The following is a 72,089-nucleotide window of genomic DNA, read 5'->3' on the forward strand; positions in this document are numbered from 1 at the left end:
CTGTCACTTCCATCTAAATAGCTAAAAGTTTTTTTCATGTGAAGTATGGAAGATTGAAACTCCCTAAATTAAAACAAATCAAATTAAGATATGAAGTTAAATGGATATATATATATATATATATATATATATATATATATATATATATATATATTTGTATGCAATATCTCTTATAATTAAATGGAAAATATTTGGTAAATAACAATTATTCAGCCTTTCTTTAAAGACTAAATTAATTATATTTCAAAGTGAAAATGTGCATTGAAGTGTTGTCCACTCAAGTGTCTTTAGTTACTCTACAGATTAAGATTGTACAACATATGAAAAGCTAATAAAACAATGCATTGCTAAAGATTAAACCACCGGGTCTGAACCTTTCTGGCTTGTCACCCCCCACCAAAAGCAATCACTTTTCAGATGTTTAGCCATTCTACCGTTTGAGCCCTAAAGAGGTCAAACCATCCATGCTACTCAGCAGCTATGATGTAGCTACAGAGTAGCTGCAGCTTAGCTAGAGGTTTCTGACCAGTAGCTGGAGCAGCCTGTCTGCATTTAGTTTAATGTGTTTATGCTGTGTTGTTTAGCAGTCCGACTGCCCTCCACACTGCTGGCCCCGCCCTCTAGTTTACATACAGCTTGAAAATGGAAAATGTCAAATGGCTCTATACAAATTTTATTCCATTCCAGGATTTAAAATTTCACTTTTCATTCTCAAATTGCAATTTCACATTATCAATTTCTTTTTTCAGTTTTCTTTTTTTGTTTTTAACATTTAAACATTTCTTGATCAAATTGGAAATGCATACATCAATGTGTATTTGTTGTGCTTTATTTCTTTGTTTGATTTGTTTTAATTTAGACATTTAAAGTCTTCCATAATTTACACAACACATTCATAGGAATGTGTTGTGTAAATTACAAGAAAGTCGCATGCTCATAGGAGTCAAATCTTAGTGCCCGTTATTTGCTTTGTTATGGACTGTTGCCAGCAGAGAAATTATGTTTATATGTGTCATAAACCACTTCTATGCCAGGTGTAGCCAGGCATAGCCAGGGACTTGTCAACAGAAGAGTCAACAATGTGGTGATGGCATCAATCTTTTCCCCTATTGTGACTGAAAAGAAACAAGCTATTTACATAATTCTAGACAACACCAACATGTCCAACAAGCGGTGCCTCCTCCAATGTTTTTGTTGTTGTCATGACTTAAGTTAAAATCATGTATATATATATATTTAAAAATAATAATTTATTTTTGTAAGCACCTTTTGTTTTTTGGTCTCTTGTTGTACATTTTATACAAACATACAACTTTGTTACAATAAGGAGAGGAAATGTGATTGGTTATGTGAAACTTATCTGTCTCTTTGGTCCTCCAGCGAATTTATAGCGACATAGCGTTTTTATTAAATTGGTTTCGCAGTTACAATCCTTTTGGGGCTCATAGAGACTCAGTGGTACTTAATAGAGACCTTATTTTATAACTTCTTTGTCTTGGTACCACTTATTTTCCCACGGGAACTTGACATCGCGACCCCATCAACCACGTGAATCAGCCACGCCTGCCGTCGTGCGTAAAGAGGTAAAGACTGCACCATCAAGCGCGACACGAGCCGAGGGAGGCTGACATCGTGGAGCAGAGCGTGAGCTGGTGCGGGCAGCAGCCTTGGAATAAACAGAGCTTGGGTTCGAGTGCAGTGGGTGGAGTTTAAGGATGCTTTAGGTGGGTGCGTGAGAAGTTGTTGCCTTCACACGCCGAAGCCATGCGTAATATTAAGTGTGAACGCCGCCGGTGAGGAGGATGCTGGAGCACGAGGCAGGAGCGGACATGCGACTGGTCCGTCAGATCAGCGCGGGTATGAAGATCCAGGCCACGGGAGAGCACGTGGGCTGCAGCAAGGTCGGGGAAAATCAGGAGAACCAGGTCATATGTGTGCAATGTCAAGAGGAGGTGGTGCGGGTCTGTCCAGGAAGCCCGCACAGTCCTCACCGCGCCATCGCGACGCGCCTCTCCTCCGGATCCGCAGGTAAAGGCATCCTATGCAGCGTATGGGACCAGACAAAACTGCAACATTGCTCTTCATGTCATTACTTGTGTGGTTGACATTGCAGCCCCTATTTGTTTATAATTTCACTGTTGAGCGTGGGCGGACATGAGCGTGGGGTACTCCAATATGATAAAAAATGACTATGGATGACTATATTCTCATATGAAGAATAAGTCGAGCACCTCCCTGAATGAGTTTTGAATTAAACCAGATAGATGAACATGTCTGTGATTTTTATGGCAGATGCTCTGAAATTGGTTTATGCACAATCAGGGTCCAAAGCAAAATTGATTATTTCAGTAATATTTTAATTTTAATTTTCCAGAAGTTAGAGCCCATTGTGCTGAGTCATGTTAGTTTTCATGAGGGAATTTGAATTGCCCAACATTTTCCATGACAACCTCTAACTTGAAAATGTTTCAGTCTGTGTTTGGGGAACACACTCATAAGTGCTCTTTATTATCTCCGCCAGGAGATAATGAGATCCTAACGAGATCGGCTGTGCATGGGTGAGCGTGCGTGGGTGTGTGTGCATCTCTGTCCACAGCTTATTTCGCATGCTGCTGCACCAAACTGCATAATATTTTGGGTGCTCATTTATGGCTGCATGCTCATGGACCCTTCATGGTTGCACTGACACACACTTTCTCAGAACACCTTTTATACTGCCAGTGATTGACTGCTGACTCATCACTCACTACTCTTGAACAGCAGTAAGGTTCTGCAAGTGAGATACAGTGGGGAAAAACTCTTTGCTCATTTTTGTTGTTTTGGACTGTGTGCATTAGCTAACAGCTAACGGAACTACCGGTACACATACAGCTCACGTGTACGCGCATATTTTTCGTAACAATTTGAATTGAAGCTTCAATATATGCTTCAAGCCACGTTTTTTCTGTGAGACGGAGTTGTGACAAGCACCTTCACAGAGCTGGTTTAGATATCTGCAGATTAAAAATGAGAGCGGATCTGTTTTGTGTGACATGCGGGTACACTTGCGGTCTAGACGGGGGGTTATTCATTTGTGGGTTGTATTCATTCAATGAGAAACAACAGCAGTGGTTGTTGTAGGCAGACCTGGTAGAGATCTGCACTCTACTGAGCGCACCTTTGTAGTTTTAAAATTTCAACTGCCTTGGTGAAAAGATCACGGAGAAGCACCTCTGCTGCATCAGAGTATATGGTTTCTTATTCAATTCAATTCAATTTATTTTGTACAGCCCAAAATCACAAATTTGCCTCAGAAGGTTTTACAATCTGTACACATACGACATCCTCTGTCCCAGGACCCTCACATTGGAACAAGAAAAACTCCCCCAAAGAACCCTTTAACAGGGAGAAAGTAAAGGAAGAAACCTTAGAGAGAGCAACAGAGGAGGGATCCCTCTATCGGGATGGACAGAAGTGTGATAGATGTCATGTGTACAGAATGAACAACATAACAGAGTTACAACACATTGAATGCGTATGACAGAAATTATTCATATAATGAGAGTATTAGGCATAATAATGATGGAACAAATGATGACTACTAATAATAACAGCAGTAGTGGATATAGTAGATTAATAATGATAATAAAAGCAGGAAGGGTATCGGTAATAGTAATAGTATGATAATGTAACTGGAAGCTGGTTCCACAGAAGAGGAGCTTGATAACTGAAGGCTCTGGCTCCCATCCGTCTTTTTGAGACTCTAGGAAGCACAAGCAACCCTGCATTCAATCAAACAGCAATCTATCTATCAACCTGTGAAGTTGCGAGAGTCATTGAAGATTGTGAATGAAATTACTTTGTACACAAATCTTGAATGATGATAAAGAAAAATGATTAAATGCCATTGATTCTAAATGATGGATACCACTGGAAGCTGCTCAGAGGCTGATATGGTTTGTCCAATTCCATGCCACGACTTCCCATCACTTTGGTAATAAATGATACCTGCAGATTTATCTCATAACATGGAAGCAAATGTGTGAAAAGACTTCCTGTCAGTGATGAATGTTTACACTGTGCTGCAGTTGCTCTTGTTTGACGCGGCTGTAGGTGTCAGATTACAGAATAGGGAAATGAAAAACTTCATTAAATTGCAAAATGGGCCTTTTTTATTCAATGCAAAAATGTTGGGCTGCACCTTGAAGCAGTGACTGCAGTGCCACAGAAAGTCGTTTCCTCTGCTGAGACAGATTAATCATTTAACCTCTAGCTCCCTTGATTGCTTGGAGTTCCAAATTAGCCCTTTAGTTTCCTGCTCCTATGGAACCTCTTTGAGAGCAACTGTCTAACGAACCAACCAATCAAATAATGGAATACTGTGTGTGTGTACTGTACATTTGAGTTATTGATGGCAATGAAAATGTCACACAAGTCTGTTTAAATGTAGCTCGTTGACTGAAGCTGCAGTTCATCACAGAAGCATCTTGAGCTCTACTCCCGCAAATGAACTGAAAAAGTTGGGAATTGCAATGGCTAGATTATTTTTTTTTGCTTGTGAAATGAGTCATCGAATCGGTTAATAATTTAAGCCATCTTTTTAGCAAAACTGCCGAAATTCTTGGGTTGCAGCTTCTCCAATGGTTTTCTCTGTTTTTTATGTCGTTGTAACCTAATCTCTTTAGATTTTGGACTGTTGCTCGGACAAAACAACACATTGCATGAGATCAACAAGGAGATGTGATGGGCATTTTCACTACTTTGTGGCATTACATAGTCCAAACAATGAATTCATTAATCCAGAAAACAACTCTTGTAGGGATTGAGGCATCATTCCCTCAAATGAAGGGGTCCTGTAAGCCTTCCAGGGTTATGGGCTCGTGTGACTCGATGTGGAAGCGGGGCACTAACATTGCAGGATTGGGGATTTCATTCTTGTTACGCTGCTGCAGGGTCATGGCTTTCCTCAAGCCTCCAGGAACAGCACTAGGCTTGGTGGACACATTTGGAATTGTAGGATACCCAGAAATGCTATACACATTCATTACAAAAGCAATGGCTGCAAGAGTAATTAACACTATGGTCACCTGTGCTAAAAAAAAACATTTGTTGCAGTATAATATGCTTAGGATAGACGAGTCTACATGATGTCACACTGTACATAATGTGTGATCTCTCCCCCTGTCGTAGACCGTGAGCCCAGCAGTAGCAGCTACAATGCCTCTTCTGGAACCTTCTACAGCTGTGTCAGTCAGATCACCATTGGTAAGTGCATTATTTACAAATATAAAAAAGACAAAAAAATTCTATACTGTATATATATATATATATATATATATATATATATATAAAGTGTGTTTACAATGATCACTGCTGCTAGAATTTCAACAGGAAAATCTTGTATTCTGACGATGTGGGGTTAGAAAAAAGTGAGCTCCTCATCTCTGCTACAAGCTCCGGACAGTTGGTGGCCCAGGTGCATTGTGGTTAATGGGAGGCGCCCGGTATTGACAGAAAAGAAGATTGTGTGAAGTAATAAACACCATACCTCTGGTTATGCTGCATGAGTCTTTATTCAGTTTTAGAACTCTTCCATCGTGAGTCCGGCAATGTGGAAGAAAAGAGTGTAATGCTAAATCGTTGGAGCGTTCTTTTAACTTTAGATGTCGTCCCCTTAGAGAAATATTTAGTAAGAGTCTGCAGTCGTGCTAAAGGTTTATGAGGCTGTACTCATGCTGCCTTCCTAAAGATTCGGAACTCGGAAATGTACGACCTGCTATTAGAAAATGTAAAATGTAACCCCGCTTAAAGTCGGACTTGTTGTGTGGAAAGATATCTGACAATGAATTATACGTGGACAAGTTGACAAAGCACACAAAAGCTGATCTTTCATTTAGTCATACATTTGAATATTTCCATAATGTATGCAGTTCATATAAATGATGAGGTCATTTTGAATGTGTATACGATATATAATTAGAGGTGCCTTTCCCGGTACAGCAATGTACAGTGGAACTACTTTAGATTTCATATGGTCATAGAAACATCAGAATCAGAATCAGCTGTGTTGGCCATGTACGCCTACGCATACAAGGAATTTGACTCCGGCTGTACATTGCTCTCCACGTACATACACAGCATTTACAAATGTGCCACAACAGGTTTGCCTCTTGCTTTACTATTGTCGTCTGGCTGCACCTGTAATGTCAATGAGTTCAATTTAGGATTTTCCGGTTGCACCTACAGCTTGTGCATGATTATCAAACTGCCACTTAACACTCTGTGTCCGCCTCAATGAAAGCTAATCCTAATGAGATTTCATACTGGATTCAGATTCTATAAATCGCTTACTAATTCTGAAATATTCAAAGTTTTTACTTGCCAAAGTGAAAAATACTTTTCCTCCCCTTATTTATTGTTATAAGATTAATAAGATTAAGGGATACATTCTTTCCGGTTGGCTGCCACAGATCCTCACAGTCATGAACCAAGCAGGGAAAGTCTAGATATGCAGTAAGAAAATGTAAAGATTTCCCCTGACATAACTTTGTCCGTATGTCACGGGCCGCTGACAGGAAATAGCGCGTTGTTGTCTGAAATAATTTTCCTGTCTGTCAAAAAAACTGCAACCCCTTGCTTTTTAGCAACATTCAGACCTGGCCGTTTGACATTTTCTCGTTGAGTATTACAGCCCGGTTGGTGGCAGAGGCATTTGCAATGCCCAAATGTGGCAAATTTCAAACGGGTACCGAGGAACTTCAGGTATCATATAAATTGGTATTAAAACTGAGTTTAAAATCCTGAACATGAATGTTTTGGTGTTTATAATTTTACTTGTTTTCCTTATTAAAGAGCATCTTTAACTAGGGCTTTAGCAAATGTCATTTTTTGACATTCAAACCCAGTGGCGGACTAAGGCTGTCTGAGGTGCAGGGAATAAAAAATATAAAGGGCCCCAACAGCTGCACGCGGTGGGGCACCAGCCCGAAGAAAGTACCCTGGAGGGCACTTCATCACGTTCTCTCCAATGGAAGGGCATCCTGGAGAGCATGTAATCATGTTGTATCTACCATAGGGGAAGAAGGCAGTCATTTCTAATAATAGTGTTCGAGCCCAAATACATTTTGTGTTCGTAGTATATTGACGAGGCAGACGCGGAGGTGGCGTTAGTTCACTTTATTCGGTCATGATACCTGCTGTCGTTACTGCGCATGCACACTACAACACTTAGAAAAAGGCCGTGTTCACTGAGGTCCAAAAAGCTTATTACAACCATATAAAATGATTATGGTCAATATACCACAGTGTTATTGTGGTTATACAAATGTAATTTATGGTGCTGCTGTTAGAAAAAAAAAAAGTTGATTTCGAATTTGAATGTCAACGTTTTGATGAAGCTTTGAACTCTTCGGTACAGGGTTAGAAGATGTTGCTGTGCCGTTTACATCAAGAGGACACGGAAAGATATTCCATTTATCCTCTGGCTGTTTCATGCAACTGCATCTTCTGCATCTTCTGACACATTCAAGTGTTACAAGCACACTCCGACATGATGGAAACATTAAACACTCCCCACCACACCAGCCCTGCAGCCACCTAAAGGACTTCCACAGCAAGTCTCTGTATGCTTGTTGTAGGCACTCAGCTGAAACTTGTTATTGCATAGTGCAGCGTGTGGCCCAGATACCTGCACCTGCATTTGTTGTCTTACCTCTGAGGGTGTCAGGAAGTGGAAGTGCTATACGTATCTGGGCCTCGCTCTCCTCAGAGAGCCACGCGGGCACTTTTTTTTCTGATGAGTGCGACATAGATATTGCTTAGAATACACTATGTCCGAAAAGGCTGCGCACACCGTGAGTTTTGGAGGTCGTTCGGATACATGCCAGGTGTAGATTACCATCTCCGCCCCTCCCGCCATTTCAGGTGACTTTCATGGGATGTTAAGGACTGTTGGCTCGATGGAGTTCTTAATGGCTTTTTTGAATTGTGTTACACCATACCTGGACCAGGTTTATCTACAACCCATTTCTGAAAGTCTAAAATCCACCGGCCTTGCTTAAGAAGCAATTTTCTATTATAATTGTATTACTTTATGTGTGAACTGTGAGATCATCATTTTTTCTGGCTTTCTTGAATTTAAAGACCCTGAAAACCTATTTTCTCAATCAGGTTTCCGACTGTGTGTCATATACTCACACAATAACACAATATTTTCAGTTTTTGTCTTCTCACTGGTTTGAAGTGGGCAAGGCTCATTTGTTGTTCGGGCAATACTTCTCCTTGTGGGCATTGCTTTCATACACAGATGTTGAGAGTGTGGAGTTGTCCCTGCATTGAGAATTTAAACATGTAAAATACTGCTTAATTTACTGTACTCCTTTTCTTGTTTGCAAACTTTCACACATGGAAGAATATCCTAAAAAATAATAATTTCCGAGCAGCAGTCAGATTTTCTTGCCAAAAGATGTTGTACGAGACAAATTGCCCTCAGGGACAATAAAGACCTTCTCTGTCACAGGTGCTGACTTGAGCAGAAACATTATTTTTTTCGGGGACGCCCAACCATATCGCGGTCCACACCGTAAAATAGCTGATATGAGATGTATGGCTAAGATTTACGTCAGAATCTATCCTCCGGCTGAATGTGCTGTGTGAGGAGCCAGCTGGGAGGCTAAGAGACTGCCAGGCCTTTCACAACTCTGCTATTGATCGGGCTGTGTTTGTTCATTGCTGATGTTCCTTTGAAATCTGCTGGGCTTTGTGTTTCACACAGGAAACCAGGAGGTGGGGGGACGATGGCGGGTGGGAGTGAGTTCCTTAGTCGTACCTGCTCCCGGAGTGTTACATAACGGTAGTGTGGTCTGTATGTCTTACAGTTTGACAGAGTAGCAGCTGGGGATAAGACTAAGAAGGGTCAATTCATGGGGGAAAAAACCTCACGTATCCTAATGATGTCTTGTCAAAAGTACATTTTTTGTGTTCCTAATGTCCAGCAACACAAGCAATCGGTGCAACTGTGCAAGCCCCTGCGGTGTTTAGGCAACAAAACTACTAAGTTAGGTTTTGGAAAAGATTGTGGTTGAGGTTCAAATTACTATGGAATTGGTGTTACCCCAGTAAAGAAGTTACGTGAATAACAAGTCAACACTACGTTGACTTCATGTTTCACACAGGACACAAACTGCAAACACCATCATGAGAAAGATCGTTTTTTGAACTTACAGTGCAACTTGACTCTGATGTGTTTGGAAGAAGAAAAACAGAACTTGCCGTCTTGATTGGCCCCGTCAACCTGCCAGAGACACGGAGCTCAGACCCTTGCCAACCCAGAGCTGAGCATAGCTGGGTCACCAGTCTCAGGGCGTCATGAAACCGACAGAGAAGCCTACTGAGGAATAAATCGAAGGCCGGAGGCGAGCCAGGCTGATTCAGCAGTCTGCGGAATAATCATTCGTTGGCCTTTAAGCCATTGCCAGGTGCTTTACCGATCTGTTTTTATTAAGTCTGAAACAAAAACATGGGAGCAAAAACATGATTTTAGTAAAGAACATGCTTTTCCTGTGTCAGTCATGCAAAATATGATTATTATTAGTTTGTAGGAGTTGTAACATTAGAGACGAGACAGTTGCTGAGCACCTCCTGCTATCTGTAAACACGGTTGCTTGCAGCTGCAACACTCAGTGAAATGCTGTGTAATGCCTGATGACAGTTGACGTTGGCCGTTTTAATGAAGGCGACAGCTTCCACCACTAGAGGGCAACATTGCTGAGGGGATTCCTGTGATACTTTGGACCGTTATTGATCTACCAGCATTACAAAGTGCCCGTCAAGAGGTCAGAGTCTCTCTAGTAGATTCAACAAAACAAAACTCCCCTATGATCATGTGTGAATGACAGAGAAGCACATTCAATGTCATCCCTCATTGTGACGCTTGTAAAATGCATGTTAGTTTTATAGTTGGAGGTTTGAGTAAGTGTATGTGGCGCATGATAAAGATTCAAGTAAGAGTTTAATATGTGTTTCGCCTAATCTCTCTTTCTTCTGATTGTTGTCCCTCGGCAGGGTTTGACCTCGGGGGTCAAGTGGCCATCGGCTTCTCCCACTGGAAGAGTCCCTTCCCGGCTAGCGGCCAGAATCTCCCCAGTCCGGACTGCGTTCACTCCGAGGTTTCCGCCGTGCCGCCCATCAGCGAGCACCTGGAGCCGGTGTCCTGCCCGGCGTCGCTGTCAATCACCCCGCTGCCCACCTGCAGCGCCAGTCAGGAGACTCTCTGCGACAGCAGCACGAGTACGTAGAGTGCGGTACAGTGCATGTTTCAAACTACCAGCCCTCAGTTTACCGGAGCAGCAGATAGGAGCGCCCTTCACAGAGACAATATACTTTACACATGGGTGTTTGAAGAGTCTGGGGGTTGAACTAAGCAATGGAAAGAAGATATGAGATATATATATATACATAGCATATTGCAGTGAACTGGCTCGCAGTTGATACAAAGGCAGGGAAAATACACAAAAAGATGAGGGTCCAAAATAAAAGAATTTATTACAAAATGTTATTTATAAAAAAAAAAGAATTAGAAGAACAATTAGTAACATCAGTGGTGTATAGGAGCGCCAGTGTGAGTGGAAAATAAAGATGCTGCATGCTAAAAGAAAAGACCAAACAAATCAACCAAACCAGGAGACCATGTGGCAGTTGAGGAAAGCAGCGAGGCAGACTGAACTTTGTAGGCTTGCCAGCTCATCAGCACCAGGTGAACCAGCACAGAACTAACGACCTGCACAGCCAGCCCACTGCCTGCTAGGGGAGGAGGAAACACAAGCAGGCCGGGCAGAGCAGAGACTTAGGAGGGGTCGTCACAATACGCACACAGAGTTATTGGTTGCCCTAGTAGCAGAGAGAGTGCTTCGGCAGAGGGTTTGTGTAGTTGAATATGTTTGTCCAGTCTGCTTGAGTAAGAATCTATGGCCCAGACCATGGCTGTGAATTATCAGTAGCGTCCTTCTACGAACACGATGAACGGATCGAACCAGGTCCGTCTCCCCTGTTGAAATGAACACAATCGCCTTCTGGCCGTGGTTGTTTCTCCTGTCCATAGAGTGCTGCAGTGATGATGTAAACCAACCCGGAAGTTTGTCGAAAAATGGGATTTTTCCATTGCATTTTGGATTATTGCAGAAAAAAAAACAGCAAACAAACTAATGCTGATATTACCTACATGTTCTGTTCAGCGAGATAACCTTGACAAAAGAACACTTTCATGATTATTTTAAGCATGAATGCAATCAGCAGAAATAAAAAGCTAATGTAAGGATATCAATGAACTACACCGCTGAGCCAAAGTCGGACTAGTGTTCGGTGAGGACGTTTTGTGGTCTCATTCAGCCACTTGTTAGCAACCGCCTTTTTAAAGACACGCAAAAGCTGCAAAATTCACTTAATACAGACCTGTGTGTGTGTGTGTGTGTGTGTGTGTGTGTGTGTGTGTGTGTGTGTGTGTGTGTGTGTGTGTGCCCGTGAGTTTTGGGCAACAGCAACACTGACACATACTCTTTTTTCCGATTGGCCGCTGACAGAGCAGCTTAACCTCTGATTGGCAGCCAGGAGAGAACGATGAACGGCACCTCCTATCTCTCTCTCTCTCGCTCTCTCTCTCTCTCTCTCTCACTGTAAACATCCTGCTCATGCTTGTGTTTTTCTCTCCAGAGAAGAGCTTTCGGTCGTAGCATCTGCACTGTGACAGATCCGTCTGTGTGGGGGTGCATGTGTGTATGTGTGTGTGTGTGTGTGTGTGTGTGTGTGTGCAGGGATGTCGGATCGACGGATGCGGCGATGAGGAGTGAGGAGTAAAAAAAGTGGGGATGCTGATTTCCCCCCCGCGGGACGTCGTGTTTGTTTGTTTTCCTCAGCGAGGTCATTCGCGCATCGGGGCTGGGGATGGGGAGGGAGGAGGGGTGACCGCCGTGTGTGTGTGTGCATGCGCGCCTGTGTGTGGATAAAATCCTCTGGCTGCTGCGGCTCTGGTGGGAAGCCACCCCCCCTCCCCCCTCCTCTCCCTCTCCTCTCCCTCTCCCTCTCTTCCCCTCGGAGGGATGAAGCTGCCTGTCTACCTCTCTGCACCTTCACATGGTGAGTGTCATCAAGTTGTCTTGAAGCCAAGGCAACTTGTTCACCAGAGTGGATGTTTTTGTTTTTTGTTTTTGCTGCAGTGCTCTCTTTCATGTGTTGCTGCTTCATCTCTTTTGCGCACTTTTCCCTGTGACCATGCAAGCATTTGACCTTCACACACACTCATTTTCTCTCCGAGCTGTCCCCCTTTCTCTTGATTGTGAATGTCAATTTTTTTTCATACAGAAATGGGTCATGGCTCAGTTAGGAGTGTGTGCGTGTGTGTGTGTGTGTGTGTGTGTGTGTGTGTCGCGACGCAAAATCTCCACTGCTTGCCGTGCAGGGAGATCATGCACACCCTCTTCCGTCCACCCCTGAGGCATGATGGGAGCATCCAGATGGAACGAACGGTTTCCTCCTCACAAGTGACTGACACTTGATCCCCTCTGCAACACATCGCACACCCCCACTACCTCTCATTCGCTCCTTTCCTCCAGCAATCTTTTATTCTCCTCTCAGTGTGAGCTGTCATCTCCAGGCTGAATGTGTATTGCGCAAGGAGTGTTTGTTTTTTGTCTCATAAACTAAAGGGGCAAACAATAACAATGAATGGGGCTTTTATTTATGATAAGCATAAATAATGATAATCAAGTAGTTGTTCATAAAACCCACTTTGATGTGGCAATGGTCCCTTGTCTACTATAGATTTTAGATATAATGTCTTGCAGCTTATATTGTGGTACTGCAGGCTAATTGTGTGAGTAATTAATAGCCAAACCAAATGTATGTTAAAGGTACACTCCACTGATTTAGTATCACACTTAAAGTGGGGTCCTTGTGAGAAGCAGATTTATTCATTTAGTTTTTTTAATAAAAAATGGTCAAAAGTATTGGTCAAGTTCTAAAAAACACTGGGTTCTACACTTCCCATAATCCAATTCTATGACGTCATCGAATGTACTTTTTTTGCAGGATTCTTCGAATGTCATGTTTTATTACGTTACCACCCTAAAAAGATGGAGAATATGGTTTGGTGTCATTGTGGTTATGTAAATGTGGTTTGTGGTGCTGTTAGACAGCCCCATTAGTACAGGTGCGTGCCTGGCTAGCAGTCTTTTCACTGCAGTGGAAATGTTATTTTTGAAAGGCTAAACGCTCAAAAGTATGGATTGAAGCAGAATATTTCGTTAGATAAAATCAAGTTAATTTTGGAGATGATTACATCTATTTTTTTCAATGCATTTTGACTTTTTGACTGAAGAATGTGACAATTACAGAGATGACAACTAAACCCTTAAATCAGAACGAGATTATATTTGTGATAAATGAAAGCAGCAATCTCAAAGATCTCAAAGACAATTTTTTTTAATTTCCTGTAATGATTAGTGGCTTATACATATATAAACACTAGCTACAGCCTGAAAGTGAAATGTGAGTGTATGAAATGCTGATTATGTATCTGGCACATTGAAATAACAGGCTACTGCTGCACACATTCATTTCCATGAACTACTTGCTCCAAATACTACTTGTATCCAAACTATTAGGTTGAGGAATTAAAATTGTTGATATACGATACATAAAAGTACATATTTAGAACTGGGAATATCAGAGTTACCCTAAATTTAACATTACTGTAGCTATTGTTAGCTTTTCGTTAGCTGCCTAGGACTGTTCATCCACAGCTTGTAAGTTGTGTATATTGCCTGGTTTTGTAGTCACTAGGCACTTTGTAGGCACTTCCTGTTACTGAGTTCTGAAGAGAACAGTTATGTGTGCTGCCAAAAGCCTCAGCACCATGTGACCTCAATCGTGGCTTGGGTTACAGAAGTACCATAGGGCTGTTAAAGTTTGATGGATACATTGTTTGACTGGCCAATGTCTCGGCACAGCAGCATGATGTAGGCTAATATTTGATGTGTCAGTCCTTTGAGGGCCAATATTTATAGTAAGCAAAGTCTCTAACGATTCCGGCGTTGGACCGCTGCGCAACTTTATCTCTTGATAAATTCTGCCCTGTCTGACCACTGCAGCTCCTGTTTAGATACCTAAACCCCAGCGCAGTCAATGGTTTACCACCACTGTGAGTAAAGGAGCAGGACGCTGAGCGCTGATATCTCCCCTGGTACGTGTTTCTATTCACCGCATCCATCGGCTCCAATGTTCCAAAGCATCAGCGGCTGATTAAAGAGCCGAGACGCTTCCCCAACCTCTATCTCTGTCCCCGGTTCTACGCGGCTCAGCAGAAAAATGTAGCTGAGTCACCATCGTGTCACAAATGAAAATCCAGCGCACGGACCTCCAAGACAGCCACCCACCTCTACTGAAGTCTTCCAACTCTCAAGAAGGACTGAGAGTAAGAGATACGGACATATTAAGATGGTTGATTTAATCCTGCTTTGCTAAACTTTGAATAATTCCCCCCAAAAGCACACGGTCAACTTGACAAATAGATCCAATTAGCTTGTGTGTTCCCGTGGAGTGTGTCTTTTGAAGGTGTTTTAAGGTTAATCCTTCTTATGGAGATGAAAGTTACCGAGCTGTCATTTTCTTTTCCTTTTTTTTGTGGGTCTTCCCGCTTTGACTTTCACACACCTTTTTCTCTCACAGTCTTACTCGCTCCTCCTGCTTCTTCTTTTTTCACTCCAAACTTTTCTAATTTTGCCTTTAGACTACAACCCAGGAAAAAGAGTTTGCGGTAGTGTGATTGGTTTTTGTAACCCGGTTTTCTGGACACATTTTGTCATTTACTGCTAATATGGACTTTGACCCTATAGCTAGCTTTATCAGTTATACTGACATTTGACCACGAACAATCAATAATGACTGAAGCAATAACTTTATTTTTGTTAAAGCTTGTCTTAGTAATATTTTTGGATGAGCTGTGGGTTAAATAACAGTGTGCAAAGTCGAAGGTGCCATAATGATGATGAATACTAATGTTGCTCTGTGTCTGCTTTGTTTAAAAAAAAAAGCAACTGTTTGCAAAATTTCTAAGATAAAAAAAATAGTCCATTCAACTGTCAAATTTTTAAAATGTTGCAAAGAAATAAAATACGAATCAAGTGCGTTCACATTGACTGGTTTTGATCAAATAAACTAGCTTGGTTTCATCAGAAGTTTGCAGTATAGGCTACGCTTTATGCATGGCTGTAACCTACCAGTAAACGGAGTAGAAGGTTACGAGCTGGAAACAAAACAAGTCGCCTTGGCCATCTAACCAATCCACGAGAGAAAAATGGAAAAGAGGTCTTCAGCAATTTGTTGCAATTGGCCACATTTGAATTGTTCTTACATGTCAGCTAGTATTTGCTATAGTATATGTTGCATGTTGTCCAGAGACAAATACAATATTAATATATATATATATATATATACTGTAATGTTTGCTACGTCAGAACTTACTCGGCAAAATAGTTTCCATAATCCATTTAACTCTGAAAAAAGAAGAAAAAAAACATGTAATGCGAGAAAAAAAACATTTTGCGCAATTGAGGAAGTTGACGTTTCCATACATCTTTTTTAATGCTATACTTCAAAATATGCACGCAATTATTGACAGAAACATGGCTAATGTTGTGTTTTCAGCCTTTCTGCTGCCCCCCCCCCCCCCCCCCCACAAGAATGGATTAATGCAGGTTTAAACTTCCTAACTGGCATTCGACTGGTCTTTGAGGAAAACCCCAAAACGTAGTACTATAGTTGTAAGCACAGGTCTTGCGTAAATGGAGACAACTCACCATGCGTAGATTAGCTGACAGCTAGTTTGTGCGTTAAAGGGGTTTGAAAGTACATGTTTACTGCTAGTCAGTACATTAGTTGCTTTCAGAACTCACTGTGAGCTCTTTGTATTCTATTGTTATGTGTCTTTACGAGAAATGGATCGCACAAGGGTCAAGTAGTACCAGAGAGTTTCCAGTTAGAAAGGACCCCAAAACATGACGATAGAAAGTCGAATGAAAAAAAGTTCTTTGTGTTCCTGTAGGTGTGAGTTTTTCTCTACATGGGTCTGAGCCCCATCGGAGGAGCCCCCACCGCCGCAGAGTCCCGCCGCAGCCCTCCGCCTCAGGCTACCAGGCAGCGGGCAGACCTCTTGCCTTCCCCTCTTGTGGGGAGGCAGACATCATGGAGGAGTCCTCGTCCAAAGCCGATGACTCCAGCACTCAGGACGATGTGCCTCCCCTCGGTGAGACCCAGCCTCACTAGGGCTCGAACTTTCTGTGCTCTTCTTGTACCTTGATTTGTTCAAATGTAACTATGGCGTGTAAGTGAGGGAAGTCGGGTCATGTCATGTCGTGGTACTGGGCAGCTTCCGGTGAAATGTGTTTGATGTGACTGCACATGTAAAGTGCCTTTGAGTACCTTTTAAAGCGCTACACCAATAAAATGTATTATTAAGCAGCCAAAAAAAATTTGCCGCTCAGAAGTCGGTTGAGACCAAAATAGAGGTAAAGGGAGGGTGAATATTTGACCGGTGGCCACAAACATGACTGCAAATAGTTTCTAATGTTGCTCCGTGTCTGTTGTTAGGTATCTAAATATTCACTCAGCAGTCGGGCAACCCTGCAGCATTATTACTTACACTCTGCTAATCGTCCCTCCAGTTGTGAAGGATGTCAACGTGCTGCTTGAGAGAGAAAGGTCAGAGGGCGTCAGCAGCCCATCCAGAGACGACGACTCCACCCTGTTCAACCAGGGAACCAACAGCAGCATCTTCGACGACAACACAAAGACGGACTCTGGCGTCCGGGAGGTCAGTGGTGAAACTAGATCTCTGGACTCCATGAGGTCATTGCTCCTTTCCATCCATGATAAACGATGAATGAGAAGTCGTTTAAAACAAAGTAGTATACTCATCCTCTCAATGGATACTAATCGCTCCTGATTCTTTCTCTGTTTTTCTGTCTGTTAGGGGAGGAGTAAGTCCAGCGGCCTTTGCTTCAGCGATGGAAAGAGTCGCATTGACTACATCCTGGTTTACAGGAAGACCAGCTCGCAGTCAGAGAAGAGGGAGATATTTGAGCGGAACATCCGTGCGGAGGGCCTACAGATGGAAAAGGAGGTAAAGGAAGAACATTTACACTATGTTGACATGGGTTAAGCTAAATCCTCATGTCTCACACACACACACACATGCTAAACAAACAAGGGATGTGGGGTATTGGAGGACCAATCTGCATTCCTGTCTACTTTTTTTCTTGTGAAGTGCCATTCAGCAGACACAGAGCAATACTGGCATTTATTTGAAATCGTGTTTCTCGTCCCCTGAAGAATGTAAGTACTATATCCACTCATCTTTTCAAACATTTTTAGTCCGCACCAACTCTGAGCTGAAAGACACTAAAATGCATTGCAAAGCTCCACAGAGTTGGTTGAAAATTCTCAGTGGGTTCATCACTACAAGCAACACCTTTCACACCACGCATAATCATTTGATCCTTTGTTCATATAAAAAATATTGATTGTAGCCACTTTAAAATTCATAATTTGAACTGGCACAAGCCTCAGGTACAGTGGCATGTACTGTATGAAAGCATATTTATATCGGACAAGCTTGAACCAATTGATGTGACATATTTACTTCATTAATAACTCAAATAAAAATGATTAATTTAACGTTTAATTAGCTGGTGGGGATTAAGTGTCTTGCTCAAGGGCTCATCAGCGGGGCGGAATATATAATGAGGGGGCTCCACCTGAAGAGTGACCTTTCTAATCACATCAGGCCTCCATCTCTGCGCTGACGAAAAATATTTTTTGCTCTCGCTGCCCAGTAAAGCTTTTATTTTTATTTTTTTCTCTTTCTGGCCAAATTGCCGAGCAAAAACAGCCACTTGTTCGGAAAAAAAACGGATGACCGCAAATAAAAACACAAAGCCTGGAAGGTTCACGTCGGACAGAGAATTGGCTTTGATGTGATTAACTCTGGCAAACCTGCGTCTGCATTCATAGAGGGCAACATGAGCAACATCAATACCAATTTGTGTGAAGGAGCGATTTAATGCTCAGTCCTATAAAGCATGTAATCTCAATGGTCAGACCGCTGAATTTTAAAACGCTCCCAGCATTTTGTGCCCGGTCGTACAAGGTCTGACAGCAGAGTGCTGCTGTGGCGCTCGTTGGCCAACCGCCACTCGCAAAGATACAAATGTGCTGATGGCAATTTTCTCCTTGAGAGACTTGAATTTGAACAAGTGGAACATGTGGCTGTTGTGATCTGTGTGTGTGTGTGTGTATCAACTTCTGGAGTACCTGCCGATGCAGTAGCATCAAGGTCATCATTATCTCGAACATGCAGGGGAAAACAACGGTCCTTGTCTCCCTCAACAGCCGGCTTGTGTCTTGCGTGTAATTGTTTTTGTCATATTTGAGATAAGATCCTGATTCATGTACCGAGATTCTATTTTGTGGTCCTCTCTGTTTCAGCTATTTTACCTTCTTGTGTTTGGTTTCTTCCCAGGCCTCTTTGACAAACAGTGACGTGATTTTTCTGAAGCTTCATGCACCATGGGACGTCCTCTGTCGCTACGCAGAGCTCATGAACATTCGCATGCCCTTCAGGTGAGACAACAACCACTCATAGAATTGTCTTATAATGGAAGAAGAAAAAAAACTTAAAGGTGCCCTGCGGAGTTTTTTTTGTAAACAAATAAAAGTTATGTTAACCCTCACAATGGCTCACCTAAGGTCTAAAATCATGTCAAATACATTTCCTTCCTCATAGGATATTCACAAAGCTGACTATTTTTGAATGTTTTGAAAAATGAAGTGTTTACATCCAAGTTTGCTAACTTGTTTGCCTCTTTTTCATTGCTTGTCTTGGTGCATTGCTGCGCTTCTTTGCGTGTTACCGCCACCAGCTGTCAATCAGCGGACTAGCATGAAACCAGCGGCAGACATGTGTATCTGTCACCTGTGTGCTTTTGCACAATACAAACAAAACAAGGGGCCCATTCATAGACATCATTGCTCCATGGCGCTACTAGTGGTCCAAGAACTCTACTGGCTACCTTTAATGTTTGATACTGTTAGTCATTTTTGTATATGTATTATTACCAGCAGTAGTAGTAGTGGTAAAAACATAGTACAATTTATACTTGAAGAATGGTTAGAAGCAGTAATAGTAACGGTAGTATTGGTAGTAGTAGTAGTGAAAGTACCATTTATTTGTAGTATTGTCCTCCTCATTACTGAACTGCATTATCTTCTAAGTTAATCATTCCCCACGTCCTGCATATTCCAGGAGGAAAATCCTTTTCATGCACCGACGGCAGAAGTTCATGAGCAGGTGAGTGTTCAGTCAAAGGAAGCAGCACGAGATCGGCTGACGATGGCAGAAAGCTTTAACGGACAACTTCGCTTGCAGGATGGAGAAGCGCATCAACAAGTTTCGCGGCTGGCTGCCCCGCAAGCCCATGAAGTTTGACAACGACGCTCTGCCCGACCTGGAGGAGAACGAGAGCTTTACTGCCCCCTTCAGTCGATCAAGGATACACCAGTGAGTTTTTTTTATGAAACAGCTCTTTAGAAACTCATCCCAGAGAAATGCTTGAACTTTATCCAACAGTGGTGCCTGCAACATTTTTCTTCTTCTTCCGCTTTTGTACTTTTTTGCCACTTGATATTTTCTCTGTTGCTGTTCGCATACAAATTGACACTCTACACACACACACACACACGTGAAGTATCATTCACAGCAGACAGATTTGTAATAACTGGTGTATTTCTCTGCAGTTTCATCATCCACAACAAAGACACTTTTTTCAGCAACGCTACCAGAAGTCGCATCGCTCACCACATCCTCCAGCGGGTCAAATATGAGGAGGGTAAAAATAAGATGGGTGAGTTTCCTGTTGGGCATTATGACAAATCCCAGAACTGTTTGAAATGTTAGGAAAATGGAAGTGATTTGAATCATTTCTATTTCCCCCTACATCTCAAGTTTTTGCTACTTTGGTTTCTGATGTTCCCTGAAAATGTATCTTTTTATCTTTTGGTTCAATAATAATTTTGTTAAAATTTATCCCAATGCAACCCATGTAGCCTAATCCTGAACCACTTTGTTGATCCAATGCCTCACTTTAGTGACAAGCCAACATTACAGAGAGGGAGTTACATTCTTCAAAGTTTACAAAGGAAACAGCGTATAGCCGTTTCATCCATGATTTTTACCTTTGTGTAGTGCTCAATTCAAAATGGTTCCTCACAATAATAATGATTGTTGATGAACGTTCAGATCAGACTTCTGCTTCTCTTCACGCTTCTCTGTTTTTGATTCCAGGGCTTAATCGTCTTTTGAGCAATAGTTCATATGAGGCAGCGTTCCCTCTTCACGAGGTAATTTGGCTGATCTCCATAAAATCATTCATTAATTACATTTTTGTCACTTTTTAAGTCATTACTTCACTCTGTGTCTTGTGTGCGGTCCTGGATCCCATGTACTGATATCACGGAATATACATACATGCACATAGATCACGTATCTGCGTGTCCGTGAACGTGTGTGTGTGTGTGTGTGTGTGTCTGGACTTTAACAGGGGAGCTACCACAGCAAAAACTCTATCAGAACGCACGGAGCAGAGAACCACCGGCACCTGCTGTACGAATGTTGGGCCTGGTGGGGGGTTTGGTACAAGTACCAACCGCTGGACCTCATCAGGTAACTTTAAAGGGGTTTAAAGGTCACATTCAACATTTAAAACATCATCACAGGTAGTAGTAGTAGTACATAATCTCCCATATATAGGTTGAATCTGCTTTTTTACCACAATCCGTATATTTTTATATGGATATTTGTTGTAAGTATTATGAAAGACACCCTGGAACTGGTTCCTCTTGTGCTCTGCTGTTGCAGGAGGTATTTTGGGGAGAAGATCGGTCTGTACTTCGCCTGGCTCGGCTGGTACACAGGGATGCTGTTTCCTGCAGCTCTGGTCGGCCTCTTGGTGTTCCTGTATGGCCTCTTCACTCTGGAGCACTGCCAGGTCAGGTAAACACACCTCCTCTCTTTTCTGATAAGATTAAGTGTCCCCAGAGTTGAATTGCATTTATAAAAATCTTTTTTTAAAGTTTCTACGGTAGAACTTGGTCTATGCTGCAGATCAGATAGACTATTTATTAAGTGGAGAAGTCAGGTAACTTTACTTCATGGAAAACTAATTTGGTATTACAGATAAGGCAACGGAGTGTGAAATTGTCCCTTGTTATCTATTGTATTGGACGCCTGTTAAATGAAATAAAGGAAATTAAACGTATTCAGGATTCTCCGGTTGAAGTAAATGCTTAAGATGTAAATGCAAATGTACTCAGTCATCTCTTTAAAAGAATGTGCAGTGCCGCAAAATAAAAGTGTGAACTAATTGTTTTTTTCTCAGACGAACAACATAACTTTTACAACTGAGATAAAAAACTTAAGAGAAATACGCACACACACACACGCACGCAGCGCTGTGCTTTGCCTGCATCTTTTCGAGAAAGCTCAACGTTGCATCAGTTTAGGGTTTCCACTGTGTTGCACTAATGTTGCTAGACATTGCGATACCAACTTAACCAGAGTTTGATAGGCTCCATGTTGTTCTCCAGTAAAGAAATCTGCCAGGCTACTGACATCATCATGTGCCCCATCTGTGACCAGTACTGCCCCTACCTGAGACTGTCAGACAGCTGCATCTACGCCAAGGTACTGTCACCACAGCAACGGGACGAAATACTCCCAACTGATGTTTGCACTTTGTAATTGTACTCGTGGAAGAGGTGTGATGAGCCAGCTAAGTTTATCAGTATGTAACTTTTAGCCGAAATGATTCAGCAAATGAAGCACTGTACTGGGCTACTGTACAAACATGGTGGTGCAACGTGGCGGACTCCGTCAAGAAGACCCGCTCATTCACATGAACAGAGGAGGAACTCTGGATCAATGCATTTTACAACTTTTATGACATAATCATTTAATTAACTCCAATTTTCAGCGTTTGTACGGGAAAGTTGATTTACCTAAAAAAAAGAAATGATACGCTGATTTACAGATGTCTCTTTCCCGATGTAAGTCTATGGGAAGAGAGTATTTTTGGGCCACATGGCGTTACGTGACGGACCCGAAAGTTTGGCAACTTTGTCAAATTCGCTTCGAAGCCCGGCGCTCTTCTCGGGGGCTTGATGTGTTGTAGTTATGAAGGGATTATCCTAAGCTAACCAAAACACAACAATACTTAGTTTCAGGTTATGCACTAAAAAACATTATTATGAATATCCATTCTGGCTAATAGATCACCCTAACTTTTACACACTGGACTTTGAACATCAGCAACATCCTCTTCCTATCTTCTTCTCAGGTCACCCATCTCTTTGACAATGGAGCAACTGTTTTCTTCGCTGTATTCATGGCTGTTTGGGGTAAGTCCAACAGTTCACATTTCTGTCCGAGCTTTTTTCCTCCCACAAAAACCCTAAAGATGTACTAATACCACATTTGTTGCCACTTTTGGGCAGTGCAATAAGCAGAAAACATTGACATTCTATAATCATTAGAAAGTTCACATGGCGTAACATGTTGCCTAGTTATGCACCCAGCAAACACATGCCAACCATATCATTCATTGAGAGTTGTATTTCTATCCACCTGGTGACTGTAAATCCAATATTCACTCTCCTTGTTGCTCAGTTTCAGTCTTCGCTGCTGAGGGAAATCTGGCTGTAACTATGTTCACCAGCTAGTCCTTCATTCTGTCTGCTGCTCGGTGCTGGGCAGGGAGCTTAATATAGTGGCTTTATCACTGAAAACAGTCATTTGACCCATTGTTCACATAAAAATATTGATTAGTGCAGCTTTAACTTTTTTATTATTGAAAAAAATATATCACAGGTCTCTAAAAAGTTGTATCACTACATTTTAAAAGTGACACACATTATTGCATTGCATGTAGATTGTACATTATTTTAAAAGGATGGATTCCCGGTATTCATTGTGAAGGCTTTTGGTAAACGCCAAGAGGATCAGGAAGCTGTCAGTGCTGAACAAGGTCCCAGGGTATGTGAGGTGCAAACAGAGAGTTTGTGATGGGCTCATATTCCTCAACCGCTGCAGACAGGGCAGGTGATGAAGCAGCATCACCACATGGCTGATAGCTGGGCTGTTTATAAATGTCGAGGTGGAAGCATGACGGGGCTGAGGGATAGAAAAGAAAGGAACAAAAAATCACTCCGCTGAAGAAAAAGATATTCAAAAGGAAATTCTTCGAAAATAGATTTCAACTATTGATATAGTTGAAGGCGTTTAGCCTTTCAAAAACAACATTTTCACTGTGGTCCAAAACGGTTTGCTCTCCAGCTTGTCGCACACAAAGGGAGGTACGCACCTGTATAGAAGGTCCAGTGTAGCAGGAATCTAACAGCACCATGAGTTTAATTTATATAACCACAATAACAGCACAAAAAATAGGGTGATTACATCATAAAAATACAACATTCAAAGCTTCATTCGAAAACGTCAAGAGACGCTTGAATGTTACAAGAAATGTCATTCCGTACGGCCCGAACGCCGTCTAAATATCATTTCATCTGAATGATATGGGTTCAAAATATGCTACAAAAGCAGACCCAGAAGCATGAAATAGTAGTTGCCGTTGCAATAAACTTTCGCAGAAGAATTTTAAGTATAAAAAAGGTTTCTATTAAATACTGGCAATGAGTTAAAACAACTCACAACACTTTCAAAGTTTGTTTTTAAATGATCAACATTAAAATATTGTTGATTTGTAAAATCCGAATACCCAGCCTAAAATACCCCTTGATTCCAAAACAAGAAGAAGAACAAGCAGCAAATGACAGTAAACGCTCACCAATGAGTTTGTTAACAGTCTCTGGGTGTTTGAGGGCCTCTTGTACTCTGTTGTCGAATCTCCAACATCTCAGCATGAAGAACAGAGCTAAACACAGCTGCAGGGCAAAGGTCAACACGCCCAGCACGATTATGATGTTGTTAACTGTTGAGGGTAAAGAGGAAGAAGGAGTAGAAGATTTAAAGTGTTTTTATAGCTCAATGCAGAGGCGTGCCAGGACATTTCCCTTTTAACTAAAGGTGTGTGCAGTCATTGTTCTATAAAAGTACTTTGTGCTTTTTAAACTTCACGAGCAATTGAATCCCAGTGCCGTCAGACGCCTTTTAACATGTACAGGAGTTTAAATGCACTGGAGCCAAAAGATTCAAATAAAAAGTGACCATAGACAGTAAGTGCTGTGGCTCTCCCATTACAGTATACTCATAAAAGCAGTGCGGGCCCTGTTGCATTAGTGCGTGTTAATAATTCAGACAATGTTCTCATCGCAGTGGAAACCCTATCGGCTTCACAAGTATAAATGTTTGATGGCGAATTGCAGATATAGCCGGACTAATGCTCAGTCTAAGCAAAGAGAAGAAAAAAACGTAAAGCAAAACATTATAAAAGTTTGTTTCTAAATGTGAAGGCATTACCAAAAATTTAAAAAAGCATTTCATTGACTTTCATTGGAGATGTTACAGTACCAGCTGGAGATAGGTGTGGTGTTGACTCCCAGTGGGTGACCTCTGGTTGAGTCAGGTTTTGGTTCTGGAGAAATGCCATCAGTCAGATCGTTCACTGCTCCAGCAGCGTCCCTGTGCAGCAGAGGCATTTGCTTGTATTTACTTTACAACCTGACAGTTAATGTCGCAGACTGTATAAGCAAAGGCCAACCTTTTCACTGTGATGAAATACAAAATTGCGAAGAGCAAAATCCCTTTACTTAAGATCTCTAGTCTTGACAGTCTGCTTCTCTGTGTGTAAAGAGACTTGATTAGGATATTGTGTGAATCTAAATGACAGGAATTATGTGTGAGGGGGGGGGAGAAAAATGATTCAGGGAATTAAAAGATTTTATTTTTTAAGTTAATCACGTCAGCATGATCTAAAATTAGTTTCATGGAGTTAAAAGGCCAAATGTTGACTTATCTGATTCTCCCTCTTATCTTGTCCACAGACTCACTCCTCTACTGTCACCTCTGAGCGCTGTGCAAACGTACAGATTAAAAGTCATGCAGCCTGTTGAAATGCAAGGTTGAAAGGATCTACACTTGAAATAGTGTTCAATAGCGTCATAATATGTTTAATTCATTGTAAAAGACTGTAGAAAAGAGCTGGAGGAACATTTTATTTAGGGTATAAAAAAAGAATACAGCACCATACAATGTAGAGTAAAATATATACAAGACATTACACACAGGTCACACAAACTAATAATCTAACTAAAAACATAGCTAAATGATATGAAACTTTTGTACAGGGAACTCTATGAAGAGGAATGTGGAAGAGAGCTGCACGGACACGCCAGAGCCCAGTCTGGAAACAATTGAAAGTATTTATTGTGCGCTAATGTACTGACCTTACAAAAACTGCCTCTTGGAAGCTGCTGCTGCTGCTGCTGCTGCTGCTGCTGCTGTCCAAGTGAATATCATTTTGGGGCTTGACTGCAGCAGAGAATCCGCTCAAATCCCTTCATTAAGGCTCCTCAGAAGTGGGCTCCCCTGCTGGCTCCACACGGGGGAAGCGGTGCCCTTCCTCAGACAGCTGCGCCCACCCGTTCAAAACACGCTGCTCTGCTTTTCAACAGGGTCGTGGACGCGATAGAGAGAAATAAACTACGAGCTTTGTTTTGCTTCAGTGTTCAGTGGAGAGGCATGGTGTGTTTGTCTGCAATAAGTAAGCTATGCAGAGGACTTTGTTCAGCCATATCTAGCCTCCATGCCAGAACCTTGTGACTCTGCCTAAAAGACACCACCAACTTCCGAAATAAAAAGATCTCCAGGAGACGAACTCAACACCTTCTATGGACATTGTGTTGTGGAAGATTTCTATGTTAATCGGGAGAAGAGAGTTTTTGTTCACAAATCAATAATAGAGTCTTAAGAAGATTCAAAGTTGTCTTTTTCTCTTGCAAGAGGGAAGAAAACACAACAGCTACGTATTCAGTAGACTGTGTGAATGCTTCAAAATATGTATCACGCGAGCCCCTTTATCTATACAGTAACAAGTCATTTCTCAAAAGTGCAGCACCCACGAGGGCTCGTCTGCTGCATCCAGCTGACTTTTCACAGCTTCGATACATTCAAGGTGACATGAGGTGTTTCAACCAGCAGTTCTGATTACTGCTTAGTCTGCACTTTCTTTACTCCATGTAAGGAACAAGTTGTTCTTGCCCCTACTTTTCCAGTAGCCATTTTCCTTAATATATGACGTACGTTTTCGTGTTCACATCAAGGACACAAAGTTCAAATGCATATTTTTACCATTACAACTGTAAGCCTCGACACAACTGTTCCTTACAAAGAATGTTTAGAAGCACTCACCCATTTATTTTTTGTTGATTTGAGAGTTGTTTTTTTTGGTGGAACTCACCCAGCTTCACAAAAATTACTTTGAATTTCCAGATTATTTTTACTTGCAGCATCAAGGCGTAGGTATGCAGAAATAATGCATAACAATGCGAAGGTAAATGGTGCTTTTGATATGTAGATGACATATTTTGCATATTTGATCAGTACTGTTGACACGAATGGTCACATGCACACACCTGACGCCTCTTCTGGATCGTGGTTATATCTGGACCCTGGTCTTGCCTCCTGCCGTGGTCCTGCCTGACACACACTGCTACTATCATTATTATTTGTAGTCGCATTGGTTGCTATTGCCGATACCATTACTGCTTTTGTTCTCATTCTTATTCTACTATATCCACTGCTGCTGTTATTAGTCGTCATTTTTTCCATCATTATTGTGCCTAATACTTTAATTATATGAATAATACATGTCATATGCATTGAATGTGTTGTAACTCTGTTATGTTGTTCATTCTGTACACATGACATCTGTTACACTTCTGAGGCAAATTTGTGATTTTGGGCTATACATTAAATTAAATTAAATTAAGTTAAATTTTCGTCATGTGTTTCAGCAACAGTCTTCCTGGAGTTTTGGAAGAGGCGCAGGGCTGTCCTCGCATACGACTGGGACCTCATCGACTGGGAGGAAGAGGAGGTGAAGCACTTCCTTGTATTTCTGCATCTGTGGTGAATCTGATTACAGATTAAGTGAGATGTGGTGAGAGGACATCTAATAAAAAGTGAAAAGCAAAGTTGCTGCCCTTATTTTTCATTCAGAGTTTTATCTTCGTAGTTTAATTTAGCTAACCCGTTTCTCTTTTGGCTTTTCCCAAAGAGGTTTCATACCACGGAGACAATATTTCTTACCCTGGAGAAATGCTTACCTGCTCATGCCTTTTTCCAGTATATGCTAGTTTAGGTGGGACTGAGAGCCAATGGAGTCTGTCTCAAATCAATCCATGACTCCCTGGAAATGTACCTCTACAAAGCCGTCATGCTGCAATTTGGGTTTTGTCAGAACTTTTAGTGGGTTTATAATGTGCCTGCCTGTCCTGTGGATCAACCTCCAACCCTCTTCTGTCAATCAAACTCAAACTGGTTAAACGCGTTCTTTGAAAGGCTGCTGTTCGTGGGCGTGAAAGTGACTCAGTCTGCTTTGTACAGAAAATAATAATGCTTAATTTTACTCACGCATGTCTTGGTCCTTTTGTCTTTCAGGATGAGCTACGCCCCCAGTTTGAGGCCAAATACTCCAAGAAGGAGAGGACGAACCCCATATCTGGAAAGGCTGAACCTCACCAGGCTTTCAGCGACAAATACAGTCGCCTCATCATCTCAGCGTCCGGGATCTTCTTCATGGTGAGTGTCTGGGGTAAACGCAGGTCAAGTAGCAGGCGTGCCGCTCTCATCCCTGTATGTATCCTGTCTTAGAGGACTATGTATGTCAATGGAAAGTCTTGTCCCCTGCATTTCACTGTGTGTCGCTATGATGTCGCAGATTCTGGTGGTGATTGCCGCCGTGTTTGGCATCGTCATATACCGCGTCATCACCGTCAGCACCTTCGCTGCCTTCGACTGGGCCCTCATCAGGAACAACTCTCAGGTGGCGACCACCGGAACGGCAGTGTGCATCAACTTCTGCATGATCATGCTCCTCAACGTGGTGAGTGTGAAGTGGTACATAATAAGAGCGGTGGTGATCATGACGTCATCACAACCCAGACACAAGAATAGTGTTTCTTTGTTGTTAAGTTTACGATCTATTTAACTCCCTCCCTCAGTAATGGGTGACACCATTGTGTTTTCTTCTAGCTCTATGAGAAGGTTGCTCTTCTCCTCACTAATTTAGGTAAGTTGTCTGCACCAGCAGATCGAATGTTCTTGAACCTGAAGGGGCGATGCAGACTTATTAATTACTACAGTACATTAGTGTTGGCTCCGTACTGAACATACAGTGTTTTTATCAGTTTATCAGTTTCTCTTCGTGCCACCACAGAACAGCCAAGGACAGAGTCAGAGTGGGAGAACAGCTTTACCCTCAAGATGTTCCTTTTTCAGTTCGTCAACCTCAACAGTTCAACTTTCTACATCGCCTTCTTCTTGGGAAGGTGAGAAAAGTCCTGCAGGACTCGAAAAACATACAGTTTAAACCAGTGCAAACGGTTGCGGTGTGTAATACTCGTGAGCGGGATTTCACTGCTCTGGAAAGTCATGTGCTTATGAAAACGTTTATTCCCTGACAAAACGTACATACTATGTCTTCGGATGAAACAGAAACGGAGACGTGTGTGTCATCTGAGTAACGAGACCCCCAAGTAAACCCCCACCAAGAGGTTTACGGCTTTGAGCATTATTCTAATAGACAATAAGAGCTGATCAGGGATATGTTTGGCCCAAAGTCTTTTCTACTGTTATATCTATTTTTGTGACGCTGTATCTCCATTTTTCAACAGGGCTTTTGGTTTTATCAGTATAACATGATTAAAACTGATAAAAGGTCAATATGTTTGATACCAAACACATCTCATTGGCCACTGCAAAGTTGCCTGATATTAACACTGCCACCTGACATAAGAAAGTTATTGTTTTGTTTTTTCCTGGGTTGACAGATTTACAGGCCGGCCCGGTGCTTATCTACGCCTCATCAATCGCTGGAAACTGGAAGAAGTGAGTAATTACCTTGCTTTCCCATACGGGAATAACAGCAAAGCTGTATGGATCTAAGTATTTCCAAAATGGACATCAAGCTATTATTGTATGCCCAACCACCGGGCGTTTAACCTCCCTCAGCAGTAAGCGTTGCTGCCAGCAGTACTTATGGGAACATGCAGGGAAATAACACTCACTGAGGCAGTCTTTGGGGACAAAAGGCCTGAGTTGGCGCTTTTATGTGCTGAGCTAATGTGTTCCCAGTAGGTCCCATGGCTGCTGAAATGGAAATGGACAAATTATCTTTATTGTGACATGTACAGTACAAGTGTCGGCCGTCTGTGGCTGCTTGCAGAGATTGGTGGCTTTTATGAACAATTGCAAAGCTGATAAATGTTGCAGGGGATAATCTTAAAGTTGTTCTCCAACAAAACATTTTGCTCATAAATGTATATGGGTGTCGCAGACCTGTGCTGTGTGATTTGCTTGCTTTTGTAATGTACCTCTGTGCTGTACAGCACGAGGCTTTTAAATAATGCTGGAAGGAAGAAATTACAACAACACATGAAGTAAAAACAACAGTTTTTGCAAGTATCCCTAATCAGGATTGTAAAACAACTCCATTTGAAACTGGACTACAAGATACACTTTGAAATCCATGGAATAAGGAAAGATGGTAACAATAACCAATATATTACCAGCACAATGAGTTTTGAACAAACTAATTCTAAGAAGGTTCTATGAGTATGTAGTTTACTCACACCAGAAAAAACAACATCATTACATTTACTTAAATAAGCCTACTAAATAATTAGATTTTTTAGTGTTTTGTTGATGGACACTATTCTCCCACAATGCAATGCACCAAAGGAAATGGAGAAGCTGCTAACAGCTGCAAAATGTTGAAACAAATACCGTGCGTGTCCCATACAATTCCATATGACATGTTAATTGTATACAGTTTGAACTCAAGACAAATCTTTACAGCAGGGGTATTCAATTCACATTATGAAAGAGGCAGAGTACCGCATTGTTACCATTATGGGTACCGGCAAGCATGGACACCTAGACAATCCTATCCGTCAAATGCTACACAGGGTAGGTCTTGCCAAGAAATGCAACGCTGACAGGACATCTCAAACTGCTAACAAGGTCAGCTGTGATTTGCTCTTCCATTTCCTCTGTGCAATGCACTGTGGGAGAATAAGGCGTAGCAACAGCACACTCAAAAGTATTTTTAGAACGCATACTCACTTTTTGAGTATACCTAATTTCGTCACTTTTCTAGTGTTGCATACTGCATGCAAATCTGAGTCAGAGTGAGCTGTGCTTACAAAACCTGACACAGGAATGACGAGTCTTTCTACAGCAATGCAGAGTGCCATTGTACGCTATTGCTACAGTTTGATTTGACCCTCTCTCTCTCTCTCTCTCTCTCTCTCTCCTTGTTGCTGTAGTGCCACCCCAGTGGCTGTCTCATTGACCTCTGTATGCAGATGGGGATCATCATGGTGCTAAAACAGACCTGGAACAATTTCATGGAGCTCGGCTACCCGTGAGTGTTTTTTCTCACCTTCAAATGTCAGACATACCAAAAACGTTTCTGACCAAACAACCAACAATGAACAATGAAATCAACAAGTTCAGTGTTAAAGTTACTGTGAGGAACTTTAACTGGTTATAAGAGACCTAGGCTGTATTGCTGGGCCCACTGGAGGGAAGGAAGACTTGGGGGAACCTAAAACCAGGTCTGGGTGGGGGAGTCTGTCAGACCCTGTTGCAGTAAAGTGAGAGGTTTTCTAAAAGGACTTTGGTGCTCGGAAACGCTACCGCTTTTGTCCACAGGGACCGCCAAAATCAACACAAGATTAAAGTTGTAGCTTTGTAGTAGCTTTAAGGTAAATATCCTCAGTCAGATGTTGTGCATGTTGACTATTTTCCTGACTGCAGAGTTATAGCAGATTAAATGAAATCTTGTCTCAGTTCTGAATCAATCATCTCTTGTTGTTTGTTCTGTTGTTGTTTGGCTAGGCTGATCCAGAACTGGTGGACACGGCGGAGGCTGCGGAGAGAGCACGGACAGAAAGCCAAGGCCAGCTTCCCCCAGTGGGAGAGGGATTACAACCTGCAGCCAATGAATGCCTATGGACTCTTTGATGAATACTTAGAAATGAGTATGTTGCACCCGAAGTGCCATGTGTACATTTTCTATTGAGGTTTAGCACAGATAGTAAAACCCTTAGCCATGTTAGCCCCACAACATTAGATATCAGGTATAAGGTTATCCTAATTGCACTCTACGGCTTAATCCTCTATAATACAATTTTTTTAAACAATAAAACCTTTTCATTTGGAGCTGTAGCTGCTGCAGTGCATGTTATGCAACTGTGACACTGCTATGCTATGGATTCAATTTGGGCTGGGAGCTTTACCACATGCTCGCATCTTTATTGTTGCTCTCCACTGTTGCAGTTGTGATATAAAACAACCAAAGCTGCACTAATCAACACTTTTACATTAACAAAAAAATGTGTAATAGGAAAGGGGTCGTTTGTAGTGATGAAACCTCCGAGAGTCATCACTCAACTGTGCAGTTTCCTTGAACATTTTAGCGCCTTTCAGCTTATTGTTTTGGTTTTTGTAGCTCACAAATTTATTTTGGTTCACTCTCACTGCTGAGTTACTTTTAGATGTAGCAGGCAGCTGTTTTCAGCAAAAGGGTCTCACAAACCCTCTTTACACCGCCGGTTCAAAACCAAACAACTGCTAGCAAACAAAGCTAGCAACTAGCTTGTTGGCTTAGTAGAGCTTTTAGCAGCCATCAGAGCCAGATATAGAGATTTCAGGTGTCTTAAAAAAGCCTGTTGCAAACAAATGGCTAAATGACAACAAAACGTCATCACGCCGAACACTAGTCTACACTGAACACTTAGTTTAGCGCTGGTGGCGTGAAGTCATGTGGTCTGGTGTAGTTTGTTTATCGCCTAATGTTAGCTTTTTACTTCATGACAATTGTATTTACCCTTCAAAAATCATAAAAGGGGTTTTCACTCAAGATTATCTTGAGGATCCAAAACTGGATGTATTTTAATACTTTGATTTCTGCAACAATCCAGAATCCAATGGAAAAAGCTGTTGTAGTTTTGTCGAGGTAACCAGCGTGATGCTAACTTCCAGGCTGGCCTACAAAAATATGTCATCCCTGCCTATTTCTCTCAGGAGTTGAATGAGAGAAAACGGCTATAATGAAAGTGAATATTGGATTTATTTTCATCAGGTAGCCAGACAGAATGTATCTTTCACATCTGCTGTACGTACGCAATTATTTGCTAACATGTTACCCATGATGAACCTCTGCAGGAACTATGGGACCTGAAGGCTTGTGGTTTTTGTGTTTGTTCCAGTTCTACAGTTTGGCTTCACCACCATCTTTGTAGCCGCTTTCCCTCTGGCCCCTCTCTTAGCGCTGCTGAACAACGTCATCGAGATTCGTTTAGACGCCTACAAGTTCGTCACACAGTGGCGGCGACCTCTGCCCTCACAAGCCAAAGACATAGGTGAATGTTGTATTCATTTTGTTAGGCACAAGAAATCTTTGAAGCTTTAAAGTTTTCCATTTTCAGTTTTTTGGATAATACAGTATATTGCATGTCTAACTGTATGCGTCTGTGGCAGGGATCTGGTACGGCATTCTGGAGGGCATCGGCATCTTGTCTGTCATCACCAACGCCTTTGTCATTGCTGTTACCTCAGACTTTATCCCTCGCCTTGTTTACGCCTACAAGTACGGACCTTGTGCTGGTCAGGGTCGAGCAGGGGAGGGGTGAGTGATGATATAACAGTTCATTTGTTTTAGTGTAGTTAAGGTCCCTGTTAGGGCCTTTGTTTCTTTTACTTTATTAACTTAGTGTAGCAGTGTTTTAGGGCTGTACCGAATAGTTTCGAAGCCTCATTTGTAATTCGTTGGGGGGGGGGGGGGTTCTGCACAGTTTGTTCCCGTTTTAGAAACTATAAGTGTCGGATAAAATGGTTGCTCATATGTTCCTCAGGTGTATGATCGGTTACGTCAACGCCAGTCTCTCAGTGTTTAGGGTGTCTGACTTTGAGACGAGATCAGAGCCTATGACTAATGGCTCCGAGCTGTTTGGAGAAGCTGTTAAGCATTGTAGGTAAGCCGTGTGTATGTGTTTGTGTGTGTGTGTCAGCTTTCAGTGCTCATCAAGCTTAAGATGTTACAAATATACTGTAAACTGTCATTTCAGTGCCTGTTACACTAAAAAAAGAAACTCGACGGAAGCGTATTCATTTTAACAGGATTTGGCAGCAAGCATTTGCGCAACGCCAGGAAAGTGTGTGTGGGTGTGTTCATCCATCACTTCATTAATGATATCTATTAACCAACACGCAGGCTCTTTTTGAGCTCTGCATAAAATATTAATCGCAAAATAAATAGTTCAAACAGGAGTTTAGATGTAACCCAGAAACCAGCTTCAGCAAGATTACACCAAGTCGCAAAGGGAAATTAAAGTCAAAGTTTTCCCATTACACAAAAGACAAACCTCATGCTGAAAACAGATGTTGTACACAAGTTATTGTGAAGCTTGATAGGACATTTATCTTTCCTTGTATGTGTACAGATGTTGCATCCTGAGCTGAACTTGTTTCTTCGGTTTTGTCGGATCAATGAATCACTGACACGAGTTATCATTAGCGCTACGCTGTGATGACCTTTGAACTCATCTGTTTGACCCACCAGGTATCGGGACTACAGGGAGCCTCCAGACACTGCTGAGCCCTACTCATACACTCTACAGTTCTGGCACGTCCTGGCAGCCCGGCTAGCATTCATCATCGTTTTTGAGGTAAGTGTTTTGAATCTGTGACATATGGCACCAGACAGCTGGCTGGAAATGGATTCTTTCATATCCGTTTCACCTATGTCTTTCTACTCACGAGTGCCCATATACATCTAGCTGTAATTTGCTCACAGCAAATGAAGAAGTCTTGTGGTTTTAAAGTGACTTTATTTTCTCTTTCTACATCTGACAGAAGTATTATATATATATACAGTGTTTTGAGGAATTACTGTCGTAAAAAAAATAACTTTCGGCTCAGAATATCAACTTTTAAAACCAGATTAACTCAAATTGTCTCTCTTAGAAAGTTGTTTCAAAAATGTCTACGATTTATCTTAGTCTTTAATTACCTGGACTGATTTCCTAAAGGAATATTAGAGTTACACCAGGCTTAAAGCTTAGTCTATGTGCTGACAGATTTAACTTTAAAGTCATGCTCCCTGACAGATTATTCAGATTAAATCAGTGAATAGCACTTGGCACCACTAGCAAGACCCATCCAAATTTCAAAATAAATCACTTTGATGAAATCCATTCCGCGAGACCAGGGAGTTTGGTCGTCTTATTTCACCATGTCGCTTTAAGGTTTTGGATATTTTGTTTGTGAACATTTATGCCTCCCGTGTTTTGTCTGTTTTCACTCCCGAACTGCTCCCAGCTTTTTTATCAGCAGCCTCAGTCCAGCGCCATGTGCACACACTGCCACTAACAAGCACTCACAGAGGTGCTTCTAATTAGTCTTGTTCAGTTTACGCTCCACAAAGTCACAAAGTAGTAAGATATGTTACAAAAAGCCACTTAAAAAAAACATTAAAACTGCACCAAATGACATTAGTATACAAACAATGTTTGAAATGACCATGTGTAAAGTGGGTTATTAAATTCCCTGTGTTGGTTTGTTCCCACCTTATCACTTTAGCATTTGGCTTGTTTTTTATTGTGGAGGTAAGGCGCTGGCATTTGTGATAACGTTCTCTGCTTTTGCAGCACATGGTCTTTGCCATCAAGACCCTGATCGCGTACCTGATCCCCGACCTCCCCAAGGACCTGCGGGACAGAATGCGCAGAGAGAAATACCTGATCCAGGAGATGATGTATGAGGCCGAGTTAGAGAGACTGCAGAGGGAGAAAAACGAGAAGAAGAAATACAGGGCCCATCACAAGGAATGGCCCTGAAATGCACCAAATGGTACGGCCGGAGAGCCAGAAACTGTTTGTACACGAGATAATTGAGCTCTGTCTACGACTGGTGTGGGGTTCACTTTGTGGCAGCGGGCCCTGAAGGCCATCGGGGTTTGGTTTAGCGTCAGCAGCTCTGCCCTGCTCACTATTGGATTTGGGGAAGCTGGATCCAGAAACCCCAGATAGTGTTATTTTAACATCAAAAGAAGTTTCTCTTGCAGCATTAAATTGTTTAAAATATAAAAAATGTAAGCTATGCAGCCAATATTTTAAGATTAAATTAAGGATTTTTTCATCATAAAACATATCAAAGCTACTGAATCCATGCTAGAAAAGTTAAAAGCAATTTAAGATACATTTTAAGAGGCCAAAATCAAGTTGGAACAAAGGGAAGGAAAGGAAGCGTGCTCAAAGGAAAATTCATGTATATTTTTGCCTTTCAGACCTAAGATGTGTAGAAATAGAAATCAAAACATTTGAAGTATAACGCTGTATGTTTCCCACTGTTAACAGGCCTTACCATATCGTCTCTCTGATTCCCAGGTTATCGGCTGGTGTTCGGTTTTTCCACTGCACAGTAGAGGAAGGAGAGGAGCGCTGGGTTTCCTGCATGATACTGGAGCCTCATATCTTCCTCCTGCCGTGTCAGACCAGCGCCCCCTAGCGGACAGTTGATGAACTGCCCCACCCAGTGACCACAGGGCCCATGTGTCCGCATTCAGTACGGACGTCCTCTCGAACAGTTTGGCAGTGGGTTTTGCTACCTTTTCTTTTTTTTTCTCCAGATTCTACCGCTTTGGACTCTCAACAGCGTATGTCTTCAGACCCTGAATGTAGATTTCAAGCAAGACTACACTTTTACAGATGTCTCGTTTTGGACGAGAGAAATGACTCTACTGGGCTTACTGAATGACCAACCCTGTTTACATGTCTCCTTCTTTGAGGGGTTCACGTATTGATTTATTGTAAATAAAGATATTTAAATGAATGTCAGGCCATCTGCTCCGCTTTAGTGTGATGCAATAAAAAAACTAGAGGATGCAATTTCTGAAGAAATGGCGGTGGGTTTGCTGGCAGCTGAAAATCCGACTGATGGACAGTTGAACTGCATTGCTTCGTGTAGCCTGTAGCCTGTAGCAGGTAGCTGAACTGCATCGCTTGATAAATAGCAGGCAGCTAAACTGCACTGCTGGCGTAACTTTGTATGAAGGAGCAGCTGAAAGCGAATGTTATAAAGTTATAAAATATAATGTGAGCAATGAAGTGTCTTTTTTTGGAATAAGTGTAAACCATCAGTTGAGGTCTAAACCCTATAAACACTAGCAGGAAAACGTGAACAACATTTTTATTTTTAAAAAGTTCTTTTAGCGCTCAGGAAGACCGTCGTAAGCTCATGTAACCCTTTTTAGGGCTTTTGTTTTGAAAATCTCTCAGCCTACATGAGGGTCCCCTTGTAAACTCCTGTTTCCATCTGAAGACTTTTATTTTGAAAGTCCTGCATATTCCAGAGCCTCCTGGAGAAACTTACCGGTTCTCACTAAACATAATATATTTAATTTATGTCCTTGTGACATGTGGTCACACCTCGTCTCACAACAGTTAAGAATCCACCAAGGAGCCTTTCACAGAGGTCAGAGGTCTAATTAGCAAATCTGGATCAGCTGTGAGTCCCCACCTGCAATTAAAGATTGCCATGGGGATGGCACCTGCCGAGTGACTCCTGGGTTCATCTCATGAGAGCCGCCTCTCAAACCCTGGCTTATTACTCACAGACTGATTAATTCATTAATTCTTATTTTTTAAATGTGTGTATCGTGAGAGAGCGGAAACCCTGCTGGACAAGTTTCAAAGTTAAAGCCAGTTTTAAAAAAGTTTCTGTTTTTTCTGTTTTGTTCTGTAAATTTCCAATCTCAGTTAATAACATTGAAGTCAACGGGGCAGTTGGGTTGCGCTCCTGTTACGTTGAGGCTCATAGCGCAAAACGTGCCTGTCTGTTTTAAAGACGTTGTTTGAAAGAGGACGAAGGAGAAATTGTTATTCCGATAATGTCCTCAAATGAGCTGAATATTTTTTAATAAAGTTGTGTTTAAGATTAAGAAGAATAAGGAATATGGAGAACATAGATTGGATTGCAGCTGTTGCCCAGCAATCTCACCAATAAAGACAAACTGAGAAAGAAGACTGCTCACTTCAGCATTCCCAACAATAAAATCTATAAAAACTGTCCACAGTTGGCTTAAATGGGAAATGCTTTCCATTTAGATTCATAACTGCAGTAATAAATAATATTTATTGTAAGGAAATTTGACTTGACTATGTGTTTCTTTCTATCAACCCTTTCAACCTCTCTACAGATATGTAGAGTGCCGCCCAACAAAGCCCAAATAAAGAAAAGAGGAAACATATAATTACATCCCGTGTTGACTTTACATTTCTAAAAGACAAAATAATACAATTTGGTTTTAATTATTGGTAAATAGTGTTACATTGGTACAGTTCTAAATAATTAATTCCAATTAATTGCAAGTGTATCATGGAGAGTCTTTAAGTGCACAGTCGATCAGTTGAACAGGAAAAAAATTAAAATGTACTAACAATAGATACATTGAAAACTGATGGACGTATAAATCACCAGCATGTGTCCAATAAAATCATTTGATGATTTTACAGTCAGCCATGTTACACAGAGTCAAAACAATGACATAACATCTATGCTGCTTTCTGTTTAGTACAAGAAAGCTGTTTGAGATGTTTTATTTTTCATAAACATATATATTTTGTTTAAATCATTTTTACTGTATTCATCCATAAAGAGATGAACAAGCAAAGACAAGGAGCAAAACAACAACAAAAAACACTAACTATTCCTCAAAAATGGGATGAGTGTGTTCTCTGCATCATGATAGTTTCAAAACAATGTTGTCATTTTTCACTCATACAGGGAAGATTTTTTTCCACAATATTTATCTTAATTGTGCATTTACATCTTACGTACATTTCATTTCCCAACAAAAAAAGGTCCTATATGCTCATATGAAGACAAAAATTCTGGGGGAAAAAAATCTTGATTTATTTTTATTTATTTTGTTAAAATCTCTCAAATTCACAAAATGAATACTTTAGGACCTCAGTGTCCCCAGTGGTAGCTATATGGCCTCCGGGTCAAAGGTTAACGGTCGTTGAGCTCAACCAAAAAGTCTCTTTCACACCACCAGAGGGAGTCAGAGCGCTTACTTACGCTTCAGCTGCGACACACTTTCACATCGATTTATTCTCATACTTCTCATTACAAAAAAAAGATAATAATTATAACAAATAGCATAACTACCAAGTTGTACATAGAGTAATACAACTGTAAGGCTTTTATAAATGTGTGTGGTGTTGAACATTCTTTAACCCGACCACTAAGATACTAAGACGTGTGCCCTGTGCAGGTGGCCTTCAAGGCTGACGGGCTTCAGTGCAGATAAGCAGTTTTTTCACAATCATCTTTATTGCTCCGTACTTTAGGAAGCACAGCACTGCCTGCATAATAATGTCATTCTATGGGCGTATCCACTGGAGCGCTGCAAGAATCAATGATGCTTTTAAATACCGGTCTGCACGAAGGAAGTTGCTTTTGATTCCGTCCGAAAACACAATGTCACCAGGATTTACATTGTGTTGGACATCCCTGCGTTTTAATACCTAAACATATCTGTTGACAACAAAGTTGATCGTTTTGAACATGCGAATAATCATTTGAGAACAGGGGCTTGTCCTCCGGCATGGATTACTGTGGTGCGGTGGCCTTCGTGCAAACTCCATTTTGATTATTAAAAGCAGGGGACAGGGGAGGCAAACTGTGTTTTGTTTCCTATCAAGGCAACTCCTCTCCTCTCTAAGAGGATTATCCCTGACACACGCTCGGGAGTTACGTAAGGCTGTCAGGCGATAACATCTGACATTTCCTAACATCCTAACATCGGCATAGCTGAGCTGAGGTGTGGTATAGAACGGTTAATTCTCAGTGTAAAAGAAAAGATGGGATGTGTGGACTCACTTTGCCGCCACTGGTCTTTTACAGTATATGTAGAACAGGACAGGCCTCACACCTTATTGCTGTAGATCTGATGTATGTATGTAATCATTCTAAAGCATGCCACAAGTTGCATGATATTAGTAAACTAAATTTCCACTGCTGCTTGGTTGATGTTGGTGTAGAGATGTTGAGGAGGATCAGTGATTGTTGGAGCTCCGCAATGCTTGTTCTTCACTTGTTACTCCCCTTTTCCTGGCAATGCATTTGGCAAACTGCACAGCGGAATAAGTGGGGCCATTGCAGTCATGTAGAGTAGTGAGACAGATATGTGTCCGATAACAAACTTTGACTTACGTGCATTATGTTCTATGTTAAATAACGCAACAATTTGCGGAGGGGACAAGAGAAGTGTGAAGCAACAAAAAGCTAGACATCTTCTGCTTCTCATTTCTATGACAATGAAACAATAATTAAACATTTTTTAAATTACTTTGTATAATAAAGGTGCTGCTTGTAGTGACGAACCCACAGCTCACTGTTATGGTTTAGGGCCCACAACGTCACTGTGCTAGTGAAGATAGCAGAGCCTTTAACAGGTAAAGAGCCAGGTGATTCCCTCAGGAGGTGGTGGAGACCAAAAATGGAAGAGTGAACGTCTGACTTACATCTGCCAGGGGGACAGAAACATAACTCCAAGTGAATGTTAATGATGCTCTGTGCCTGCAGGGTGTGTAGATATGCATCAATTTTAAAGATGTAAATGAGTCAAAGAGGTGTTCAAAGCTCGTTGTAATGCCTTCAAGTGGCAAAAAAAAAAACCTGACCCCAAATAAATGTGAAACGAATTCTGTAATAAGTAATGAAGTCTTTAGTTTGATCGGATACCACTACAGTGTCCAGTGATTTCAGCTGTGCTAGCTGTTCAACGTAATGGTTCGTATGACATCTTACTAAAAGTTACTCTGGTGCGGACCACCGAACGCAGCAGTTCAATTGCGTTGACTTTTGCGACTGTGGCTCAGTGGTAGAACAGGGTTGTCCTTCAATCAGGAGATCGGTGGTTCGATCCCCGGCTCCGCTTGTCCATATCGATGTGACACTTAACCCCAACTTGCTCCCGCAGGCTGTTCCTGCGGTGTATGGATGGATATGAATGGTGAGTTAGTCCTGATGGGCAGGTGGCACCTTGCACGGTAGATCCTGTCATCAGTGTCTGAATAGGTGTGAATGGGTGAATGATGACATGTAATGTTACATGCTCTGAGTGGTCGGGAGACGAGAAAAGCGCCGTACAAGTAGAATCCATTTACCATTACTTGGACTGCTGCAGGAGTCAGATGTTTGATTGACATCTTGGCCAAAGAGACCGACAGAGTGTACGAAATAAAGTCCACAAAAATATGACGGTTCTTAAGTTATACAAGATATGCTGGAGGAGAAGGGATTCATGAGTGACTGGCTTAATCAGCATTGTGTTGCCATTGGAATCTCTTTCATTGGACAATTGTTAATTACTTTGGGCACCTATACCTGGACTTGCACAAATGGAAGGCGGAAAGGCAGCCACACGCTTGTGTAAAGTACTTCATTGTACTGTTGTGCTTTAAATGATGCATTCAAGTTCAATAATAAAGAATAATCATTTAGAGGCTCCAGTGGTCCAGTTGAGCTTTAAATCAAATTCTGTAATTCCCTCTCTCATTGCCTGAATATTTCTGTGTTCAGGTATTGGTTCCTTTCCCAAATCCCTCTTCACATGGAATATTTGCATTCTTCAGAGGCTTTTAAACAGAACAGACAGAAAACTGTGGCGGCCAGCACATGTTTTCTTCCTGCCCCGTAACCTACATGCTGTACACATGAACCAGCCGCGTGCCAGAAGCATGCGTCCTTTAAATAGCAAGCAGCCCCCAGCTGCCTGGCATCCAATTTTCCGATAACAAGGGCTGCTTGTAAGCTGCCTGGTCGATTGTTTGCACTCACGGACATTAGAGAGCGAGGCCACGATGTCACATCCTGGACCACAAGCCAGGAAAATAAAGAAAAGACGGGAAAATAAACACTCCTTCAGTGTCCTGGCTGCGGTTGTCAGGGCGACACAGCAGACAACTCTACTCCCCCCCGCCCCCCCTCTTTCCTCTTTTTTCTCTTTCTCCCTCTGATTCTCTCGCTCAGGCTGAGAGTGTCTTTTTTATTTATTTATTTTTTCTTTCAGGGTTGTCTGTCCTTTATTGCTATTCTTTCACACACTTAGGACCGCCATTACATACACACACACACATTCATCACGAAAAGCACTTTTTCGTTTCTTCAGGGAGTACAGTTAGTGACAGGGTGGGCTCCGTGCTAGCTTTTGACAGCTTGATGGAGTGGCAGCAGCTAACGACAAAGGGGCGTGGCTCAGCAAAGAGTCAATTCTCTCTAGGTTCACTTCGAGCAACCCCTTAAATATAGAAGCAGTCGTGAGATCCATTGTTAATGTAAAGATACTGATTGTAACCACTTTGACATTACCATAAGATACCTACATTTAGAATGACATCTTTTCTTCATCTTTGATCCAGATCTTAATCTAAACTGTCCTTGATCCTAACCCAACTCTAAAGTGCTCACTTTGGATCGGAACAGTGGTAAAGTCCTTCAAACTAAATGCTTCTCATCTGCTCTACCCTTGTGAGGTCATTTGACTGTCATCGTTTTGAAAATACAAGGACACACACACATTCCCCGCTCGCAACAGTGGACCAATAATACGGTCTAATAACATGTTGAAGATACGGGTATAGCAGCTCACATCCTGCCCAGGCTGTGACCCTTCCTTCGTGCTGAAATATTTCATCAGGCAATTGTTTAAGGGCAAAGCTGTCACCACCTGCCTTAGAGACAGAGGAAATTATTTTGAAGATAACACACTCCTTTCACCTTCTTTCCCATGGAATCAGGGTCAGCTTCAGCCGCCGAATCTGTGGCCGGCACATTTCTTCCATTTGTCCACACAGTACTAAGGCTTCGCATCTCCTACTGTCTCGTCACAGTGACGGACGAGGGGTTGGATGCTGTGATTTTCTGCTAAAGGGCCATATGGCTTTCTTACATACATAAGAACACAGTAAGTCCAGTATACACAGCAGTGAATACTTAATGTAGCATTAACGACAAAGTCAGATAAATAATTAACAATAATTGTTAAATAGAAGATAAATGCCAGCTGCATACAGTTTGTGGTTTATTTAAAACAAGAGTCACTTTGATGTTAAATTGATACAGAAATGTGTCTTCTCCTGGTGATTAAGTCTGTGCCACAGTGCCTACCTTTACCAGCATGCATTGCGCATTAGCTTCTAAAAAAGTGAGCAACGTTAGCATTTACATGGAGTCGTGTTTCTGGCCAGCTGGTGAATCCAATCCCTCCATGTTTAGCACTCCTCAAGAGAATGTTGAGTCACAGTTGGTTTAGCCGTTTGCTCAACTTGTTTGGATAATTTATTTTTTTCCAAGTAAGTCCAATATTCACTCTTAGTCTTTTAGCTCTGTTTTTGATCTCTACCAACCCATTAGGGAACTATCTGCCTCTTTAGCTGCTAAATGCTCCACAATGTTTGCCAGCTAGTTGCTACTGTGTGTTGTCTGCTGTGCCGGGCAGGTAGTGTACAGTGGGTTTATCGGAGCTTTTTCACTGAAAACAGCTGTGCCTGAAAATTATGATAATGAGGGTGGTGAGACAAAAAACAAAAACAAAGTTGCGGGCCAGGAAAGCCAAAACAACAAGCGGAAAAATTGGCTTTTCAACTTCCAAGGAATTTACATTTTCCAAAACACCCCTGCTGGTCTGAGATTAGAACAGTGAGAAGTGGTCAGCGGGAAGTGAGGTTCAGCGCCTGCAAACACATTAACATTTAAAAAAAAGATCACCAAAGCTCATCACAAGTGTCTAACACAGGCCTTCAGCCAGACAAAGCAAAGGTCAAGAAGTTCTTTCTTTACAAAATGACAGCTGCCTGATGAACACAAAACTGGAACAAACATGAGCGCTAAACCACCGTGGCACAACAACGCTTCCTCTAAACAAAGTCTCACTAGCCAACCAAGTCATCCCAAGATGCACAACACAAAGGAAATGAAGCTCAAACCAATAGAAAGCATGCACGGTAGCGCTAACCCAAGACATTGTCTTCACCCACATTCTCCACCGCATGTGAAATCAACAAACTGGTTGGTTTCCTTTTGAGATGAACCACTTCAGCACACAAAGGGGATGCACAGCTCATACAAATTAGTGCAGCTCATGCACCAATTCTTAACTTAACTTCTAAACAAACACTAACTCCACCATAGGAACCAAAGCAATCAAAGTAATCTAATCTAATCCCGGATGAGCTTCCATTTGCTCAGGTTTACAAAAAAAGGTCCACACACAAAAAGTTTCAAAAGCCAAATTCAGAAGAGTAGTGTTGTTATATCCGCAAAATGAGTCGTTCTTTTTTTTTTTACAAAGGAACGAGTTTGTAATCGCAAGCGTGAGTAAATCTAAAATCCTGCTTGTGCATGTGCAGTTGTGCAAAAGAGCCAGGTTAACTTTGCTCCAGACTCTATCGTTCAGACTCTGGGTCAGCGTGCACCCCCTGGCCCTGCGCCCGAAGAACGAGTCGTTCATGAGCAGACACCCCCTGAGAAGAAGAACAAGTTGTTCATGAGCGAACACAAAAAGAAAACGAAGAATATGACACTTTCTATCCCAGTGTCTTGCACTCAAGGACAAGCCATGTTAGTTGTCGAATGTCTGCTCGGTTTGAATGGAATTGAAAGCTTTGTTAAAAAGGTTAAGCGTCACCAATTAAATATACACCAAGCAATTGGATAATGACTAAGTGGAGCAGCCACAGGTTGGTCGTAGGAACACGTGAATACACATTTGGCATTTTCCCTTTCACTGCTGAAATCCTTAACAACCAGACTTTTCATGTCTCTGCTCGGCCTTGATTGTACACAATGTGTCACTTGACAAACATTGCATGCAATCTCTTGCAATAGTCCTATACTGTATACCTTCCTAAGGTAGAGTATAGGGGAGGGCTATGGAGCCCGAAGGTGAAATGAAGCTTCCCGTGCCTGAAATTTCGCTGAGCTCCTCTACACTTCATTACGCCACCATCATTAGCATTTAATTGCAAATTATCTCGCTTTATTCATGGCAGTCATTAGCCCCCCAGTACATGACCCTCTCTTTTTGCCGCTTGAAGGAAATTTCCTCGTATTGTCACATTACCTTGATAATTGGAAAACACACACACACCCCGGAGCCAGGCTGAAGAACCACATGAGATCCCCGAATAATCAATGAAGTGTCAGCTTTAAAAATCGATTAACAGTCCTTCTTTTTCGCTCGAAGGGGACGAAAATGCTTTTGAATGGTGTCATTTTTTGCACGGAGTCTTCAGAACGTGGCGGTGCTGGTGCCGTTTTCTGTCCACTGCTCGAACGTATGTTCCTAAAAGTCAGAGATATTTCATTGGCAATTTCACAGGTAATGTGCTGCGCATCCTGTGAATCCCAGTCAATTCTCTAACACTGCCTGCAACACATGGCTTCAAAACTGCACATTTGAATGAAGTGCGATATGAGCTCATGATCATTGCCGCCTAGTCCCAACTCCTTTCTTTTGTTGCTTTGGAGGGATAATTCTACAACATCAGGTTAGTCTGGCTCTAAGCTACAGTCATAACATTACCATTCCTCCCTATAGAATTGTGGGCTGAACACTCATCCCTTCACCGAAATGCTCACATCACTCAGCGCTGAATCACATTCCCTCTGTCTGCCTCCTCCACTCTCGCTCATATGCCCCTTAAAATATTAGTTGGTGGAACTCCCATTCTCTCTGCTAAGCTCTTACTGCTATGGTCTGGAGCACTCCATCAGTCGAAGCTGGCTAAATGCTGTTCTTGCGCTTTGATTAGGACCTTTGCACTTACATCACTTACAGTTTCGGTGTCAGCATTTCAGAATTTGTCGGCTGCATAATATTCATCTATAAAACTCATGATGCGTTCACATTACAATGTTATGGACAAGGCTGCTGTGTGTTTTAATCAAGAGTGCATTGGAGCCAACACTCCATACGTGGGTCAAAAATGAAATTTGTTTTGTTATCTTTCCCATGTTATCAGAGTTATTATCAGTTATTTGAAATTTACAGGTTTGCTTTGGTAGCCAGTAGCGCTGAATGTGCTTTACGCCCCTCAACGCCAAATTATACATCGACAGCATGCTGCTAGCTCCACATGAAGGGCGGCTGTGGCTAAGAAGGTAGAGCGGGTCGTCCCTCAATCAGAAGCGCCTGCGGTTCTATCCCCGGCTCCTCTAGTCCATGTAGCTGTGTCCTTGGGTAAGACACCCCAAATTGCTCCCGAAGGCTGTGCCATCGGTGTATGAATGGCCGTGAATGCTTAGATAATCCTGATGGGCAGGTGACACCTTGCATGGTAGCCCCAGCCATCAGTGGATGAATGGCATGTAGTGTTTGAGTTGTTGGAAAGACTAAGGCGTTATACAAGTACAAGTCCATTTACCATTTCTTGTTGAGGACTCCTCACCATTACCTAGGATCGCGGATATAGAGACGAGTGCATCCCAATAGGCTTCTTCTAGATGTCTGTATTAAAACCCTTCAATTGGTATACAACCCCAAATGAAGGATGAGTCATCAACACTTTGTGTCGTTTGCCAGGAAATGACTTAAAACAGCATTAAGATGACCGTAGTTATCGATTTATTTTGTCATTGTTGGGCCAAATACTGACATATAGGTGACGACCAGCTCAATACATATGGGATGAAACAACTTAAACATCAATTTGGATTTCATGGGAACGTTCTGTCATCATATTTTTGCATAAACTAATCATTTCTACGCAATAATTAATTTATTCTTTATTATTTATGTGTTTTATTCATTCTACTGCCGAAACACCTCCCCAATGCTTCAATGAACCGGGTTGACTCCATTTCTCATGGCTGCTTCAAGTGTAAATCGGTCTTGCTGTGTAAATTAACTCAGCCGAGCGACAATGCTAATGACGCTAACTGGAGTGTGGCTCACAGTAAATATTGCATGTACCTGATATAAATAACTAATAAAGATGAAAAGCTGATCTGTCATTTACACGCTTCCTTTTTGTGGGGCTATTGAGACAACATCTTTAATTTCTGAACAACTAAAGGAAGTTGATAAAAATGTTCAATGCAACATGCAAAACCAATATTTTGAAGGAATATGGTGGAATATGACAAACACTGAAATTGCTGGATGTCTTTTAATTTATGAGAAAAAGTGAGGTATCAAAAAGAAATGCACGACAAAACCCTGCTGGAAGTAATAAACTCTCCCACTCTAATCCTCAAACACATTTCCACCTTATCGACGCTGCCCGTACACCGTCGAGCAGAAGCTTCTCACGGTTATTATAAAACTCATATGAGGTGCGCTAGATATATTTCATCCTGCAGGTAATGGGATTTCTGTCCGTGTTATCCCCGTTTCCTCTGTAATATAAGGCACATGCTCTGTAGAACATGACGCCCATAAGAAGCTGCAAGTACGCCTTACATTCTACCTCTCATAAATCTGCTGGTTTCAATTATTTATCTATTATATTTTCTAAAGAGTCAATAATATTTCTTTATATTTTTCTTTACTTTGGATCCAACTGTCAGAACACGGCGGATGGACCATACCAGCTGAGAGGTCAGCTTTGATAAAATCATGTTAATTGAACAATTTTCTAAATGGCCCCATTGTCTGCAACGTGTTCATATTAATGTTCCTATTTCAGCTACAGCCCACACATCCATTACTCTCCTCCAGCATTTGAATTATGGATGGTGAGGAAATGACTCCATTCCTATTGGGCACAGAAGAGATTAAACGCCTCTGTGGTGTAGCACTTTATTTGTGTATTCATTTTTTTTTTGCAGGTTTCAGGAGAATTTTGTAACTATTATAACTAATATTGTTATATAAACTAAACAGTTGTAAGAATTTTAATAAACTGCTATTATTACACCCATGTACACAAGTGTACACAAGTGGTTGTGCTACAACCACTACTACCACTGCAGTGCTGCTTCTAAAACTACAACAATGATGATGTGATATATGTGGGGAAAAACATTTGGAGTGGAGTTCCTCGTTAACCCTTTGAACTCTGGAATCGGAACGGTCCGCCAGTGCCTTCATTGGTATTGTTGTTCATTGTGATGTCATTTCTTGAAGTATCTTCAAATGCTTCATATCCCCAACATTTGTACAACTTTATCTGAAATGTTAAGTAAGTATATATATATATATGTATGCATGCATATACTGTATATACTTCAAGAAATTTAATATTGCACTACCATAAAGTTGAGGGACTCTTAGGAGTGATAAAAAAAAATGATTTTCTTCTTTGGTCAAAGTCAGTCACATACCCTGACTCTTCGTCCCTAGTATGTTATACAACTCAATCGTGTCTTTTCATTTTTGATTTGATATGAAGCCTTTAGCCACGTCTTCTGGACCTTTATCCAAAGATGTTATCGTTTACAATGATTCATGCGGGGGCAAGAGGGTCTCTGATGTAGTGAGGGCCTAAACATACTTTCAAAGTAACCAATAAAATATTAAAGGGGTACTCCAGCAGTTTCATAATGTATTTTCATTAAGTTGGAAAAAGACAGATTTAAAAAAAGAACAGTTTAATTAAGCAGTAATTAAGAGTAGTATGGGTCAAGCTCAAACACTGCATCCTCAATTCCCATAATCCAACTCGATAGCATCTTTTGTTCCAACATACTCCCTGAGAAGTGCTTGTTGGATGATCAAGTAGCTTTGAACCTCCTGCCCCCACAACTTCCTGACGCCTGAACTGGGGGAGGCTACTTCCAACGATTTCTGTAACTTTTTGAAACTGACAATCCGACATTAACACCCACGTCATGCAGTGATGGTAGGTAGAGGTGACAAAGTAAGCAGGGTTTGAACTTCTCTCTCCAGCTCTCTTTTTTTTCCATTCTTCACGCTATTACTGTCACTTTTCGCAACAACAATCGAGTGCAAGCTTTATAAATGTCTTACAGTAGAGGCTGTTTGGAAAATGTGCCCCGTTATTCTTCCGCCCTTTCTTTGACTGTCAGCTTTTCACTCCGCCTTCCAGTGTGGCCAGTTCGTAATGCAAGTTTTCAGTCATAAACGTTTAGTATTTTAGCTCGCCATAAAATAATTAATGACATCCTCAGGTTTATTGACGTAATATCGATGGATTATTATAAATTGTTGCAGTTAAAATAATATTATTCAGGGAAGTGATCAAGTGGAAGGGGGAAATCTGTAGCTAGTTCTGTCGCCTGGACTGACAACACCTGCAACACTCCAAATGTCACCGGCTTGACCTGTGAAAAGAACCTTGTCAGGAGGCAGGCGAGGGACGCTTAAATTAGTTCCAGTGGGGTCCATCACCACCTGAAATTTCTGTTCAACACCTGCCGTTGGCTGCCTCTGAAAGCATGACGCCTCGTGTCCTCGCTGCCATTACAACACTCTGAAATGAGTGTACGTTCACATCAAATATCCTTCCACTCTGACGAGTTCTGACCAACAAGTGCACAAGAAAAAGAGCGTTTTAAAATGTCTTTTGCTTCTTCTTTTTTTCCTTTACTAGAAAAGGCTTGTAAGAGGATTTTAGAAAATGTGATTCGTTGACTCACTAAGAGGTTATTTGTCACCCTTAAATCTTTCTGATGTAACACTACTTTTTATTTTTCACAGAAACTGCCTCATTTTCATTTTATCTCGGAGTATTACAAAAAAAAAGATTGCACCAGATCCCCAGAGAGGAGCCAAACATGATGAAACTCAATACCACACATGTCAGATATGAGTTTTGCCGTTACATTCACTTGTAGGGAGAAAAGAACACACTCATCCCCCAAATTTAAACATTTTATTTCATACCTGCAAATATCATCGCCATTATGACAAAGCTTTACCTTAACTGCTCTACTTAAAATTCAACCAGCCTTTAATAGAACAGAAAACATAGAAGACGTTACTATTCAGACAGTGCTAGCGTGGAGAAGGCCATGGAGACTTTACAGAGACTCTCAACACCTTGGAAATGATTCCACACACATGTAAAACAATCAGAGGGTTGACAGAGGAATGTGGGTCATGGAGGGCTTGGAGCGAGCTGGCAACCCTCCATCAGATTTCTGTGACACTAATCTGGGCTGACTCGGGCCTCATCGCAGAGCCCAAACTCCCCTCCTGTCTGAACCAATAAGGATCCATTCCTCTGTGAATCTGCTGTTTTGTAAAGCCGTGGTGTGACAAGGTGGAGGGTGAGAAAGGAAGTCCATGTCTGAAAGGATGAGCAAGTGTCCAGCCTGCTCAAGTGTCAATCGAAACCAGCTCCAGGTTGGCTGGTCTAGACCACAACTCGGCCAAACCTTTGGAGAACTGTGGACTGAATAGTCAAAAGGTGCTACTTTTTTAATATGGTGCTGAAATTACGGCAGTTAAACAGTAGCTGCTGCCACGGGAATACCTCACACCTTTGAATTTTGGAATCAAAATAATTTTCACGATATCATTTCAGGCTCATTATCAGGATCATTTTTATTTGCCTCTAACCCGATTCAAATACGGGAAATGGATTTTCTATCTGACCTCAGACCACCAAAAAATGGCAAGTCAAAAATTGAACAGCAACATGTGCCCCTGTTACCCAGATAATCCACAACACACACTGTTCAAAGAAAACTGCTCACAGTGAGCTCTGTGGAATATGTGCTGAGCCAAACCGGTCTAATGCCAGACTCGTTATATACCCACGCTAGGTCAGTGGCCCTCGGGGTCTGAAACCTACGCACCAAGGCACCTATAGTGTCTGTATTCAACTAACTCTGATGCAATCCCATCTGTGTCATTATTATCAGATGGAGCGTAGGTTTGATGGGTCAAACAAACATGGGACTTTAACTCAGGAGATTGCTGCTCGGGTCCAATGTCAAACCAAGTCAACGTTGACCTATTTTAGCGCAATATTGCTTCGTAACTTTTGTACACTATTGACGCCATGTTACGTAACAAACCAACTTATTTTACTTAACAAACGTAGGCTCATTTATTTAAACCCAAAATACGTTATTTTCCTGAACCTAACGAATTACTTTTGTTGCATAAGTAAACCTAAAAACTGTCACGATCAGGCTTTGCCCTGTGTGTTCTGTGTCTTTGTTTCTTTCTGTAGCTCCTCACTCACCTAATCAGTTCATTCAGTGCACCTGCCAGTCACACTCACCTCATCAGCTCATTAGTCTCACCTGTTCACTCTGCCTAGTTCACTATTTAAACCCCTGTCTTTCACTCACTCACTGCCAGATCATTGTGTTTGTTTCCTACCTACCCGCCCGTTTTGCTCATCCTGTTCCCGGTTTCCCAGTCTGTCTGCCCTGCCTTGTCCTGCCGGATTTTTCCCTTCGTCTTTTGTCTTGTCCTTGGATTACCTGTTTTTGTTTGTGAGCTATTAAAGACCTTTTTTTCCCCTACTCTGACTGTCTGCGCTTGAGTCCTCATCATGCCCCGTGACAAAAACTAAGTAAACCTATGTTGGAAGTTTTATTTTGAAAAGAGACCGACTGACACGTTTCAAACTGAAACTAGAGGGGTCCGAGTTTGAAGCATATGGCCGACAGCCAAGTGTCAGTATTTGACGGATCGGGATTGAGAATCACCTGATAAAGTTAAAATGCTGAACGTTTTAGCAAACAGTTGCCTGTAATGTTCAATAACTGTTCCTTTCCTATATTTGACCCATCATAAAAAGCTTTAAATGTAATATTCAGTACTATGAAGAACACCAACAAAATTCCATTCCCCTCCATTGTAATGGGGTGGAGACAGAAATCTGCAGATACTTTATGGTAAAGGGGGAAATAGATTATATTTGCAATTTGAGTGAACGACCCCTTTAGGAGAAACCACATATTCCAGCACATTTAAATTCATCAAATGCATTTTTTTTGTCCGACTAAACACAAAGTTAACATTTTGTAGCAACACAATAGTCTACAGTACACTGTCTCACTTTGTAGTGTTTCTTTGCTTTTGATAAAGGAACCTTCACAGGGTCATATTTGATTCATATAATCAAAGTTCAGGTAATTTCACACATATTACCGACATGTTTTAAAATCATCCGCAGTACGAGACAGGTGGTTAAAAATAACACGGGGTCACTGTGATGTCAGTATTCACAAGGCATATACCGTATAATGCCTCTTGCAGTTTATCAAATCAGGAGGGAATATGTCACTCTACCCAATTAAAAACACCACCAACCTTTATATGAACTTTGCAATCACAATTCCCCGCGGCAACAGTGAAATTGTATCAGCTCTTAATGTAAAAAAAACAGAAACCACTTACAGTAGAGACATAATTGTAATTCTGCCTACGAAAGGACTGCATTTTCTGCTTCAGACCAAACACCCAAAACCCTACAGTGCATAACTACTCCACGAGAATCACAGTGCACTACTTCACATCAAATGGATTTTCTCATCGTGTCCTGAAACAAGACAGTGAAAACAAAACACTGTAAGAATACAGGAATGCAAAAGGTTATTTTCTTGCTTCTGCGATGTGAGCTGTGTCCGTGAGGGTCTGTCCCACTGTCCTACTTCCATTTTTGAGAATTCCCTCGGTGGTAACGTGACCCAAATTCATTGCTGGTGTTTTTGGACCACCAATATCAGAGTCCTCTACCTGAGGCTCTAAGAAAGCCACCCTCTTTCCGTTTGACCGCCGCTGTCCTGACTCTACCTCTCTGGGGTCTGAGCAGAGGATGAAGGCTCGCCCGCCACACCCTCTCGATCTTCCACCCCGGTTTTCCCGGCATCGGCAGGGGGTGAGGTAGAGGTACAGCAGCACCAGAATGATGCTGACCACACAGGAGGCCAGGGTGGTGAATGCTGTGTTGAAATGCTCGGCACCGCTGCCGCGTGCAGAGCCACCAGTGGAGGCTGTGCTTAGGTTTCCGACCACCACATTGACCTCCAGAGACTCGTTGGGGTCGTAGTGGCGCCCGCGGGCTGCCACGCACCAATACATGCCAGAATCCTCCATCAGGGCTCCCCGGATTTCAAGGGTGCCATTGGGGGAAACTATTAGGTGGGCCATCGGATCATCGGTTGATGAATTCACCACAGTCCTTGGGGTAACCCAGAACAATACCAGCCCCCCCTGGCCTTGAGTGGCCAACCCTGGACATGGCACTCTTAGCCATTTACCAGGCTCCACTTGGTAAGTCTGTGCCTCAAGGGGCATATCTGACACTACATCCTGGCTACATTCATATTCCGGTCCTGAACCGTCTCTACATGGGTATTCACCTCTGAAATCCTCCAGTGGGCGATACTGTTTCCACATCCAGTACTCCAGCAAGGCGAGTAAAGCGCAGTCACAGACCAAAGGGTTTTTCTGCAAATAAATTGCACAATGCCGGGTGAGTGACAGCAGGCTCTGGACGGGCACTTCGGAGAGCCTGTTGTATGACAGATCGAGAAAGGTTAGATTACGAGGCCCTCCAGGTTCCCAATAAAGCCCCAGGGGGAAAGCCGTCAGTCTGTTCCCAGAGAAGTAGAGCCTCTGCAGGCTGTAGAGATCGCTGAAGGCCCCTGGGTTAATCTGGACGATCTGGTTGCCAAACAGCAGCAGCTCTTTCAGTTCCTCCAACCCGGCGAAGACGGACGAGTTCAGTGCCGTTAGTCGGTTGGAAGAGAGGTCCAGGTGGAGGAGGTGCGGTGTCACAGTGAAGGCGTCCACCTCGATCCGGCTGATGGAGTTGCGGCTGAGAACCAACGTAGCAAGCCGGTCAAACGGCCGGGAAATCCAGTCCACGGGCAGGACAGTGAGGGTATTGTGGCTCAGGTCCAACCGTGTGGCATAGCCTGGGAGATCAGAGGGCAGCATGGACAGATTGCACCCACTGCAGGAAATGATATCACTGGCACAAAGGCAGCAGGGTGGGCAAGTGGCCAAACAGGGAGGGAAGCCAAGACACAGGGAGAGCAGCAAGGCTGCAGCGGCAGGGTTCCATCGGCTGCCTCCGACAGTGGTCTTGCCTAAAGGCTGCGAGGAAATGGGACGCATCCTGGTGTTCCTTCAGGATGGGGTCTCAGGTTACTGTCTCGCTGGGTGTACACATGTCTGATTTACAAGCGTCTGATAGTGAACTGAGGACAGACACAGAGAGAGGGAGGACACAAGGAAGAGGGAAAATGGAAATGATTCTCCTTATTATCTCAATTTAGAAATAATCTACTCGCCCTGCTGGCACTAAAACCCACTCAAACCCAAATCCAGATGAGCTTTACAGTCACACGGAGTGAAAGGGATTATCATGAGCAAAAACAGACAGCAAGATAAACAGTAAGAACACATGGTAATGACATATGATATAGACGTTACATGCTCTAAAAATAAACTGTAAACCACATTAAATACAATCATCTGCACACAATAACTGTTAGTAACTGCTGGAAAAAGTTTCACTTAATCCATACATGTTATTACACCTCGCCCATACTTCCCACCAATAATACAAGATGATTACTTCTTGCTTTAGCTCACGATAATATTTTCAATCCATCTATCAGTCTTGTTTGTCTCTCTAGTTGAAGTTATAGCATTACAGTTGATTGCAGTATTCAATGTGATATTACATCGAGATACAACAATTCAAACTCCTGCAATATTTATAGTATAGCCTAATTAAATTACACAACTCTATTATTTATTTCAAAATACGCAACTGTTTCGCCTGTCAAACTGTTCTCAATAATCACTTTAAAAGTGTAGATTAATCATAAGCAAAAAAAAGTTTAGAGCTGCAGCGTTTAGCCAGTTAATAAATCAACAGAACATTATTCCGTAACTTTTTTAATAATTGATTCATCATTTAAATTTTAAATTATACCAATCATGATGCCAATCATGATGCCAATCACTCTGCGGTTGCAGCATCTTTAATGTGAGGACTTTTGAAGAGGTCACGTTTGGGCTCTGGAACAATCTCTGGAACAATCTCCATGGGCATTTTTTGTAGCCCAAACAATCGATTAATCAAGAAAATAATTGGCAAATTAAAAACAACTGAATAACTAAAAGTCATAGACCACAAAAGAGCGAAATATAGGAAAGTGGTTGTGGATGACAAATTTGATATTACTGGCAGCCCACTCTGTCCTTTCCTGCTCTGAGTATTCCCACACATGATCTGGCTCAGAAGGGACGATAACAACCAGGAATGGATGACTTCTGTGTCGACAAAACAAACCACGACCGACAGCTCACCTTTTGCGCCCACAACGCTGGCCATCCAAATCATCCTCTCATCCGACTTCAAACATCCGCACGCGCTGAACGTATGTGAATCCTTAAACCTATACAGGCAACGATCCGCCCGGAGCGTGTGGAAGGACGCGGGGGAAACGGCTGAATTGTTCACCTGCAGGTCGGGTTGCATGCTGCCGCGGGAGGGGTGCGCCCCGAGAGTAGCAGCGCACCAGTGCGAGAGACTGGGGGAGGGGGAGGAGTGGGAGAAGCTGCAACATCAGCACCACTAACTTAAGCGTTAGTGAGTCATTACATTTGGGTCATATAAAGGTGTTTGTGGCACTTTGACACCTGCTGAACCTGCAAATTAAACATAGAAACATCTGTGACGTCACTATATAGACACCCAGGTAGCGATCGTTACACCGACTCGGTTCGTCTCATCTGTATCTGTAATGTTAGTATGTTTTCACCTAACTGTGACAGCAAATCCTAACATGAGACGATTTTTAAAAAACGTTTTCAAAAGACACGCACATCCCAGGGCCCGACAGGACGGGTGCTAAATGATAGAAATAGATGGTGTAGAAAAAAAAAGTAGATTCGCACACCAAATAGCTCCCGCCCTGCTAAAAGGATTTTAAAAGGATTTTCCTGCAGTGTAACATTCTGTTATCCGTTTGTAGTTCGAATAGTATCGACCAATCATGTTCGAGCATGTATCAATGCTACATAAATAAGATTATTATTTAGTTAGTTTGGATATAGAAGTCCTCATTAGAGCTAAAGATCCGTCTGATTCGTGGGGTATTGTTTGACCCCTTTAAGATGGCCCTGGTGTGTATGCATAAAGTCCATGTCACTTCAAAACGGTGCAGATATTAATTTTGCAAGCAGAAGGCTCATAACCCCTGCAGAGATTGCCAAGCTCGCCCAGTTCACTACAGCATTCCGCTGTTAATGGCGGCTCGGCAAGGACAATTCGGCTTAATTAGAGATAACATCTTTGTAATTCCACATCTGTGGACATCTCTAACAGAGCCACAGCTCTAGCAATGCGGGGTTTGCACTGTGCTGTTAAAGGTTTGCGACAAGACTAACTCTTCGAGCCAGAAACGAAATAAGTCAACAAACACTGTTACTTTTACTGTAAAAGAAGAGCAGCATTTTGTAGGATTTGCTTGTTGAGGCAGAATATTGCAGACGGCGTTAAGCTGTGCAAAGGGTTTACATAATCCCCCTCATTTTTCAACATAATGTTTACCCGCGTAGTGTTGGAGTACATTAGCCTGCCGCCTTATTCAGTCACTTAATATGGCCACATTTGGTCCTAAGTGTTCCCCATTTTTGTGACATGAAGCTTTATTTTACTAAAACGCTTTCTATCTGTGTTTTTCCGCTGTGTGTTTCCAGATGGTGTCTTTTCATACCACATGAAAGTGTTCTTCCACCTAATCAGTTCGTCAAGGTTGCAAGCTGCTAGCTTAAAGCTCCGTTGGCAGGTTCTTTTTCCTTTTTTTTTTTTTTTTTTATTCAATCTCGCTGATCCTTACACAGACGGCCAATTCAATACATGACAAAAAGAAAGGTAAAGAAATCAATTCAACTCTCAGTTTTGGAAGATGAGTCAAGTCCATTAGCTGACAGAGGAGAGAGTAAAAGGCCTGTTGTCTTATAATCCAGACTTCGGTGTAGTCACAATGCACTCTTATTATGAGCTTTCCACCAGTGGCCACCGTGGCAGACAAATTATCGAATGTTTCCATGACGCCGACCATCGAAGTGGAAGTCCTCCTGGGATTTAGCCAGCGTGTCAGTCACGCTCCGGGATCTCACAGTCATGTCGTTGATTGGCAAGGGATGGGTGGACCAACGTGTTTCTAATTCCTTTTTTTTCATTTCAGATTCTGTTCTTGATAACACGAAGGTAGTACATTACACGACTGTCTGTTTTCTGTTTGGATATATAGGTAAAACGCCCTGTTAAAAATACACCAGTGAAAATTACTGAACCAAAGAAATAGATGAAAGAGTGGTTAAGGTGGGACAAAGACCTACAGGCATCCACCCCCCTTTGTTGTCCATAATGGACACCTGTGCAGAATATGAAGCATACTCTCTATAAATACACTTCAGTTCCTCACCTTTAATCAGATGGCTTGTAGCTTTAAGTGCTACAACTCAGCATCCGCTGGCGCCTGCCGGTCTTACCTGGCAGTTAGATGCAAGTAATTGCATCCTTTCCTCACCCCAGGTGTAAAATAGTCACTGATTACATGGTTGGAAGGAACGAATGCCAGCAGGGTCCTGAGTGCTGGCTGAGGACCAGGGTTGTAGAGGTACTGATCTGGAGTTCAACAACCCCCTCCTATCCGTACATCCACTGGCTCCAACCACCTATTACTTTTCAGGTTGATGACGACACCATCCTATCTTCCCAGCATGCATTGAGCAAAAGTCACGGCAACATCCTGAACTGTAGAGAGTAGCTCTATAGGTTTAGAGTTTCAGAGGTTTTGGGAGTTATACGCAGTGTCATGAAAACTGAAATTACAATTCTCTTTAAGTAGTTTTTTCCATTAAAAAAAACGTTTTTATCAAATACAGTGTATTTCTTGCAATTCAAAGGAATGTTCAATGCTTTGGGAAATGTAGTTATTTGATTTTGCAACAAGAGTTTAAATGAGAAGATCCATATGAAACTGCAGCCAGAGGACGATTAGCCAAGAAATAGTGAAGCCCATAACTCCCCATGAAACTGCAACTTCTTGTTTGTACACTTTTTGTACTGATTGAAAACTATAGGCTAGGCTATTTGCCCGTTTCCTGTCTTTATGCTAACGGGCTAACTGGCCGTAGCTTCATTTTTACCGTGCCGATATGAGAGTAAGATTAATCTTTTCATCTAACTCTCAGCAGAAAGTGAATAAAAGTATTTTCCAAACTGTTTCTTTAAGGTAGGACTTTTTTTTTAAATAATGCATGTCTTTATGGTATAGCTATGTTTCAAGACACTGATATTTAGTAATTCAAGCTCGCAAGGTTGTGATTATTATTTTGCTTGTGCCTCGCACATCATTTCACACCAAATGGGATGCGGATTAGATCCATACCATCCATAAGCCTTGATCGTAAGGCTGATATAAGCACTAATTTTGTTTTCTCTCGAACTAATTCAGCACTTTGAGGTTTCCCGCCGCAGATAATATAGTGTTCACTCAAGTTAAGCACTCGAAGAAGACAGCCAAATGAATGGTACAACTTTGTACAAACATTTTTTTTCCATACGTATCAACACAGGCAGTATTTGAGAACATGGAAGTATTGCATTTAAAAAAAGAAATAATTAAGTCAAATCAAACTGTTCACTCCGACAGCTCACAGCCATGAAGTGTGCATGTCCATGCATTAACTGTCTCCATTTGCAGCACTTGAACTTTAAGGACCGGGTATCCAAAACTGAACTGCGTTTTTTTAAACACCAGGTGAGAATGACGGAGAGGGAAATCCATCCGTCCATCGTCTGAGTGCAAACACTACCATTAAGCAGATTGTTTGTGTCATTTCGCAACATTTCCGTGCCTTTCTGTTTTGTCTCAGAATTTGAAAAGCAACGATCTTGGTCCCAATCGTGCAGCGCAGACCCAGATCATCATGGGAGGGGGAAATTATAGGAAGAAGAAAAGCTTTCACTGCATACTCTGTTGTAAGTGGCGACCCCGTCCACTCAGTGCTTCATCTTAACGCTTCTCCATGAAGACACTTCAAACACTGGAGGCTGTGACGAGACTAGTGTGGACATGGCCTGAGGAGCTGCGAGAGTGGTTTTAATGGAAGAGACTCAATCCCGCACTTCCTGTTGTGCAGCGTTTTTCATTAGAAGCTCCATCCCGGTAAATGCCCATGTCTTTCGTACTTCGCGTAATGTACATTTCTAGTCTTGAAGTCTGAGCCGCAATTTGAGTAATTTTCTTGAACAAGCGCCTGCAGAGGAAAATAACACAATACACACTGTTTCAAACACACATGTGAACTCGAGTGGCAAGTCAGGTGATGCGCATCCTTTTCTTGTTGTTGGCTGAAGGCACTCAGTGCATGTTGTGGCCTTTGTAGTAGCTGTTGCAGCCGTGAGGCTTATTGGTTATTTAAACCCTGAGAGCAAACAACAAAGCCTGCCCTCCCTGTGCCTTATTCCTCATAAAGCTCCGGTTAAACTATTAAAAGCGCATTAAGAAGCAGCAATGTTGCACTGGCTGAAATGTTCCTTTAAAACTAATGCTGCTGGAAATACTCGCTAACGCTTTAAAAATGTGAATTCATCCGCAGCTGAAAATAGTCCCCAACAAATACACTACGTCTGTTAGAGTAACACTTGATAAAAACCACAGAGCCCAGCTCTTTAAGTAAATTATGGAGCTTTTTTTCTTTTTAAATTAAAGTTAACATTTGTGACCTGTTTTTAAAGATTTACATCTTCAATAGGAAGCAATGGGTTTGGGTCTGAGTGCCACAAGCAGGCTGAGGAAGTTATGGAAAATATTAAAAGATGGACAAACACACTTGGTTTTAGTCTTTTCATGGTATTTGTTGATAATAACAAAAGAAAAAAACGAGTGGCCAGCCTTATTATGACTCCTATATTATTAGAAACGCAACTCGACCTCGGGTAGTGTGAGTATTTGTGTGTGTTATGCTAGTAGCGGCTAATGGAAACTCAGTCTGGTGAGCTCAATTCTATGCTCGCAGATTTTTTTATTTTTTTATTTCCCAACTAAGCATTAAAGTAATCTTGTCTCCTGAACCGGTGAGGTCAGCCTCAGCAGATAGAAGGTCAGGTCAAGCAGCTGAGTATTTGTTTGTTACTTGAGTTAGCGTTGGATCTAGAGGCAGCTTAACGGTTAGGTCAGAGTTAGAGAATGTTGTCGCCATGTCATGGGGCCCAGTAGACGGCACAGATCACCTAGTGGACAAAACATCATTAACATAAATACTGAGCTAATCATCACCCAACGTTTGATTCATTTTACTGTGTGTCCATAAAGGTAGCAGAGAGGTGTAACGATTAAAAACGACTGAAATTGGGGTTTGAGTAAATGAACAGATTAAAGTATGTGGATCTTAAGTAAATATATTATTTATTGTCTTTTACACCTGTTAAGGTGCCAGCTAACACATCACATACACCACCTTGTATGATGTAACACCACTTGCATGTTTCAAACTCTTTCGCTCGCGGCTGCCGTGCCTAGAGACCCTCTGTGTTGTGTCTGTGTTTGGAGCTAGAAACACGGGTGTTGTGACCTCCACACATTTCTCCCCTGTTCAAAGAGCTGCCTGCCACCTCCTCTCCTCTGTGGGTGTGCGGAAGACAATGTGTGGGTCTAAATAATGTAGCATGTAGCACCTTGCACGATCCTTGGGACATTAAAAACTACTTTGTCGTATCTGTAGTGTCCCATATTTTCACTGTGGATAGTAAAGAATAACAATGTCACTGCAGCACTAGAGGTTTTTTTAGTCGCGATTATATGATTTAGTCACCCAATTTGATTGTGACATTAAATACACCACATTGCACTCAGCAAAATCCTGACAATCATTAACCGCAGAAACCACAGCGACATGGCAACCACTAGCAAGTTGTTTTTTATGGGACCTTTGGCCCCTTTTTAGGTTCAAGGGGATGCATCATCTGAGCGTAACCTAAAACCAGTGCGTTCAAAATCCAACCCAACACCCACCCGCGGTTACCTGCTGACTGTTGACAGCAAACACAGACACGGGGAAAGCACTGAGTCACATTCTGCTCCACGTATCAATACATTCTCACCCTCATCTTTGGTTTTGTATGAGAGCGCAGCTAGGATTCATACTCTAACGGAAAGCAATAGAAGGCAGGTCATGATGGTGTGTTGAATAGTAAGAACTCTCACCTGGATGATGTGTCAGCTGCTAAAAATACCAGAAAATAACAATCATTAACGCTTTGAGCTCTACTCGTGTCAGGTGTCAATCCCCATACAACTACAACATTTCAAATCAGGAGAGACATGTCAGATGAAGAAAAGATATTAGTGTATTATTCACAGATGATGTGTGATGACAGAGTCTGTGGCGCTTGAACGCCACAGGGAGATTTGTAATGGAGAGGCGTCTGCCCCGAGCAGCAGCAAGATGAATCACCTCCGTGGAGTCCAGACACTGGTGGTGGTGGTGGCTGATGAGGCTGATAGAATGATGAGCTGATGAAGCTGATGAATCTGTGAAGACTGGGGAGGAGGAGGGGTGCGTAACTGCAGCATGAACATACTGAAGGTAGAGAGACAATCATATTTAAAATAGACAGCAGCAAGATGATTCCTATGGTGATTTAGTTCAAGCTTTGAAAACACTGGATCCTGCACATCCCAAAATGCACAGTGGCAATTTTTGTTTTAGCCGTGCTAGCAGCATGGCTCTGTGGGTGTCAGTGTCCGTCTGTCGGGAGGTCCACTACTTTGGTTCAAGTTGAAGTATCTCAACACCCATTAGATGGATTGACTTGAATTTTGGTTCACTCAGAAAGAATTGCGGCTGGCTTTTCCTTTAGCGCCATCATCTGGTACTTTATTTTAATGTGTTCAATTGCATTTTTCTTTTAATTTGTCTCTATTGTATTGATTTGTTTTAATTGTTTCATCTATTGTACTGTTTCATCAGTTTGACATTTACCATGACATGACATTATCGTGGTTTGTCTGCGTCTTGCGTTTGTTGGGCCTCACTGTTGAGCTGTCTGTTATATTGCCTTGTTTTTACCTTGCTGCGTATCTTAAAGCAATTGGTAAACTTATTATTAGTGCTAAATAGCACGTGTTATCATGCTAAAACACAACAGTTAACATGATAAATATTGTACATGTTTAACATCAGCATGTTAGCATCGTGAGCATGTGGACATACCCAAGTTAGCATATATCTAAGCACAGCCTCACACTTTGTCTTGTAGCTAGCACCAAGTATGAATTATTTTGGATCTAATATTATTTTAATGCCAACAAAAAAGTGCAAGGTTACTTTGTGTGCGTCTAGCATGCAAGTATGTCATTTTTGCATTTTTGTTTCATCGTGGTTCTGCTTTGTTTGGGATAAGCAGAAGAGGAGCCGGGCAGATTCAAATAAGCATTGATACCTACTTCACAAAGTGATCCTCAACTGAGCACCTGACAGCACCGCCCACAGTGTTTGATTGACAGGTGCTCTCTGGAATATTCAGTGCGGAAACAACAAATGTGTTTTGTGAGGTCACAGTGACCTTTGACCGCCAAATTCTAATCAGTTCAACCTCGAGTGCAAGTGGACGTTTGTTCCTAAATTTGAATGAATTCCCCCCCCCAGGCGTTCCCGAGATATCACGTTCAGGAGAATGGACGGAGGGACGGACAACCAAAAAACATAATGTAGCATAACATGACGAAAATAATAAAAATAAAAAAATCCTCTTATTAATGAGGCTAATGAAGTGTAAGAAAAGCACTTGTAAGAACACAATGAGTAGAACAAAAAGGCTTGTCTTTCCATTAGTGCTGCTCATTTCTTTGGATAAAAGTATCTCCCTGCTGCTGCTGCTGCTGCAGCTGATGCTGCTGATGCTGCTGCTGATGCTGCTGATGCTGCTGATGATGATGCTGATGCTGCTGATGCTGCTGATGATGATGCTGATGCTGCTGATGCTGCTGCTGATGATGATGATGCTGCTGATGCTGCTGCTGCTGCTGTACGACAATACCTTTGACAGATTCAGGTCTTTGTGATGGCAGCTATAACAATGTAGGCTTTCCATTTGATGTGCAAGTTATTTCCCAGGGAATAAAGTACAGCTCTGAGCTCTGCAGTCGGCCAGCAATTAGAAAAAAAAAGACACACATTTTTTTTCATCTTGAGCCATTTGTCTAATTTAAAATAACTATTTTTATTCAGCAGCTAAAAAAAAAAAAAAACCCAGAAGCTGAAAGCAGCTTTGGTTTCTGGGAATATATTTTGGCTTTAAGCAGTTTGGAAAGGATTTGAAATCCTTTTCAATCACTTACTGGATGCATGTTTATTTCTAGATATACAGCAGGAAGACACATCCTCTAATTAGAGTGAAACCATTAAAAGCCCCATAACATGCAACATACAACTCTTTAAACAGTGTGGATTATTTTACTCAATATCAATAGATTCTTCTTTTTTTTGTCTTTCGAAGTTAAACTTCTACAGACTGTGGGACAAGTAAGAGGGCGATATCTACTTAACTAAACTCGTGCAACTGTAGAGGAACAGCACTCTCAGGTGGACACAGGAAGTATTTCTACTCACTCTCTGCTCATTTCAGCATGTGTACAAACCGGGAAGACGTCTTCATGTTTGGTGTCTTCCACTCAAGGACTATACTTGAGTACTTCTTTACTTGAGTGTTTCCATTTTATGCAGTTTTACACTTGTACTCCACTACACTTGTCTGACAGCTTTACTATATTTCATACCCTTCCAGTGAATACCATGAATCTCCAAATTCAAAGTCATTGAATTTGGATTTTTCTGATAAACTATCGGATGAAGTTTTCCTTCATGGGGTGAGAAACTTCTTAACTTAAATAAAACATTTTTAAAAAAAAGCTTCTTGGTTCAGCTGGGAAAAAAAAGCGTTGTCACAAGGTTGAAAAACACACAAAAAAATGATTTTATCAATTAACTATTCTTTGGATAAGATAACAATATACAAATTCCAAATGGCAGCAGATGTTTGAAATCAGTTGCAGCACCAAAAACCCGAAATGTTGTAATATTCACGCCGCTTGTCAAAGTCTAACTGCTGTTATCAAAAGCAACGAGGGTCAGACTTGTTTCCTCTTTGGGTCAAGTGAAAACACCGGATCCTACACATTCCAAAATGCACAATGCCAATTTTTTTTTTGTTGCCGTGCTAGCAGCATGGCTCTGTGGGTGGCAGTGTCCGTCTGTCGGTAGGTCCACTACTTTGGTTCAAGTTGAAATATCTCAACACCCACTGACTTGAAATTTGGTTCACTCATTCATGTCTCACTCAGAAAGAATTGTTGTCACGCGATATTCACGCAGGTTGTTCACCAAGTCTAACTGCTGTTGTCCCCAAAATGTGTTCTTTGACAGTGTGTCCTCTTAATCTTTTCCTTTTTTTCAGCATCCCCAAGAATGTGTATGTGACCAACAATTGGATCAGTAGAACTGTCTGACAGGCAGACAGAAGCCATGAATATGTATCTGACCGCACAAAGGCTCAGTACAATGGTGCGTTTTTATCACTGTGGTGTTTGTGGTCTCCCCTCATAACTTCAGATAAACTTAACAATGAAGTCTTGTGAGCTAGCGAGGTGGCGACCTCCGGGTCTGAAATGTGATTAAACTTTTTTTTCTAATGGCCATCCAGGGCCGACTCCTCTGGTTACAAAAAGGAATAAAGAAGATTGTATAGAAGTCTACGAGAACATAACTCTACTTCTCACTTGATTTATTACCTCAGTAAACATTGTAAACATGAGTTTATGGTCTCAGTCTCTAGTTTCAAGTCTTCTTCAATACAGCATGATGTTCATTTAGTAAATTATGGTCCATTCAGAGTCAAATAAACCATTAAGCAGAGTATGCTTGAGGGCGGTGCTACCTAGAGAGGTCGTTACAGTGTTCTCGTGTCCCTGTTTTTGTCTTGCTTTTTTGTCGAACCCTTTTCACGGTGTACTTTTCGTTCATGAAAGTTAATTGTTACATTTGGTTTTGTAAAAATGTCTTATTTCGCTCCACCGTCTCGTGTCACTTCTGGTTGCAAAAAAAAAAAACAAGATGGTAACGGCCAAAAACCAAGATCACTCGAGGCAGTCCACAAACCAACAGGTGGACTATGTCCACTTGACCAATCCCTTGATGATTATGATAAGAGGTAACCCACTTGTCACGCTAAAGTATTTATTTTAACATAACTGTCTAGTCTCCGAAGTTTATTTGAAGAGTAATCGACCATTTCATGTAAGACTATGGACTGGGCTCAGCAGCTAACCGGAGAAAGACAACAGCATGACAAACCTGGACTTGTTACAGTATCATCGTATTTCCAGTCACACAATGATATTACAGCAGCCCTGCTGCATCGCCCAGGAGGCAAACACCACTGTGTGTAAGTCAATGGGGAAAAAAACACAAAAGCACTTACCAGGTTGTTGATCTGATAATCAGTGCTTCCTTTGACTCTTTAATTTAGTTTCAAGAATTTTTTATAATTTTTTTTTTTTTCAGAAAGAAAAACAAAGTGTAAACCCACAGCTAAAATATGTTTTTCCTGCAAGACACACTTTCCCATTGTATTTGTGTAGCTGTATGTTCTGTATGTATAGGTGTGTATTTTGAGCCTGTTTATCAAGATGTGTGTGTGTGTGTGTGTGTGTGTGTGTGTGTGTGTGTGTGTGTGTGTGTGTGTGTGTGTGTGTGTGTGTGTGTGTGTGTGTGTGTGTGTGTGTGGCCCTTCCCGTCGGGGGATCATTTTCCTTTGCCGCCGTGTTGACACACGTGCGCTTGCAGTGACAACTGTAGGAGGTGAAAGGGGCTATATGCACGTCATACATCATGCTATCATCACTGTATGAATGTAAAGACAACCCGCCTCGACACCCGCACACACATGCAGCAGCATGAGGAAAGGTGTAGCTTCGTGGAGGTTGTCAAGTTCACATTCCAGGTTGGGAACATGAGGTCCGTCCTTGAGACAGTTTCCGTTGTTTCACCAGCCTTGAGTTGGCATTTTTATTATGAACTTCTCTTGACTTGCATTAACATTCTGCTGTCCAATCCTTTTTTTTAGAGCTGTTGATGGTTTTTTTTCATACCAATTTCCTGCTTAGTTAACCCGAACTTGTTGTCGGTTTATAAGGTCAGAGGGTGAAATCTAAATATAGAATGTTGACAGGAAGGTGGCGGGGCCCATGCAGGTGGCAGGAATTCAGACAAAGTGTTGGCCCCCCAGCTCAGCAGTCCGTCCCTCGGGCGCTAAGAAGAGTGTCATCTGAAGCTCCGGAAACAATAACATTCTCTAAAGAGGGACTTCTTTTGCCCCCCCCCATTTCAACGCCCTAGACAAAAGCCCAAGAAGAAGGAGGAGGGGGGGGCGTGCGTCTTTGATAAGGCACGGGCACTTAGAAACTCCCAGGGGCCCTTGGGATTTATTCAGCTGGCTGATGGAAAAGTACAGGGTTTCGGTCTGCCAAGCACCCACTCGCTTACATGGTAGCATCTCATCATCCTGAGCTGCAGCTCTGTGTGCAGAATTAGCGCAACTCAATTTGTTAAAACAACTGGCGCATGACGTTCCGTCGGACAAATCCCTGTTTGTGCAAACGGTCTCACGAGGGACAACTTCTCGTCATGAGTGGTGAGACAGCAGAAAGACGAGGGAGGAAACTGAGATATCGCAGCAAAAAGACATTAAAGCCCTAACTACCTTCTTTCCTCGAGCACCTTTTTACTCTTAGCGAAGGGATGAGACATGAACACACAACTTTATGCCAAAGATGGTTTAGGGATATTTCACAGAGATTTTGTTTGTGTTTTTGCGGTCTTCTCATTGATTTAAAATGATTTTAAAAGATGTTCACGTACTTCCATGCACCAATAAGGATTTAGAAACATTTTAATCCAAATCTGATGACAGTTTTTTTTTTTTGCTAATGTTGCTACTTACTATCAATCAATTCTGTTTAAACCACACCCACACAGTCAAGCAGGTGAGCTGAGGTTTAAGAGTGGAATGATTACAATTTTGAATCGCAATTAATCGCATTGTTATGCACAAAATTCAATAATGAATTCAAAAGTAGTGTATTGCGCACTTTTATTTTAAAAGTACTGCTATATGAACAAAAGTGCAATAACATTTGGTTTGCGAACACTTTAAACAAATAAGGTTATTTTTAACAGCAGTGTTCTCTTTACACAGTAGCATTTAAAATACAGTTATAATGATTCTGATAATAAATATTCAGCCGGTGTTCACAACTTTATCTTCATGTTTAATAGATGCAATTTGAAATATACACCTTGAAAACTGCAAACCTATCTACATCATGTTTTTATGTTTGTTAAATTGTCAGTAGCGATAACTAAATGATGCTTGTTATACATATTCCAAATATGTATAATAAGCCCCCCTAAAGCCCCCCTAAAATGTAGTAACATGCTACATCTGTGCGTGTGTTCTGGTTTGTATGTTTTCTCCCCCTTCAAATTACAATCCAATAGCCTATCATCATACTTAACGATATAAAGTTGACACTGTCAGGTCCATTCTCCATCCATTGTGTGCGGTCTCTTTAAGAATTAGGATTTGGGAGCTAGTTTATCCGTCTTTCCTTTACAAGCAGGAAAATTATTTCTCTCTCTTTATTTGAGGAAAAGTTCATATTTGTGTTGTCAAATTTCACTATGACCCTCAAATTCTGTGTCTTGTGTTATCATATACTGAATGCAAGCAAAACTACAGAGCAAAATCACACTCTTTCTGATTGAACCAATCTATGAACTGTCTGAAACAATGGATATCCACGGCCCCAAAAGGGCCCCAAAAGGGCCCCAAAAACAATTGTCGTCCTCTGTGTGCTCTTTTTACCTGCATTTGAGGCACAAATGGTCTAAATATCATACATACTCAAATAACAAGCACTGTTTTAAAGTTGCTGAAATATATTTTTTTATTTTGTTTTTTTGTTTTAAATAAGCTAGTCAAGGCACTCTCAGGTCAGGCTAACAGCTGTGTTTGCTTTGGAGGTTTTTGAAATGTCATTGAGCAAGACATTATTCCCCTCTGGCTACAGGAGAGCAGGAGACACTAAAAAGGACAAATGTGATTAGCTCATGTGACCAGTGAAGGTAACTAACCTTGCCGGTCACATAGATAGCTGATGGCTATTCTGGGGTTTGAAAGAGAGAGGTCTGCTTGTTGGGTCTTGTCACAGGCTTATTGCAAGGGCTGAGTGCACAGATAGTATTTATTGGGATATAAGAATTGTTATATTTAGATGTTATATTACAGACAGGACCTTCTAGTGGTCTTGTTATTGCAGATGGCTATTCTTAGGCTGAATGTTGGAAACTAAGGGTTGTGTGTCAGTATTGAGAAAATGGAAAACTCTGCTGTTAAATTTCCCATTTAAAGTTTTGGTAAATTAGAGTATAAAGTATAGACAGTGGTATGCTCACTGAGATTGCAGATACATGATACTTCTGAAGCTCTCCCCCAGCTGCACTGGCCTCTAAAGGAAAGGAGAAAACAATAAAAACACACATTAGGCAGCACATAATCTCCTGGAAAAAGAGACCCAACTCACCCCAGGATCACGATCAGGAAAAAATATACACACCTTAACCACATTAGCTTATTTGTTTTGGCTCACAAAAGTAGCCACCAAAATAAGTTAACTGATAGAGTAGTGTTAGCTTGTGAAGACGGTTACATCTGGTTAATGTAAAGGCTCATGTTAGTTGGTTAGCTAGACCTTAGCTAATGTTAGTTTGCACTAACGGTAACCAGACGTTCCGTTGTGTCCAGGATTGTCCCGGTTTCAAGCTGGGTGGGTGTCCCGAGTCCCGACAAATATCTGTAAATATCCGTCACTAAAATTTTCACCACAATTAAATTTGAAATAATAATAGTATACTTCTTTTCAGTGCTTACATTGGCGTTAATCATGTTCTGTCCCATTCATTATAACCTAACCCAAAATGAATACATAAACATGTACCGTGAATCCGAATTTAACACTGATTTGTCTGTATATATTGTCATGGCTGTTGCTATGACTCTTTCCCACATAACTTGTCAGTACGCTAACAGTTAGATGTCATACCGGAGAGAAAGTCCCACTGCGTTCCAAATCAAAGCATACTTTTTACTTTCAGTACTTTAGCTTCCCTTACAAAGTACTGCACACAATCGGGACATACTACCTCGTCATAACGTCGCGCCTTGAACTTTGACTCATATATCCGCTGCACAGAGAGATTGTCAATCAGAAGTCACAAAAGCATGCTGGCTCATATACTGCTAAACACAACTGGATGCAATAGGATATCCTGGGTTTTTGGCATACAGCATTGGACATTCTATGTATTGGGACTTATTAAATATTTTTCTGGGATACCAAATTATATGGTGGTATTTGTATTGGTCAGTCAGTCTTTTCTAAAGACCTTCAGGAGACTTATTCCTTCCTTTACAAAATACCCGGCATTGAAAATTAATTTTCGGTCACGATCAGTGGAAACGTCAATTATAAAAGATCATAATAATACAGCCAGATAGAAGTTAACAATAGCTGGCAGTGAAAGTGTCACAGTCGGCCATTTAGCCATCAGCCTGCGCTTGTGCACTTTGACAAATACCTCCTGTTTAGTTTTAAAAAGGTATCCGACAATCAATCATTATATTACACCTACGCCATCCTTGTGTGTTGTGTTTGCAAGTGGTATCACACCGTTTTCTAATAAACTCCCGTATTTTGGGAGACAAAACATAATTTTCCGTTTACTGAGGCGCTGTCCAAGGTGTTGAAATGTGTGCTCGGTATAGGTGTGCTAAGCCCTTAAATAATTGCCCCCCGTCCTGAGGAAAAAGCCTATTGTGCGTGCATAAGCGCATACATGTACCGCATGAACATGCAGTACACTTACGGGTCCCGGTTTGGGGGTTTGCAAATGTAGTCGCCCTAAGCTAGAAGTTAATGCTAGCTGAAGATCCATCTAAAGACCCAGATATTTGCGGACCAAAAGTATAAAGAATATTGGACGTAGTCGGGTGGGTAGAAACAAGACTCAAGATTTCCATGTTGCTCCATTTCTGTTTGATGTATAACTATAACGTAGAAATATATAGTTTGCTAACAGCTTTGTCGCGTTCCACTAGCTGCACTGCCCCCAATTTGCCAAACAAAAATAAACAATGAAAGTTCAAAATGACTGTTGCATGTATCTTTCTGTTTAGATTCTGTACATCCAGCTGTTATGATGGCAGTGGTCGAGAACTTTTATTCCAACTAATGAATTAAAGGGAATTAAAGGACTTCCATCTTACTTTTGGATCTTTAGATGTGACACCATCTAGATGTTTATTTGTTTTAACAGTTGCCTTCATCTTAAAACAACGGATACCTTCGTCCAAAACAGACCAGATCAGAAATATGTCACACCAGATGGCCTGTAAACCGTTTTTTTCCTCTGGTGTGGTTAAAAAACCTCACAACAAAGCAGATCATATTGACGATCAGGATGACCCAAGCTGTGCAGTAATTGACAAACTGCACGTGCGCCCTGTTTTTGCCAAACCTTTTTGGGACACGTGTGGGTGGCGGCGGTGGTCCCTCCAACCCAGCCGACCGTTGGCCTGTCTGGGCTCGCTGCGGACAGCAGGGGGGGGGGGGGGTGGGAGCAGGGGGGCTCCTTTCATGAATGTGCATGAGAATGTCAACAGCAACCTGCCCCCAGACCCATTAGCGGGCAGGGGGCAGAAAAATAGACGTCGGAAAAACACATTGCGTAAGACCTTATGTAACGAGCCTCACAAATTAATAGCTGAAGCGGAGGAGCGGAAGAATCGGCAAATTATGCCGAGGCCTTGAACTATTGTGTTGTCGTCCTGGCGTGAGGGGTACACGACAGGGCTCGGAGGACTCACGAACACAAACCCTGACTGCTTTTAACTGCACTTTAAAAGAAAAACAATTATTATAATGGTGGACATGTCACATATCGGGACAATTCAGAAAACATAGAACTGAATTTTTTCCTGTGACTCTCTGTTAATAAACCACACCTATCTAGATGTGTACCTGGGGCAACATTTGCATAACTCTGTGTATTGCATTTGCACTCAACCCAAGATGAGATAAGACGAGAGTCTCCCCCCTTTTGGTTTTCACAGCACGAATGGGCGATGGCATTTCTCACACACTGAGAGAAGGAAGTGATCGTTCCTGATAACGAAGCTGCAGGTTTATTTGCATGTGGTGCAGCACATGCTTTTAAATACCTATTTCTTTCCTTTATCTGAAAGTCACATTCGAAAGATTGGACTGCCAAGACCACCACCAAAGAAATTGAGCAACTCATATGAATTTCAGCTTTGTAAGTTTGGTCGAGCATGACTTGCAAGAGCACTTTTGTATAAATGATTGTACCTTTGTAAATTGGCGACTCAGTCAGAATAAGATTGAAACGTTTCGAAACGTGAAATAGACACAAGAAGCAACTCTTTAACAAGCGTGTCATGAAGAAGGTCAGGCTCTCCGTGACCCACTTGGAGGAACGTGTGGGGAGGTTCTGACAGTAAAAGTGCTCTGGTTTAAAGCCAACAATCCTTACCTGACTTTAACCAATTGCGTGTGTTGTCAGGGAACATTATGCCTAAACGCTCTGTGCTCTGTGCTAACGTTTTCCGACTCTGCAGAAACGTTCATTTAAAAATGCTTCCTGATTATGTTGGTGGCATTGCATTTCGTCCAAAACGCACATTATTAGTGTGAAACTAAAACTGCTATTCTTTAGAGTTTTTAATTCAACTCACTTTTTGGTGGCTGGACTCATTAGCCAGAAATGTGGCTGTACTGAGAAACGGGAGAGAAAGGAGAAAGGAAGTTTACTGTGCCTTGCAATTGTACATTTCGAAAATAAATCTGCCCCATCACTTTTAAACATAACTGAAATGACCAACATGCACAGTGGAAAGTCTCATTATTAAAGTATGATATTCATGCACAGCAAGGTCTCCTCTTATGGAGTCAGAGAAGCTAGCTGGGAGATCTGTGACTCTTTATCGGTTGCGAAAAAGCCAAGATGGCCGTACTCCGAGATGGGGATGGCCAAATTGCCGATCTCGAGGCTTTAAAACGGAGGTCCGCAAACCAATGGGTGACGTCACGATGACTACATCCACTTCTTGTATACAGTCTATGATATCGTTTGACTGGAGAAGGTTTGACACTACTTGGTACTGCGTTATTTCGGTCAAACACTAATTCCCAGCCCTAGCTCTCATGGTCAAAATAACAACCATCTGGATAAACATCCACTTGTAAGAGGTGAAGGGTCTTTGTCAGGGACCGTGTGCTCTCCCTCCAACAGATGAAAGCTTCTTTTTACTCTGAATCAAGCAGACAGATGTTGGAATTTAACAAAAACACACAGGTCTGAGCATTCACCCTCCTGTGCCGTTTGTCCGTCAGACTCTCAACCACAGCAACAACACAGATGTGGTTATTATCCGGTAAACAGCCGGTGATTGCACCACGCATTTCTCTGTGACAGTGAGCAAGACACTGCCAGGGTGAGAGGTTACATTTTTCCAGCTCAGTAAATTGAAGTTCTCCCAGTGATAACAGGCGTTTGTTCAGTGCATTCGTGTCATTTCTAAGCCGGTTACATAACATTTGCTTTTGTTTGACGGGTTTGCCCAATGGGTGTTTGCTGGCAGTAACGGGTGTGTTCCCGTCT

The 72,089-nt window shown here is 41.8% G+C and overlaps 2 protein-coding genes across 2 annotated transcripts; one reads left to right on the plus strand and one right to left on the minus strand.

Moving 5' to 3' along the window:
• Positions 1-1,802: 1,802 nt before the first annotated feature.
• On the plus strand, positions 1,803-36,397 carry LOC142931929 (anoctamin-4-like). The gene is made up of 29 exons (XM_076076082.1): positions 1,803-2,028; positions 5,170-5,244; positions 10,042-10,266; positions 16,073-16,273; positions 16,692-16,840; positions 17,000-17,149; positions 18,548-18,648; positions 19,331-19,375; positions 19,454-19,585; positions 19,822-19,928; positions 20,369-20,424; positions 20,625-20,746; positions 20,942-21,076; positions 21,670-21,766; positions 22,419-22,479; positions 27,052-27,134; positions 27,698-27,838; positions 27,978-28,142; positions 28,292-28,328; positions 28,476-28,587; positions 29,089-29,146; positions 30,586-30,683; positions 31,160-31,302; positions 32,533-32,685; positions 32,804-32,951; positions 33,178-33,297; positions 33,885-33,990; positions 34,972-35,173; positions 35,710-36,397. The coding sequence occupies exons 1-28, from the start codon at positions 1,803-1,805 to the stop codon at positions 35,158-35,160; spliced, it is 3,435 nt and encodes a 1,144-aa protein (XP_075932197.1). The 3' UTR covers positions 35,161-35,173; positions 35,710-36,397.
• Positions 36,398-51,848: 15,451 nt separating this feature from the next.
• LOC142931865 (amphoterin-induced protein 2-like) lies at positions 51,849-53,378 on the minus strand. The gene has a single exon (XM_076075978.1). The coding sequence runs from the start codon at positions 53,376-53,378 to the stop codon at positions 51,849-51,851; it is 1,530 nt and encodes a 509-aa protein (XP_075932093.1).
• Positions 53,379-72,089: the final 18,711 nt, after the last annotated feature.

The sequence above is a fragment of the Anarhichas minor genome, unplaced genomic scaffold (assembly GCF_050575085.1).
Source record: "Anarhichas minor isolate MPS153535 unplaced genomic scaffold, ASM5057508v1 ptg000055l, whole genome shotgun sequence".
NCBI lineage: Eukaryota > Metazoa > Chordata > Actinopteri > Perciformes > Anarhichadidae > Anarhichas > Anarhichas minor.

What these genes read in the sequence shown, in the direction of transcription:
- LOC142931929 (XM_076076082.1), top strand. Translation starts at nt 1,803, where the DNA reads ATGCTGGAGCACGAGGCAGGAGCGGACATGCGACTGGTCCGTCAGATC. An exon ending in GGACGATGTGCCTCCCCTCG is followed by an intron (nt 16,274 to 16,691) that starts GTGAGACCCAGC and finishes TCGTCCCTCCAG; the next exon opens with TTGTGAAGGATGTCAACGTG. An exon ending in TGTATTCATGGCTGTTTGGG is followed by an intron (nt 22,480 to 27,051) that starts GTAAGTCCAACA and finishes CATGTGTTTCAG; the next exon opens with CAACAGTCTTCCTGGAGTTT.
- LOC142931865 (XM_076075978.1), bottom strand. Translation starts at nt 53,378, where the DNA reads ATGCGTCCCATTTCCTCGCAGCCTTTAGGCAAGACCACTGTCGGAGGC.